Source organism: Plodia interpunctella, chromosome 16, assembly GCF_027563975.2.
Source record: "Plodia interpunctella isolate USDA-ARS_2022_Savannah chromosome 16, ilPloInte3.2, whole genome shotgun sequence".
In the NCBI taxonomy this organism is placed as follows: domain Eukaryota; kingdom Metazoa; phylum Arthropoda; class Insecta; order Lepidoptera; family Pyralidae; genus Plodia; species Plodia interpunctella.
Genome location: NC_071309.1, coordinates 1,060,884 through 1,132,972, shown reverse-complemented (window position 1 = coordinate 1,132,972; position 72,089 = coordinate 1,060,884). Strand labels below are relative to the sequence as shown.

The 72,089-nt window shown below is 34.0% G+C and overlaps 2 protein-coding genes across 2 annotated transcripts; one reads left to right on the top strand and one right to left on the bottom strand.

Moving 5' to 3' along the window:
* Positions 1-15,772: 15,772 nt before the first annotated feature.
* On the top strand, positions 15,773-61,730 carry LOC128676350 (zwei Ig domain protein zig-8-like). Its single transcript, XM_053756414.2, has 7 exons — positions 15,773-15,928; positions 36,805-36,897; positions 40,943-41,139; positions 48,158-48,368; positions 54,602-54,729; positions 59,237-59,405; positions 60,259-61,730. Exons 2-7 carry the CDS (start codon positions 36,825-36,827, stop codon positions 60,384-60,386), a joined length of 906 nt encoding a protein of 301 aa, XP_053612389.1. The 5' UTR covers positions 15,773-15,928; positions 36,805-36,824; the 3' UTR covers positions 60,387-61,730.
* On the bottom strand, positions 51,607-54,110 carry LOC135309867 (piggyBac transposable element-derived protein 4-like). Its single transcript, XM_064436462.1, has 2 exons — positions 53,743-54,110; positions 51,607-53,568 (listed from the first exon to the last, which is right to left on the bottom strand). The coding sequence occupies exon 2, from the start codon at positions 53,566-53,568 to the stop codon at positions 51,607-51,609; it is 1,962 nt and encodes a 653-aa protein (XP_064292532.1). The 5' UTR covers positions 53,743-54,110.
* Positions 61,731-72,089: the final 10,359 nt, after the last annotated feature.

Below are 72,089 nucleotides of genomic sequence, written 5' to 3'. Positions count from 1 at the left end.
TCCCAAGAAAAACTGTACAGAAATCTGTCTAGTAGTTGTTTAGCTTATCGCGTTCATACATGCAGACAGACGCTACATAAATTTGTTTTTATTAACCCCCGAAGCAAAAAGAGGGGTGTTATAAGTTTGAACGCTAAGTGTGTCTGTCTGTGTACGTGGCACTGTAGCTCATCAACGGGTGAACCGATTTGGATGCGGTTTTTGTTATTTGATAGCTAATTTCTTAGTTATGTTTGATCAAAATTTGTTCAGTCGTTCAAATATTGAAAGTCGGGGGTTTATTTAATTTGTAACAACAAATAAACTTTTAATGTTATATTGGGGATTAAAAACCTTGTTTATATAATATGTAAGAATGAGTATTGTGCTTTATAGACTATCAAGCGATGAAATATTCAAATATCATTGGAAAGCAATTACCCTACGAGGAAAACAGCAAGCTAGAACACGCTTCAAAATGTGTAAAATCTCAATAGCGTCACGTAGGAGCGAGTAACAGTCATTTGTCAAGCTTACCTAGACGCATTCGTCTTATAGAGAAGGGTATCAAGTCATCTCTGTTCCTTAAAGGGACAGTGATATATATGTTCCACGATGCCTGTAAAATTTTCAACTGAAAATTTTGAATACATTTTGTGTTTCAACCGTTCAAATTTTAGTCTCGAATTATTATTTTTTTATTATTAATTTGATTTTGATTAAGATTTAATCTTTTTTGTATTAGATTTATATTAATTTATTTTTTTTCTTCAATTTAACGGCTACAAAAAGAAATATATTTTCTGGATGCATATAAAAATATAGGAAAAATACGATTGTAAAAATAAAATTGTAAAACTTCGTCTAGAAACTTCGACAAAAGTGTTCAGTCATAATTTTAAACAAATTATAACTTAACTTTTTACCAGCAGGTTTCTTTTAAAACGTACATTTCTTGGCAATTGAAGCGCTTTCCGAGTCATTAAGTAGCTTTATAGGCGATCTTGAGTTAAAAGCTTGGATCTTAATTAAGCATCATCTTATGGTTTTGTTTGCTTTAAAATTAGGTACTTTGTTAGAAAAATAAATGTTTTTATTGTAATTTTTCTTAAGTGATTAATTAAATTATTTCCTTTGTGCGTGTGCATCGCGTCCCGGCTGTATTTACAGTTGTAAAAAACTGCCAAACCACATTGGCTACCCGTGGGTTACGGTATTTATTCCTGTCCATCCATAAGAAGTGCCTCAGCAATAGAGACATCAAAATGGCTATGGTAATTATCATAATTTATAATAATAATATTCTTTATTTCGAGCATCAAGACTCATGCAAAATTTTGTTAGTAAACATATAAATAAATTTTTAAATCTTGGGTTAGTAGATAACATGTTTATAACTGAATAATTATGTATGCAATTTAAATTAATTTATTTGACTGTCACTACATGAAGTCGACAGCAGTGGTTGATGTAGACGCAGTCCAGCCAGCTCGTTATCATAGCCAGGGTGTTGCTGGAGCTGGCTCGCACGCGCCGCACCAGGCTGGCGCTCCGCTTGCTCATGCTTGCATAGACGCAGTCAATCCGCGCCGCTACAAACATGGCTGATTTAGCTAATGTCGCGTATGGTTATCGCCCTTGAATAGAATCAGTGCCTATTCTCGTATAATATCGAATTAGGTGACTAAAGGAATAAAGCTTCCATTTTTCGAGAAAGGAGAACAAACAAACACACATTCAGATTTATTGGTTCACTTAAGTAAACTTAGGTGAACCACCGGTAAGAAAAAGTTACCTTTGTCCACGCAGGTGAAGTTAACAGGTCACTAAAAATCGACGCCCGACAATTATTACAAGCTTTTATTTAACTTGCAATGTAACTATGTACAGTCAACAGCACATTAACCTACCCAAATTCATTGCAAACTCGCCGCTATAACCGCGCCATAGAGGTTCAGGCGGGGTAACTTGATGTGCTGTTGACTGTACTATGCCCCTAATTTCATTTTGAAGATCATCTTCTGCCGATTGAGCTGAATTTTTGTACACAGTTTAGATGACAATGTATTATTATGATAGGCATGACCAGATGGTTCAACCAGGAACGACTCCTGACGTGGGAACTTGGCTACGGTTTACCGCACGTACATACTCACTGACAACAATAAGAGCTTGTATCAAAAATGACTTTTTTTAAAAAAACTTATGTTTAATGTACAAATTGATAAACAGGATTCAATCTAATAGAAAAAAAATATCTGCTATCGAATTAATGCCAATTGTTATACGATACTCGCATGTAACCATTAGGAATTCATTATGTAGATCAGAGATCAAACATGTCGCGACGAGGATATTCTGTTAAAGCACCAATTACGTACATATCAGCCATGGAGACATCAGATAACTGCTTATTATATAAATATCTATATGATATATATTAGAAAGCATGAAGAATTAACAAACATACTCACAAACTTTCGCCTTTAAATTATTAGTGGAAAAACTAAAAGATTTACAGACTTATATATATTAACCTTAAGTTTATGATAAATATAATATATTTTAATCCCAGGTTGGATGGCTGATTTAACGTCCCACTAATAATTTGAAGGCGAAAGTTCTTCTTCACCCTCAAACGGCTGGGCCAATTTTTAAGAAATTCGGTTTAGAAGTAGCTTATACCTTGGATTCATCAAATCAAATCATTTATTCAGAAACTGTGTTTCAGTGACTGACTGACAGACAACGCACAGCCGAAACCACTGGGCGTAGAAAGCTGAAATTTGGTGAGTAGGCTCCTAGGACAGTGTATGGGGAGCACTAAGAACGACTTTCCTGAAATTCCTACGGGAAACGGATTTTTACTCACATTTGTGGGCAAAAGATAGTATATTATATTATAGTCGCTTTTTAAGAAAGTCGTTGTGTGTTGTGTTTTATTCCACGTAATGACCGCGACCCTCAGCTATGAGGAAATACTACTATGGAGAAAATTATGCTATCTAGGTTAGGACGAACTAAATTCAAAGGTTTTACAAATTTAAACAAAATTCGTCTTTTCAATTATGCACTTGATTGTGAAGGGTTTTAAAATTTACGATCAAACTTTGCACTTTTATTCTATGTTATAAATACCATTTCATTACTCAGAATATAATGTTCTTGGTAGAACATAGAATAGGCATAGAGACAGACAAATGATATCGTCATATGAGAACGGTGGTGGACAAAGATAATGTCGCTGTTACAAATGGCTGTGCGGATGGGCCGTTGCGTGATTTCTGAATTGCCTTATATTATTAGACTTTTACTCATTTCCCCTTGTTCACGGTTGCGTTCGGGGCTGTGACGCTGCGAAGCCCGGCCCGTAAATAGGGATCAACAGTGTTCAAATGAGTTTTTTTCGGCATTTCTTCTCGGCAGCTTGTGAGAAATAACTATAAATAAAAAATTGATGACAAAATGTGCCTGTGAAGGTCTAATTTCTGAATAAATGATTTGAATTTGAATAAACAAGTCCTGTGTTTGAATTTGGCTGTGATTTTCTCAACCTCAGCCTTAGGAATCCTATTGTTGGCTATCAGCTGCCTGGGCTATGAGTCCCTTGATCGCCTCGTACGACATCCACGGGAAAATATATGTGGTTCTATTCTAACCACACGCCAAATTTTATTAGTATTATTACCAAACATCACTCTAGTTTGGTAAATATTTCACAATATTGTTATGTTTGATACAAAGCTTCTATTGAATCCTGAACATGATTACAATTAAGTTGAATTCTAATTACACTCACAGCGATGAACTGACAATGAAAATGTAAGATTCGGTTGCACCACTAAATTTTGACTTTAACTTTAACCTGCGCAGAAAAATGCAAGGTTCGTCACTTTAGGTAGATGGTATATAAATAAATAAATAAATAAATAAATAAATAAATAAATAAATATATCAGGACAAATCATACAGATTGAGCTAGCCCCAAAGTAAGTTCGAGACTTGTGTTATGGGATACTAACTCAACGATACTATATTTTATAACAAATACATATATAGATAAACATCCAAGACTCGGGCCAATCAGAAAAAGATCATTTTCCATCATGACCCGACCGGGGATCGAACCCAGGACCTCTCGGTTCAGTGGCAAGAACCTTACCACTGCGCCACCGAGGTCGTCGAGGTATTCTACAACATAAGCGATATTTTTTACTGCAACATACGCAGCCTTCAAAATTAAATATATGTAGTGATAATACACGGCATTGTTGTTGAGTAATTAATTTTATCATCTAAAACGTAACTTAATCTCATTTTGTTGTACCTAAACCTAAATACCGACGACCTCGGTGGCGCAGTGGTAAAGTTCTTGCCACTGGACCGAGAGGTCCCGGGCTCGATCCCCGGTCGGGTCATGATGGAAAATGGTCTTTTTCTGATTGGCCCGGGTCTTGGATGTTTATTTATATATGTATTTGTTATAAAATATAGTATCGTTGAGTTAGTATCCCATAACACAAGTCTCGAACTTACTTTGGGGCTAGCTCAATCTGTGTGATTTGTCCTATTATATATATATTATTATTATATATACTTTTTCAACATATCACTTACGTAGATATAATTTTGACTTATAATTTTAAATATTGCATGCGTGGAAGGGCAAACTGTAAAACTATATCTCCTATGTACCAACTAACGTATAACTAACACATACTTTTTAACGATACAGTTATCGAAATAAATATTTTTGAGTTTTTACCGTCCGCGGCGCGCAGCTAAAGTTAACGTCAAAGCTGACTAGTGCAACCTACCCTTACAAATGGCAGTGTGGACGGCGTTACGTGATTTCTGAATTGCGATGTGTTAATACCAGACACTGGAAAACGTCACGATATATGGTATATTAGTGCTGTAATTGTGGCTGGTCTGACAAATAGGGATGTCGACGATCGTGCGAAGTGAAGACAAAAAAGTAGGAAAGCGCGGACCCTGGGCTACCGGACGGAAGAAACCGGGAAAAAAGCTCAGATTCGAGAGAGACAGTGCTGAAATTGTAGCGGTTGTGTTCCAGTTGTTAAGACCGGTAAGTCTCTGGTTCGAATCCTCTTAATCTGACTGAAGTCTAGTACAATATATTTGAGGATGTTTCGCAGAGCGTTTTGAACGCTGGGTGCGCGCTGTCATTACATTTTTTCAAATTTTAACGAAGACAAATATATTATGTACTGTCATAATGTCAATTTTATGATAATGATTGATTTTATAAATGATTCCTTCCTCAAGAAAATTGACGGATCGTAATGACAGCGCGGCCGCAGCGGTCGAAACCCTCTGAGAAACACCTGAGATACCTATATTATTTTTTCACTTACTTGAAAGTGCATTTTGACTGCGTATATATTTAAATATGTAACAGTTGTTACTATTATATAATAGCGAGGTCGGGAAGCCGGGAATTTCCTGGCACTAAATAATGTGCAGTTTAACCAGTACGAACTTTAACCGAAACTAACATTCGTTGTTCAAATTCAACCAGCTTTGTTCCCTTCCTTGTAACTGCAACATTGCTTTTGAGCAAATCTTAACTTAAACACTCGGCTGGATATTTGGTCAGTAAATGTACCAAAGTGTTACTAGTGTTAGTTACTCTGAAGTAAATTTTGTTTATTTTTATACCTATATTTGTATATACTTTTAGTTTACCTATTTAGCTATATAACTAGTATTTAAAAAATACTAAAGTCTATTTAGTTACTAAATTATATTGACCGCAAAAATTTTAAAATTTGAAGTTCTGTTCACTGCTAAACTCAATTTTGAAGCAGATATATTTAACCGATTGAGCTAAAAGTTTGGATCACAATACATTATTATGATAAGTATTACCTTACAGTGCATCCAGGAATGGTACCATGACATGATTATTTTCTCAAGCATTAACAAACCATTGTTTTTGTTGTTTTCTAATTAAATTACAAGTATTAAGTTAAATAATATATTATATTAATTTGACAACATTATAATGTGTTTTTTTTTTCAGTTCCAAATATATATATATATATATATATATATACACCTACCAACTGGAATTGTAAGAAAATAAATTATCAAGACGGAATTTAATTGCAAATGCAAAATATAACTTGACATAAATAAGTTAAAATTAAAACTAAATAATAAACACTAAATTAATTTATATAAAAAGTTTATACTAAATCGCCGTCGTCGTGCGGTAAAGTTCCCAGAAGGCTGGCGGCGTTTCCTCTTTGTATGGCCAAACTCAAACGTTGGCCAAAATAGTCACCGGCCCTTGGGTCCCCGGAGACATCGACCAGGCGTGCGGAAATTTCTTTGTAAAGATTCGCATCCGCACCCCAAGGTCCCAGGGTCTCCACAGCAAAATGCTTAAATATATATGGCTGAGATGAGAGAGCAAGAGAGCCCAGAGCAATGCATATCTACGCCTATTGCAAGAAATATATAACATACATTATTTTGTAATAAAATAATTTTAATATTGCCTCTTCTTCGATTTCGCTTTTTAAGTGGAGTCATTTGTTAGTCCAACCTGGAGTATAGTCTCTCTACTCACATGTTTTCCATATCTTTTGAATGTATCTATATTTCGTTAGTGATAGATAGATAGATTAGAAGTTTATTTGCATCAATTGAGACACGAACAAATAATTAAAAGTTTGAACATGTTAGTTAGAGATACACATCTATAATTAACAATAATAAGAATATTTCCGTGACGTAAATGTGTGCCGCAGTGACACATATTGGCGACAACTCAGTGTTGGGAATTGCTCAAGGAGCAAACGCTGATTTTCAGTAATCACCATAAACGGACACGTTGAACCGCCGTCCAATGGACACGACTAATCTTACAATAAACAAGTAATATTACTATTTATCATGCAAAATGTAATGTAAAATAAAATAAAGCACCCACTATTGAGTGCGGAACAGTAGTGGTTGAGTTATAGATTAGGAAAATAAGCAAAATTTCGTCGAATATTACTAGTGTTAGTACTTCGTACACTTGAAATAACCATACAAGTTTTAATGTTAGCCGTCGAAAATCAGGGTTCGATGGAGGATAAAATGCACAAATCTAACTTCGAGACGACACCGTTAAAATCGCACGCTCGAATGTATTCCGTGACAACTGTACGGACGTATATTTATACGTTGTTACATATAGAATATAGAAGTGGCTGGAAACAATAGGAAAAAGGAAAATATGGTCAAAGGAAAATGGGAAAAAATGTATGAGTTGATGTTTCGTAAACTTTTGTGTTCGGAAAACGTAACTACATATATATTAATGGGACTTAGAACGAACCTTTTTGATACACGTACGTATCAAAAAGGTTCGTTCTAAGTCCCGTTAATATATATGTAGCTAAGACCACGGCGTATATACTGAGACAACGGCGATGTATGGTTGTTGAAATATCTCGTATAAATTATCTCATTCATCCACAAAACAAAAGATAATCTAATCTTGATGCGTTCATGTACTCATATAAGTTCATTTGTTATACAAATTAAAAAAAAAACCCCGACTTTCAATATTCATTTCGCTACAACTTTTGAACGGCTTAACAGATTTTGATCAAACATATGTAATAACCAACGCATAAAAATTATCTATCAAATAAAAGGAAACACATCCAAATCAGTCCACCCGTTGATGAGCTACGGTGCTGACAGACAGACACACTTAGCGGTCAAACTTATAAAACACCTCTTTTTGCGTCGGGGGTTAAAATGTTTTTATTTTTTTAAAGCGTAGGACGAAAACGAGCTAGGAGTGCGAGTATCCATCTGTTAACATAGGTACATACGTCTTGAAGAAACATATATTATGTATTCAGAAATTACACCTTATTCATTTTTCACGTCAAAGTTTATATTTTTTTACGATGATTTCTCAAAAATTTCCAAACTAAATGAACGAAATGCCAGCATTTCAAAACGACCATTGCTAAAAACGCTGCTGACATGAAACTCATTAAACAGTCTAAAAACGTACCTTCCATTTAGAACGAGATCCGTGATCAAAGCATTTCATATCGCGGCACACGTCGGAATCTCCCGAAGCAGCTCCCGAAGCTCCGGAGCTTCTACGTGACGAGCTTTCACTACTCAAATATTTGTACTATTCACGGGCCGGGGTATTGAAATGCGACCTCCTTTTATTAAGCCTCATTTTTGTGGAATTCGGACGCCTCGTTAATTTTCAAGATGAATTGATGTGAAATTTTTGTAAAGTAAAATTAATGGAAGTTTTGTATGAAATATCATTTAATACCCTATGTATCTCTGCTCTGTGCTGTCACTCTTGTATGTCCGATGGTTTAGTCCCACGATCGGACATTAGACTTATTCATATCAGTAATTCAACGAGAAACTTGGGGATCCAAAGGTCCAGAGTACTTCCATGTAGGTACTTTTTTTAAACCCCGACGCAAAAAGAGGGGTGTTATAAGTTTGACCGCTAAGTGTCTGTGAACCGATTTGGATGCGGTTTTTTTATTTTATTTGATAGCTAATTGTTATGCGGTGGTCCTAGATATGTTTGATCAAAATCGGTTCAGCCGTTCAAAAGTTGTAGCTAAATGGATATTGAAAGTCGACGGTTTTTTAATTGTCTAACAGATAAACTTGTCTAGCTATTAAAGTTCCTGTCTAACCTAATTTCTATCACGCATTCCTGTCTATGGTGCTCTTGATATTTCTTGTCGATCTCAATAAGTCATCCGACAGATAGACAGACAGATTATATTTTAAAAAATGGTAAGCCCTTCTGGCATGTTAGAACCCAACACTGTTTGAACGAGTTTCTTTCGGCATTTCTTCTCAGCAGTGGTCGTTACGAAATGCTAGAATATGACGTGAAATGTAAAGCTTGTGAAGGCCTAATTTCTGAATAAATTATTTGATTTAGAATATTATTTCAAATTATAATCAAACTTAAGATATCTCTTTCTATCTAAGGTTAAAAAAATATTAGTAACGTTGGCAAAGACAGTCACAAGCGTTTTCGGAGGGCTACTAAACGAGGGTCATATTTATGGAGGTCCATGGCATTCAATATGAGAAGGTTCCAAACGTTTTTTGAGACAGTAAATTGTAACAACTCTATCAAAATTTATGTACACGTCCGGCTCCATGGGAGATTTTTGTCATTTTCATGGTTTAAATAGAAACGACATTCTTTTATTGGAATCTCCGTACCTCTAAAAATAAATAGTATATTTATATGTTGACGAAAAATTTTGTTTGTCTAGTCCCATAAAATCCCACTCATAATTATTTTTCGTTAATATCTTCCATGTACAGACGACAGCCCAGTTACAGTTTGGAATGGATAGATTGGATGTTTATCGATATTATGTATTTATTATAAAATATAGTATCGTTGAGTTAGTACCCCATAACGACTCGAACTTACTGTGGGGCTAGCACAATCTGTGTGATTTGTCCTAATATATTTATTAAATATATATATGTAAAAATATAAAAGTACTTCGTAGTCTTAAAACTTAAATATGTTTATTTCGAAAATGTTGTCAATAAAGTTAACGTACAGAAATACCAACAATTGCGTTTTTCCAATTAAAAGTAACAACAACTACATAAATTTGTCGGAAAAATTCGCTAACAGAGAATTTTTTTTAATGCAAAAACGACAAAAATTTGCAAAAAAGGTTGCGCTAACTTTTATCGAGGCGATGTCAAAAATATCATTTGAAACGACGGCCAGTGGAATCTGACGCGAATGTCTTCGACACGAATTTTTGGAGATAGGTACAAAATGAAATCCTATTCAGAATATCATATAATGTGCCTTTTTCAATAATTATCGTGAAAATAGTCACCAAAACCTATAGTCATCACGCCGGGGTCACTAATAAAAATGTTAAAGCAAAATTTTGTAGAAAATAAAAATTCCAGCTTCATCGGAACAACAAACAAAAAGACAATTATTTATTTTTAAGAATCTACATAATAAAAAAGTAATAATTTTTACTAGCTCTAAATTATATCTGATTAGATTCTAATCTATTCATTAAATAAATAATTTAAAGTGGTGTGCAGAGTTATCGCATTGACTAATGCTGACTTTCAATAACACTTCCTTATGAAATTGCATTGCAAATGCTTTATAGAGGGCTATAACACAAGAATATTAGATCCGACAATAAAAACTAGAAACTTTCACATGTCAATTTAAAATGTCATTTTCATGTCAAATTTATACGTCATAGCAGCTGTTTCTTCCTCGGTCCAAATGCCCTTGTCAATTTTTAAAATACATTGAGGACACAAAAATCTGGATCATATTAGACAAAAGATAAAAAATCATGTGTTATATTTTTTATACAAATATCTGAGACTTTTTAAATATTTCTGCATTTGACATGGAGTAATTTTTTCATTGTTTTTTTCACCTGTTTCATTCCCCTGTCAATCTGAAAATAAATCGACATAATCGTACTCCAGAAAGTGCGGCCTGTTAGTAAATTCCAACAAATCGGCTAGAACGTATTTAATCTGTTTGATTTCTCACTATTATCTTCGCGTGTTCCAGGCTACATTTGGAGCTGGGACACTCTAAAGCCCAAATTTAGATACTTTAAAAAAAAATAATCCCTGGAGGAAATTAGGCGTTCGCGCAATGGCTCTTTTAGCGATTTCCCTGTTCCTTCCTCAATCATAGAGAGTAGGAGCCCTGAATACGCGTGCTTATATCATCTCTCGACGATATCAAACCAGATTTTTTTTTAGATTTGCTCCAACAACCTATAAAACAACTAAGTATTTCCAAATGTAACCTGTCACATAATTTACTGCGCGTAAAAGGTGTAATAAAATGTTCAGGAATGTTGCCAACATAAACAAAACAATTTACCGTCTTATTCGTTAAAACATCATGCGGTTTGTTAACTTGTTTTTGTTCAGGCATCTTTCGTCTCGTTTTTAGTGTAGAATGTTGAATAGGATTAAAAAAATAGTGATTGCACATTATCTTAGGGACGTATTATATCTATCTACTTATCAAAGATCAAAGTTTATGTAAAATATGTTTTATGATCTTAAACGTTTAATAGTAGAAAACAATTAGAAAGTTACGTAATTATCAGTTCCATAGTTTATTCTATCGTATCATAGTCTAGAGCAGGCCTACCATCAACTTTTACGATTCTAATGCAACTCAGTTAAATTTAGGCACCTAAAATGAATTCCGCATTCATACTAAAATGGAATATATAAATATTGACGAAAAATTTTGTTTGCCTAGTCCCATAAAGTCCCACTCATAATTATTTTTCGTTAATATCTTCCATGTACAGACGACAGCCCAGTTACAGTTTTATTATATGTATATAGTATAGAATATTCCTTTAGATTTTTCAAGAAATCGTGTCCGTGAAAATTTTGTGTAACACACGTTATGTTAATATTAATATATAGAAAGCATTAGGAAAAAATTACCACCTCGATGGCGCAGTGGTAAAGTGCTTGCCTTTGAACCGAGAGGTTCCGGGTTCGATACCCGGTCGGGTCATGATGGAAAATGATCTTTTTCTTATTGGCCTGTGTCTTGGATGTTTATCTATATATGTATTTGTTATAAAATATAGTATCGTTGAGTTAGTATCCCATAACACAAGTCTCGAACTTACTTTGGGGCTAGCTCAATCTGTGTGATCTGTCCTAATATATTTATTTATTTTTTAAAACTAACAAGATGGTTAATTTGCGATGCAGTTCAGTTTAGGTCGTAAAGTGGATCGCGTTAAGAGATGATGATAACCCCCCAGCGCTAAGAAATAAATAATTTCATGATGGCAACTCAACGGATTTTGGATTCAATTTTTACTACTATTTAGACATATATTCCCGACCTTGTGCAGGCTGGATCGTTAGTTATTATATGTACCTACCTATTAACATTATAATCTACAACTCAACAATATGCTCTGTACCCTGTATAGCCTTCAATCTCCGTGCAATACTTAATTTTTCCCGTATATTTCCGCTACGTGACAATGCGGGCGCTCCGTCACGTGTCGCGCGACGCGAAGATTATTGACACGGTAAATCAAGCAGATTGGACACGTTCTAGCCGATATGTTACAATAGATCGCGTTTGCTGGAGCGTCACTTTTGTAGATTATTTTCAGAGCAGCAAGAGAGAGAAGGAAGGTGTCGTGTGGTTGCGCCCTAGAATAGGAGCAATTTTTTTCTTCCCGTGGATGTCGTATACGGAGATTAGGGAGCACATAGGTTCAGCAGCAGAAAGGCGACAATAACATTCTCGAGGAGCATTCAACTGGTTGTAAAAATCTTCAAAACTTAATGGTAATTTTTTTACGTACAGTCAACAATACATTCACTTATACTGCATTAACCTCTATAGCGCGGTAATATCGGTGAGTTTGCAATGAATTTGGATAGGTTGATGTACTATTGACTGTACAGTCGCTATCCAGATTCCCGGAATATATACAGGAGTTCCGCTAGTAAAATAAATTGATTGATCTAATATATCCAGACATGGCCAGGCCCTATTTATTTTTGTTCGTGGTTCAGACCAAAATCACCAGATTTAGTAAAAAAAATCACAGAATTTTCAACTCGGCATTCCTTCTATCAAAGGCTCTATTGCACGCTCCATGCCAAGACTGGTACTGTCAACAAAATAAGCTCGAAGCCATTGTAAATTCGCTTCTATGTCGACTGCATACGGTCCATGCCTAACTTAGCATTTATGAGACTGTGCGATGTGTGATTATTGTGGCTCCCTAGGCGATGCTCGGGTGCGCCAATTATGGAGAAACGGCCCGAGTTTAGGAGTGAGTTGCACCAGTCAACTTGGCGATAACTTTAATCTGCGCAGAAAAATGCATAAGTACGCCGCGCTATTTTGTCTAAACGTCAGCGGCGCGCAGGTTAAAGTCAACGTTAAAGTTGACTGGTGCAAATCACCCTAAGTTTTTACAAGCTTCTATTTAGTTTCGCCTGTCTGTCTGTAATCAAATCTTGCGAATTTTCACCTACTATCCCTTGTCCTTCTTGGAATTTTCCTCATTGCTTCAGAATGACATTCATTATTATTATAAGCATTACCAGATGGTGCAGACAAGATCAAATCGCAGTGTGGGGCACCATGGTATACTGTAAGGTAAAATATTTTACTCGCCAATGCAAAATGACCTTTTTAACGACATCATAAACCTATGACAAAAATGTTTTTCTTTCTTTTTGTATTGTAAAATCTCTGATCATCCAGGAATGAGGATATAGGTTAGGTTGTGTATTCTTGTCTGTTATTTTGTTACTAGATAGATCAAATTCGTAAATCAATCAATACATAAGTAAATTAATGTCATTCATCAATGTCTGATTCATCAATATTATCTCTCTCTCTTTCTCAATATTATCAATTTATTATATGTAGACTACATAACGTGCATCTCATCTCTCTTCAATAGTGACTGAAGAAAGTAGACGCAAGCCAGGCGGTCAGTTTTATCACAACGAACACTTAAAAAATGTGAGAATTTTTTTTACGCAAACCCTGCGGCCTTTCAGCCCGGAATGCAACCAAGACGCGAAAATGAAATAGAAAATATGACATATCTTCCAGAAGATTTCAGATAATTTGAAATTAACATAGAGAATTAACATAGAAATTAACATCTGTTGTTAACTATATAGAAAATTAATAGTTAAAGAAAATCGCTGATAGAAATACTTGTCTCATTGAATAATATTTAATTTTTGTAAGATAATATATACTTAACTACGGTTTAATACTTTACAATTAGCTGCTTGACGACTATTGTTTTAATTCGCACTCCTGATTCATTGTCATAGTAATTTAAGTACCCATTTTTGACGCTCAAAGTTTGTAATTATATATGTATATTATGTTTCACAGCTTCATTCTTCGGATTTACATATTGTAGTAGCGCCACCTACTGTCAGCCTTGCACGGTAGTTTAAAGTTTTTTTTTATATATATGGCAACACTCTCGCATATTCGTAGTGGGGACACACATTCCGAGTTTCAGTCATGTAGTTTAAAGATGCTCAATTGCTCAATGGTCAATTTTGTTTACTTAGTTATTTCGTAGTATTTAAGGGTCGGGTTATTATTATTTTTTATCATTCAAAAAATGATACAGGGTGGGTGATGGTAAATCGCTTCGAATGAAGCTGTTCACATAATTATGATCGAACTTCACTTGGAAGTTCGTTTGATCTTAATTTTTTTGTAAATGTTTATATTACAAAACTGTATGTTGCCATAAGAAAAATAAAATATAACACTGGAAGCAAGAATTTATAATTAAACTTTGTAATACACAATTAAATTGAGGTAGGTATACACTTGAGCATCGTGTGAATTCTTAGAACGGCTTCCTGTTTTATCCGAATGAGCGTTTCTTGGAATAATCATCTCGATAATTTCAGAATAGGCCTTTATAAATTAAACATCAAAACTGATCGCGAGAAATTCTATTTTTTACTTCAATAATCGATATCGTATATTTTTTTTTATGTAATCTTCCGTCTGGGAGTTTACCACGAGTATCATCTTCAAAGGAAAAGATCCTTTATTTAAATGTTCCATATTTTTTTCTATTATGTGATATTGTTTATTAATTTTATCTATTATAGTTTTTAGTCGTTTCTGTTAATGTTATTATATGTTCTATTTTTTAAATTATTTTATTCTGTAATATTTGTTTCTTTTGTACATGTATGATATTAAACAGTGTGCATGGTGCTCAAAATTATTTTAAAGCGGACGAAATGCGATAGTAGGCTTCGTCACAGATACTTCCAGAATATTACCAGTAATACTTTTGTCAATATCACCAATAAACAAATATAGGTCATATTAGCTAACATTTTTAGAGTAGACTATATTATATGAAAAAATACGGAATGTGTGTACTTGATATTTATTTTCAAATTCATTATTAAAACTTATATTTTTAACGTGGTTAATAACTATACTTTTTACTATGATTTTGTAATTGAGATATACTCGCCCGTGACCCGTGACTCATTCGCGGTAGGTCCATTGAAAATCGGCGTTCAAGTTACTGATGTGACTGTAACATATGCTGAATGCGTCTATTTGCCGAAATGAACCCACGGTACAACGTGACAACTCTGCTTACACACTGGTATTCGCTTGTATGATAAGATTTTTTTCTACTTACATGTTTGTTATCATTATTTTGTATTGTGGTGTTTTTGGCAATAAATGTTCATTCATTCAGTCATTCATTCATTTATTCATTCATTCATTCATTCATTTATAAAAATCTTAAAATTGAGCTATGATACAGGTATAGTTTTTTAATACCTACCCATGTCCAATTTATTGATTGAAATTTGAGCCATAATACAACACAAAATGAGAGCTATCATTTTATTATCAACACAATTGTACGCTGCAACTTCGTTTATCATTTTCATTCATGAAACAAAGTAAAATCTCTTCTCTACTATAAATTTGGAGTACCATTTCTATCTGTTGACTACAAGAAGCGACTGTTAGGTGTAAACCTTGTTCATTGCTCGGTCAGTGAGGATACATCCGTTGTCACAGAAGAGAATGTGACAGTGTATAACAGATTGGATGAAAAGGTAGTTGGTTAAGTGGTGTATAGCGCGCTTGCGCGGTGCGGTGTGGTCTATGCTAGCCTCTTTCCCCGCAGTCTACCGCGCCCGTCCCTGCGATTAGCTCGCGCCAACGCGTCTCCCCCCCTCCCCCCTAACACGTCAAAATAACAAATTGATTTATACCCGAGCGAAGTTAGCCAAAACTTGTATGACTTCGATCAAGTATCAAAATCATCGAGTCGCGCACGCAGTCGATGCTGGCAACTTTAGTGATGTGAAATAGGTAGGTTACATATTTTTGAATTTAGAATTTTGTGCGATCTGTCATCGTTTTGGGTGACAGTGGATGAATGATAGCAAATATTTCTAGGCCTTTTGTGAGCGAGCGGTATTTTGACGAGTCACGATGATAACAGCGAATGCTTCTTTTCTGTGCGGCGTAAATAAATTTCTTACGATATTTATACCTAATATGACATCTTGGATGTTGTCTTTTTATTTATACTTTAAAATATAATCTGGCTGAAATAAAAATGTCTATTTCTACAAATAATTATGGTTCACTATTTAAAAATAGATTTGAAACAACAACGTCTATCGAATTTCTTAAAACTTCCCACCTTCTTACGTGTATTTTAAGCTATACTTTCAGCTGTCTATCTTGCCTGGTCTGTTTAGGACCGAATTGACTGAAATTCTCTCTCTAAAAACAAGTTTGGCTTCTTTCAATCCAAATCTAATGGAAAAAAATCAAAAGTATACACCTATTTCAAGACAACTTCAAAACAATTCTAACGACGTAAACAGTAACGCTGTAATCTTCACGTCTCTATTCATAAAAAAGTTAAAGCGCTAAATTTTAAGCTGAAAATATTTTGTCACTATTGCACGTAACAATTTTTGTCATTGACAGACCGAGACAAATTTTAAATAACCTCAAAATAAACAATCTTAATAAATTATTATTAAGGTTGTATTTTTACACAAAAAACATGGACGTTTTAAACTTTATTTTTGTAGATTAGAAATTATTTATTTTTGTATATTAAAAATAAACTTTAAAACGTCCATTAACTTTATTTTTAATCTACAAAAATAAATAATAAGATTAGAATAAGATTCAGCAAATAAGCTCTTAAACCTAATGGGTTTAAGAGCTTATTTACTAAATCTTATTTATTAAGAAACCACGGAAAAGGTGAACAACCTTTTTTCGCGGAAAAATTCTGGGCGAGGTCTTTGTTAGTCGATTCTCACCTCTCTAGGGACAAGTAAGGGAAAAGCAGCTTTGAATATGTTGTTAAAGCTTTACTTGTATATTCTAATATGACAATGAATATTGTATGTTACATCTCGTTTCAGCTACATTTATGTAAATAAATAATTTGAGATTTGTTAAAGTAAGTTTTGTTTGTAAATAAGGTTTAACAGTTCTGCAGTATTTATTTTATTTAATAGCACGTGAAATGGTAATCTTATAGGCAATATATTATAAGAAAAATATTCATCATCCTCATCTGCAGCCCTCCGCGACCCACTGCTGGGCATAGGCCTCCTTCCGTCTCCGCCAACCATCACTGTCCTGGCCCATCCCCATCCAGTTGTTGCCAACAATTTCCTTCACATCATCGACCCATCTAGCCGGAAAAAAAAGAAAGAAAAATATTTACTTTTTTTACATAATAAATTTATTTAATAAATTACCAGTATTGTATTGTTCATAGTCGTATTCCTCATGGCTGGGGGTCGTGGTCATTACTTGGAATTAAACACAATAACAACTTTCTTGGCATTATGAATGGAGTGGTTAACCATTGCCTTCTCCATTTAATACACAAGTTAATAATAATCAACCAGTGTGCTGGTTTCCTCACGATATTTTCCTTCACCGGAAGTAAGTGGTGGTCGATGAAAATATATTCAAAAAAATTCAAATTCAAATCATTTATTCAGAAATTAGACCTTCACAGGCACTTTTTCTCGTCAATCTTTATATTTATAGTTATTTCTCACAAACTACTGGACTATACATGAGTTAGATTGGTATACAAATTCATATGGCACGAGTAGGATTCCAATTTGGGACCTTTCGATCCACAGGCGGGCGTCTTAATCATTACACCGTCACCGCTTCCAGTATTGTATTATTAACCTACATATCCACGACCATACATGGCGTGCAATTCGTCGAATTTTCTACCATTAGCCGAATTAAATTACACTTGCTAAATATTAAACTCATTTGAGGGGGGGTCTAATTTGTCATTCTGTCTTCATTATGAACTTGGCTGGGTGTTGTGTAAATTAATTACAATTTAATTAAACCACGGTTTTGATCAGATGGAAGCGTTTGCTTTCTACTGTTTCGTTTCAAAATAAAACGTCAGTCGGCTAAAGACGCGTTTATACCAAACGATCGAATATCCGTGGTCAGACTGGCCAGGCATTATTGAACAGCCTGAATAGGAATAGAATGAGAATAATAATATGGTCGTTTTGTATAGACGCACCTTAAACTGTCGAAAGATGCAGTTCGTTTCAGGTTGTCTAAAGAAGCGATTCCCAAAATGTTCCCGCGATCCTAAGACTCTGTAAAACACATGCCGAGGTTTAATTATTGCATTTTGTACGTACAAATTTTAATTTATGACTTCATCATATTCATGGCTTTCTAAAAAACCCTTCAAAAATGTTTGAGAACTTGTAATCTAGGACATAATCTCCTTCCATATACACATTAACGAGCACTTATCATTAACTTGATTTACCGTGTTGTTAATTTTGTTTTAGTTAAAATGTTTCAATTTATTATTTGTTACTTAATTGTAACAGTGTATTACACTGTTGTAGGCTTAAAAATTTTGATCGTATTTCGCATTTTATCAGTCACTATGTTTGGACATTTAGAGAATGACACACGCTAATAGGTTAGAAGCCATGGCCTCTTCCCCTCCAATAAGTATCCCCGTGTCAATCACCTGACACCACTCAACGCTGCACGGCAATCCATCATAATTCAGCCGTCACTCAGTCAATATTGTACTAGACGCTTGAACCACGTAATAAAATGTAAGGGTCGCAGGTTTTTTTACCCTCCGCTCTTTGAGCTAGTGTTGCCAAAAAAATCGATAGTTATATCGATAGTTGACCTAGAAAGTCATATAAACTATCGATAGTGTTGATAGTATAATAACAAATAATAAACTATCGACATTGTCGATACTATTATAGGTATGATGACTATAATGTATTAGTAATAGAGGAAAACTAAAGAAGAAATAGATGGATTGAAGTATAGTGAGTATTATGTGAAATAGCAATGGGCGAAGTGCGAGTTAGCATTTCACTTCTCACCATCGAATCGATTCGAAATGAGCCACTGCGAACCAATCACATTGCGCCATTGTGACGCAACGACAGCCACACTGCAATGTCATTGGTTCGCTGCGTCTCACTTCGAGTCGATTCGATGGTGAGAAGTGATATGCTAACCCGCACTAACCCCTCTGGGCACACAAGTTACAGAGCTAAATGAAAAAAGTTAACCGACCGGAGATAAGCGGGTAAAAGGTTAAGAAGAAGGAGAGTATCGATACTCAGATGACAGAGATCTCATCTGAGCGTGTTCCCGGTTTCTTCCAGGGACCAGCCCAGGGACTGCTAAAGAAAAGAAAAGATTATGTTTATTCTTCTATACAGTCGATAGTGATCGAAACTATCAATAGTTACACTATTTCCAAACTATCGATAGTGACTCGATAGTGTCCTATCAGTAGGCAACACTACTTTGAGCTGTTATTTTCCACAGTTTTAGGTATGTTTTTATACCAAATAAACAAGGATGAATGTTAAGCTTTTTAGACGACTCGGTCTGTCAAAATTTTTGGTCGTATTTTCCGGTAAATTGTTTTTATAAGAGCTCAAAAGCCATAGGAACGTGGGAAAACCTCGTGACTTTCTGGGAATAAATGAGCATTAGATTTAACAAATATTTCCACTTCAAGTATACATGTAAAGTGGTGGAAGTATTATTTTATGTTGTTTAAATAGCGGCTGATAACTATCAATACTTGGTAATCCTAACATTGCTCGAAAACAGCGCTTTTGGATTTTGAAGGCTAAATCCTTGTCTGTAGAATATTTAAATGTGAGACATATATAAACGTAATTTTAGGTTATGTATATCAAGATATTACAAAACTCATTTGCTTATTTGGGTCAGTGATTGATTAGTCTAATTAGAGTTCCAAATATCCTAAGTCAACTGATTCCTGTCAGGTTTATTGCAGCTACGTTCATTACGCAATAATTATTTGGGAGGCTTTATTTGTTAATTAATCATGACCTTTTGGAGCATTATCTAAGATAAGCTCAAGCACTAAACTTGTAGAGGTCCTTGACCTCTCTTAATTTAATCAGATTGAGACCCAGGCTTACCTGGGACAGACCTAAGATGGCCTGTAAACGGTTAAATTAATTGCGCAATTTGTAAATGAACGACATGAATACTTGACCGAAGTGGGCAGTTTCATTTTCTAAAATCCTTTTTATTCAATCATATTTTGGCGACCTCCGTGGCCTAATGGTCATCACGCCGGACTTTCTTGGCCGGTCTGGACGCCGGGTTCGATCCCCGGTCAATTAAAGATGAAAAATGAACTTTTCTGATTAATTCTTGGGCGTTTTCTATATGAATACGTATGTATTGTTATAAAATATAGTGTCGTTGAGTTAGTAACCCATAACACAAGACTCACATTTGTTTTATTTATTTATATTGTACAAATTCGTACACGGATCGGCTTAGTCCAAAAATATTGTACATCTAAGTCAGTAAATAACAGATTTCTCTACAATAATATTTTTTAATTTTTTAACATATTAAAACTAAATATGCTAATACAATTATAATCTAGCCTAATAGCGGGCTAATGAGTAATTTTACATTGGCCTAGTTTTATAACGCTCGTAGTTTAAGAATGTGTCCACCAGCACTTTTTCTTACTGTCTCTATTAAGGGGAAGTCTTTTTTTTTTCATGAGTTTTTATTTACACTAATTTGTCACTAACACATAACACTATAGATTTTTGTTGGCACTATCACTGGAAATTATGTGTGAAATGGAGAAGACAATGGCAAACCAATCCATTACTAATGCCAAGAAAGTTGTTATGTGTGTAATTCCACGTAATGATCCTCAGTCATGAGGAATATGACTATGAAGATTTTATTAGGCATTAAGCTAAGCAGCAAGACTATATCGGCTCAGCAACGTGGAGAGGATTGGTGAGAATCGCCTGGAATAGACGTGTCGGTCGCCCGAACTACCTCTGGAGTGACGATGTACTGAGAGACCTGGATTTCGAAGAACCGACTGGCAAAAACGATGCAGAATAAGAAACAGTAAAAAGTTAAAGTATCAAAGGCCTAGATCCTCTTTGGAATCGCTGGAGCCAGCGAAAGTCATTCAAAAAAATTGTTATTCAAAAAAAAGTAAAAAATATATAAGCTAAAGTATGTTTTGTCTCCTTCTATCAATAGCAAATATTATAAAGTGTGATAGTAACATATTTTATCTTAAAGTATGCTTTAACTTTTTTATGAGTAACTGAGAATGTATTTCAATATGAATATCTATTCCACTGAAACTTAGTACGTGTAATCGTAAAGTTAAATCAATTTGTGAAAACGACCGCATGTTATTAGTAACAGTAACCTAACATAATATTCGGGAAACGACAACAGAAATTAGTTACCTATATGAATGGGACTATTCAATATCAAAATCAAATCATTTATTCAGAAATGAGGCCTTTACAGGCACTTTTTCACTTCATATTCTAAATTAAATGATGTTTACCAAAGCTACAAACTACTAGCATTTCGGAACGACCACTGCTGAGAAGAAATGCCGAAAGAAACTCATTAAAACAGTGTTGGTCCCTATTATGCCAGAAGGGCTTACCATTTTTTAAATACATATAAATTTATGTATATTTTTTTATCAGTAATATAACAATGTAAGTACACATATATTTTAATTCAACCGCAACATGGATATTTTCTTTATCAAATATTTTTGTAATAATGATGTCTCCATTGTTTTTATGAACATCGCTCATCCGATCTCGTTTCATTTCACATTCTATGTTTTGAAACTAGATCTCTTAAATATGTTATTTCACTTGCTTTTAAAAATATTATTATTTTGTATATCAACGAAAAGTGTTTTTCTCATCATCATAGGGTGCCATCTTCGAATTGAAGTTTGGTTGGAAGTCAGCATACTGAAACCCTCGCGGCTTTGGGCCGTTATTTTCAGTTGGGTATATCTAAGTCCGGTCCAATCCAATTTATGTCATCAAACTACTTCCGTCGAGGGCGGCCAGGAGGTCTTTTGCCAGGAAGTCTTTTGCCAGGAGATCTTTTGCCAGGAGGTCTTTTGCCAGGTCTTTTGCCAGGAAGTGTTTTTCTGCAACTGACAAAATGTAAAAATAATGAAGTAAAATATTACTAAAATTCACTCCGTTCAGATTTGTAATTGTAAAAAAAAACACAGATCCCTACATTTTCAAATTTCCGTATGTCAACATCGGTATTTAAAGTTTAATTCGATGTTGCCTTTTATAAAGTTATACAAACGGGATTTAATTCAATTAATTATGTGCAAGGATTTAAACTGTCCTATTGAAATTTGTTAAACAATGAATCACAATTAGAATCTATGAACGATTCAATATTGACAGCTTTTAATTACAATTAATTGTTGCTATTAAAACCTTCCTAAGGATATTTTAATATTGTTGAATTTATAGTACCAAAACGTCACCTCGCTTATGTCATACACATAACAGTTTATGTGAATAGATAGGTGTTTGATTATCAGTTTTCCAGGGAAATTAACACACGCGTAGAATAAAATGTCACAACATTTATTTTGTACCATTTTTTCTTTGACGTACGGTTTTGACATAAAATATTTTGGCATAATAGGTGTAAGGCATGTATGATTTTTTGGCATACGGGTAAATGTGGCATTTAATTAACTTTTACGTTAGGTTAATTATGCTTAGAAATCATTATGCCATAATACACTATGCTATATTACAATTTTTATGCTTATATATATATGCTTTCTATATATATACATACATACATATATATATTATTATTATTAATATTAACATAACGTGTGTTACACAAAATTTTGTGTATCATGTCCGTGAAAATTTTGTGTAACACACGTTATGTTAATATTAATATATAGAAAGCATTAGGAAAAAATTACCACCTCGATGGCGCAGTGGTAAAGTGCTTGCCTCTGAACCGAGAGGTTCCGGGTTCGATACCCGGTCGGGTCATGATGGAATGGATAGATTGGATGTTTATCGATATTATGTATTTGTTATAAAATATAGTATCGTTGAGTTAGTATCCCATAACACACGTCTCGTACTTACTGTGGGGCTAGCACAATCTGTGTGACTTATCCTATATATATATATATAGACCCAGACAAATACAATATACCTAACTCGGAATATTTCGTGCACTAGATTACGTTTTAAAGTAAAATAAATTTATTTTAAGCTAAGGAGGTGAATCAAATAACTTGTGTTTAGAAGTTTTGTTCTATGCATTAGGTTAAACATACGTTAGACTTTAAACTTCCAAAGTTCGTGAGATAAGCTCCAAGTGTATCTAAATTAGATTTAAATACGAAGTTGAATCGGAAAGTTGTTGTTTATCTATTTTAACGAATGAACGAACTCAAAATTAGAAATCTTTGGTATTAGGGTTTCGTAGCCATATGGCAAAAACGGAACACTTATAGTTTCGCCATGTCCGTTTGTCCGTGTGTCATTTTATCGTCTTTTTATTCGGAGACAATGCGTATTATATTATTAAAATTTGGTAGGAAGGTGTATTCATTGAACAGCTACAAAATTGTGCAGTATAATTTTGAAAAATAAAATTATTAAGGGTTGCACTCCATACTGGTAACTGAGGAATGAAAAAACTCCCAAAATGTTTAGACAACATAGCTTTTTCATGTCATTGAATAGGTATTTAAAAATAATGTGCCATTTATGTAAAATAGTTTTTTTTATTTTTATTTTTCCAATATTTTGGGAAATATTTGCTTCTAAATTAGTAAAAAGTCTGTTCATTGTGCAATGAAAGATTGTGAAAAAAATTGAAACAGTTTTTTTTATTGAACTCATCACAACTATTACTACATAGTATAAAAATAATCGCGATGTCTATCTGTTCCTATATACGCTTAAATCTTTAAAACTACACAACGAGATAGATTTTTTTAATACAGAGAGTGATTCAAAAAAATAGGTAAATTGCATTGTTTCGTTATTTTTTTCTTTTTGTTTGCACATTTACTGGGGTGGAGGGTTGATATCCTGAGATACAGGAATCTTCCTAGTTTAGGTATCAACCCACCATAATACTTCTTCCTTTTTATTAAGTTAATATATTAAGATAATTTAAGTAATTCTGAAGTTGTTTTGTAAACTTTTTAGTGGTTATTTTGAGACAATAAATATTTATTACTTTTATAAATGTTTTCTCCTTTTTTTAAATAAAAATAAAAAATGATATACGCCTCATACGCGGTCCGAAGCCAAGCGTAAGAGGGAAAAGTTTTATATGCTGAATGTAGACGTGACGAAGTTAGGAATTTACGTGTGATTCGGCATGTGTTTAGTATTACCGCCTTCTGGATCAAGGAGAGTGTATTATCTGGTATGTCTAAGGTGTTCAAGCTGTGTTTCAGTGATGTAGGTATGATGCCAGTTGAAGACAATACAATAGGTATAATGTGAACAGTTTGCGCTTTCTACTGAGTTTTGATTTCGATTGCTAAGTCTTGATATTTTCTTAACTTTTCAGAGATAGTTGTCTGTAGATTATGTGTATTAGTTACTGCAATATTTATGAGGTAAACTTTTTTATGAATTTTATCGTGCACAGTAATGTCGGGTCTGTTGAAGTCAATAGTTTTGTCAGTTATGATAGTTATTATTATTATTATATTATTCAGGATGAAAGTTAGGTGTATAATTTATTATTACCCGAGCGAAGCCGGGACAGAAAAACAAATCAAATATTCCGTTAAGAATGAGACCACCTATTTCAAATATTACTTTTCCAGTATAAATTGTGAAAGGTTTTAGAGAAAAATAGAAAAATGGCTCGAACAAAAGCCGAAACAAACGAACCACGAAAACGAAAACGGATAACATAACCATATTATTGGATGTGTTTACAAAAATAATAATAAACCCAATATCACACAATGACAATCGTAACACCGGTAAGACGTCTTCGGAATCAAACTTATGAGCTTTAACCCTATTGATTTAAGAGCCACATCAAGTATTTATTCGACGTGACCAAATTGAATAAGGACCGTGTTACAACGAGGTCGTTGATTGTTAACACAAAGTCACAAATGACTGACAATGGACTGGATCGCTTTTATCCGACTGTTGTTGAAATGTTGGTTGTGTTTTTTGATCGTGTGATCAAGTATGACCATAGATTTTGATACTATCGTGTGCATTTACTTGAAGACAAAAGTACCAAAATCACATTAGTACTATTTTATTACAAACATAGCAACATTTTGCAGATTTTATAATATTTTATTGGCACTCAAAGTTTACCTTTGTAAAGTTTATGTGAATATTAATTTTACACAAATTTCTGTTTATTTCCAGAAATTAAACAAAAAATGTCATAATGTTTGTTTACCGTTTAACAATTCAAATTATGAATAATCTCTATTTGCAAATTTAAACTATTATTATAAAGAGGTAGCGTTTGTGAGTTTGTGACTTTGTGAATTTGTATGTTTGAGGCGGGTAATCTCCGAAACTACCGAACTGATGTTAAAAATTATTTCACCATTAGAAAGGTACATTATCCAAGATTGCTATAGGCTATAGTTTTAGGGCAACATCTAGTAATAAACTAAAATAAAAATTTAAAAAATCCCAGACTCGACCACCGATTTTGCTGACGTTATCTCATCTGCTAGTAAAGAGTTCACGGTTGCCAAACGCACATTTTCCAAATATAACTAAGAACACTGTAGATTAAATTATCTTTCAAATTAAAATCTGGCAGCTACGACGCCACGGACAGACATACAGAAACACAGACGTGTTAATGTTATACTTATAACTCTCCTTCTGTCGTCGTTGGTAAAAAAAAAAAACACAATTTGACAAATTTAAAATTAAATTATTTAAAAAATGTTAAACCCAATATCGGAACAGCAGCTTCGTACATTGAATCGTACCAGATGTTCAGACAAAGGCATCTTAACAAAAAGTAATTATAAAGGGGATTAGGCCGCTCCGAAAATAAAGGGTTTAGAACGATACTCACCGTATAATTGAAATGTTCAAACGTAATTACCTTTTTTCTATATTATTTTCATCACTCTGGGTCAGAAGTTTTTTCATTGCATATTTCTAGGTCGCTATTTTTTGTTGGCTAGTGCGCCGGTAGTAGTTATAACATAATACCTCTGCAAAACAAGGGTTGTCATTCGCGTTTTCTTTTATTTTTTCCTCCTTCTCAACTAATTACGAACGTGCAGTTAAGGCTTTTGTCACAGTACCCTGTAATTAAACTGGCTCTCTCACCCTTCAAACTGTAACACAACAATCCAAACACTGCTGTTTGGTAGCAGAAATGGGTGACAAAGCAGATAACAGAAGTACAAAGGACATAAATCTACTTTCTTGGTAATATTTTAATTAATAAATCAGATACTACATGTAAAAGAGATTTTACCAAAAAAGTCGTTCTATGTCCGTAGGCTGCGGTGACCACTTCCCATCACATGGACCGAATGCCTGTTTGCTTGTTCAGTAGTATAAAAAAGTTTATCATTTCTCTTGATGATGATGATAAAAAGACTAATTTTAAACTTAACCTAATTAAAATTTAATTTTAAAAGACTAATATAATTTGCCATACGCCCGAAAACTCTTTAAAAAAATTAAATTCCTTAGATTGAAAAAAACATAGGTAATTATTTTTCCCGAAAGAAATCGTCCTTTTGTAGACGAGACACTCGATTAAAGCATCTATTAATCCATCGCAATCGGCTGTCAATTGGTTATCGATCATGGAGCTTCGATAACAGACGCGAATTTTAGTCGAGTCATTTGAAGTTCATTAGTGTGTCTGTTTTGATGTGTCTACGAAGATTGTGTTTTCTAACTTATTTTTAAGGGGGTTTTCTCATATATATATCATCCCATTGCTTCCTCAGTTATAGAGCTAAAATGAAAAAACTAAAAATAAAAGTCATTTATTTCAGACGAGTCTCTATTTATAAGCATTAAAATTTTAGCCATAATATAATATTATGCCATATTTTTTCTTGGATATTATAATTTTTTTTTTAATTTACGCTTTAACTATAAAAATTAATGAAATTTAAAGAAACTAATTTTACCCGTATGCCAAAAATAGATTGTGCCTTAGAACTATTATGCCAAAATATTTTATACCAAAACCGGTATGCCTAAGAACAATATGACAAAATAAATTATGTGAAAATAGAGACCCTTTTCAGAACATAGGGTGATGATATAGTAACAAAGCAGACTCAACTCCGATGCTCCATGGCTAAGGAAGAAACCGGGAAAACAATAGGGAGAAATAAAAAGATTTCATACTAAATAGTCCATTTTCTTCTAATTAAACTATAATAACACGCGTGAATCAATTCTCAAAAGGAATCAAAGTAAAATTTTAGTTATTCTTTTATCGCGTATTCTAACACTGGTAAAATTTATTTATTACTATCATTCAAATTCTCGTATATTTGTCATATTTAGTTCTATTCCCCGTTTTCCGCTACGTGTCTCGTTCTTCAACGTGTCCGATCACATTTCCCGTTACGCGTCCCACTCCCGCTACCCGTAACGCGTGCCGAACATTTGATGGACCCTCATTAAAAATAATAAAATTTCGCATACATTTCCACCCCTATATCATTCCCCTAGAGATCAATTTTCAAAATCTAGTTATATTTTACTAACTATATAGATTACCAACTACAAATTTAAATAAAAAATTTCATGTCAAATTTTATACAAACTTGCAACCCCTATTTCCCCCTATAGGGATGTAATTTACAAAATCTATTTAATGCATTATTTTTTTTTTTACCAATTACAAATTTAAATTTAAAATTTCATGTGTCTCACGTCAAAAATGAAGAAGTTTCATACAAACTGGAAACCCCTATTTCACCCCTTTAAGGATGAATATCGAAATATCCTTTCTTAGCGGATGTCTCCAAATCACACTCTACCTTTCTGCCAAATTTCATCTTCATGAGCTCAGTAGTTTTCGAGATTTCGTGATACGTGAGTCAGTGTTTTTCGCTTTTATATAAATAGATTGAAATTAACTTACAAATACAATTCATTTTTCTTCTCCGCTTCGCACGGTCCCGGAACCAGGTCTATTCAAAACAGATCATTTTCATCCTGATCTGACCGGAGATGGAACCATTAGGCTACAGAGGTCCCCAAGAAAAGGATAAAACCCTAGATATACATTGCATATTTACAATTTAATTATATTATAGATCATAAGATACCATAATCGGAAGACCAAACCACAGCCGGGCGACCGCCCCGCCACAATCGCTTCACAGGATTAAGTAACGAATTCTTCTTTCGTCCCTTCGTTTCCCAATCAAACCATCATCGGTCAAGCGTGAATGATCGAATTTTCCAATACAACACTCCCGGATAAAGCTGTTTGCCAAATAGTAAATATATTTTTTGAAATCAATAATGACAAATACAGCGGTATTTTAACAACACTTAATAAAACTTTAATGCAAATGTGCAATCATACAGGTACGGATTTAAGGACAGAACAATGATAACTTATAACATAACACAAGTAATTTTGACGTTAACTTTAACCAGAAAAATTAAAAGTACGCCATTTTATATAAACAATAGCAGCCCGTAGGTTTAAGTTGATGTCAAAATTGACCGGAGCAACCCATTCTCAGTTACCTACCATTTAGCTTTGTCGTGTAACCTAACCCGTCAGACGTGTGATTCCGCCCTAGAATAGGACCACTCCATATCCCCCGTGGATGTCGTACAAGGATGACAAGGATACAGTGCCTTGACAGTTTGATAGCACTCGAAGCATAGCCAAGGAGATTGACGTCAAGAAAGCGAACGATTTGGAAATTGTAAGAACAAAGACCGTGGACTCCTATGGGTCTTTATGCGTTGGTAATAACGGCGAATTTACAATGAATTTGTGTAGGTAGATGTGCTATTGATTGTACTTATATACAATTATCATAAATCAATTTAGGGCTTTCAATAATAAGGCTGTATTGAGGCAATATAAATTATTCAAATCACATCCCATTTCCTTTTGATGAATAAGAACGAAAGGTCAAAAAACGAACAAAAAAAAACATATTTTTTGTAAGCGTTAACTAATCATTCTTATCACTTCAATTAATATTCTATCTAATTAATCTCATTTTATTCACAGGGAAAAATGTTCTTACTAAAAACATTCACGTCTGTAATTCCCCAATGAAGAGTCGAGAACAAGAATACAGGAATAAGAAAACGTTAGAGAATCTTTTAGAAAGACAGTGATTGTATGCAAATCGGTAGATCGGAGATAAAAAAGACAAGCATTTCCCGATACATTCTGTATTCAGATCAACAATAGTCAGAATGTTGCGATAAATTACACCACAAGTACATTATAATTATTTTTTATGTTGTTTTGATTCAACGAAAAAAAAATATTTAACTAAGTTATCGATGAAACATGATAAGCAAGTGATATTACCCAAGAATAGGACCAGGCGAGTAAGGGAGACACAAGTTTGACAGCTGATAGGTAGGCGATTACAGTCTGAAAGAATCTGTAAAACAGATTCTTCTGAAAACCTTCAAAAAATGTAAGTTGAAACATTACGAAACCTGTTTCACGTAAATATTTGATGCCTAAATGAATTTCCCTAAATGTTTATAAAAAACAACAAAAAAAAAAGAAACTAGAGAAATCATCGCAGCATAAAAGAACACATGAATTTATAATAGTAATGATGGATTTTGAAAATATGATGAAGGCAGAATAAATGGATAATTATAATTCATGCTTGTATAATATTTATCGTTATGTTCCAATGATCCACGTTTCTCGATTTTGTGATACACTCAGGCATCTAAAAATAAGTCGACTCCTTGCAAACAACTTGTTATGTTAACAGACTAAAATGTCACGATAATAATGTCGATATCGACATAGCGGAAAGTTTTCCACGAAAAGGATTCCACGATTAATATTGTCCAAGTTCTCCAAATTAGTGAGCCGTCAAAGTAGGGACTCACTAAAACAAAAGTTCTCTGTCATTGTTCCGTGTGGGTATTATCAATTCCTCAACCATTAATTAATTTAAAAGTAGCGGTCTGCCCCGGCTTCGCTCAGGTAAAACTATATATATATATATATATATATATATATATATATATATATATATATATATATATATCGATAGGCCCATCGATAAATTCAAAAACTATCGAACCGATATTTGTAATTCTAGAGGAAGGTTTATGTGTCGATGGGCTTATCGATATTATCGATTAGTATAGCCTTTATCGATTGAAACTATATAGGTAGTTCGGTAAAGCTAGCCAAGATCTACAGATAGTGGAGGGGCGTGGTGACCACTACGCTACGGAGATCGTCAGAATCAGATCCCTATTTTTATGCGTACAATTTTATGTCACAATTTAACATGGCTTAATTTTACTTATCATACAAATAGTTACGCATAATATTAATTTGGCACAATGTTTTACGCACATTTTTTTACGCATACCCTACCTTAGGCATAACAATTTTTAAGCATAATATTCTAAAGCATATTGGCGGCTTATGGGTGGCCCAAGAGCCACCCCGCCGCACCCTAACCTACTGCTACACTAAAGCTTTATGCAAATCAAAATTATGGTAAAATACATTAGCCTAAACTATATTTATGCTTATTGAAAATGTATGCCAAAAACAATTATGTCAAAATATTATTATGTCAAAAATATATATGTCTAAATCTTATGCTAAATTGAATTAGGATAAAAAAATTATGCGAAAAAAGGGATCCCGTAAGAATCATCAAGAATAATGATCCAGGAGGAGGTATAGTTGGGAGACGTTAAAATGGCTGACGATTATAATATTGATGGGTACCTAATTCTCAGCCTATTCCATGATAGATAACACAAGAAAATATTAAAGAAACTATACATTACGATGGCGAAACTTGATTTTATTTTGTGTTGTTTATTTAACGCTGCGGTTACGAGTTCCCCGTTTCCCTTACAAGGCAATTTTCTTTACGGCCCAACGTAAAAGAATGTTTCGCGGTAAAAATATATACTGATATATATATTGTGTGTTTGTGTTACCCCATACATTTGTTACGGTGTCCGAACCAGATAAAATACTGCGATTTCTTACTGATAAATGTGTTATGTAAATTTATAGACGTGGTATGGTAGTAAATAGGTACGTATTTTTTAACAGAAGTTCGTGGAAATTTTGCGATTAATGTTGTTTATTGACGTCTTTATACCTAGTCGTGTATTCGCGGTTTCACTCTTGGCTGTGACATCCGAAAGCCGGAAGCTCTTGTAATATTGTCAATTGATATCAGCAGGGCTTTATAGTCTTCAGTCGTACGACATAAAGCTAAATCTGTTACCAGTTTTAGCAAACTCGATTAGAACGAAAGATGTGATTGCCAGCCTTTTTGTCAACATAAAATGTGACCTATGTTATTAAATATAGCTGACATTTTAACGACGATGTTCGTTCTCGGAAATATTCGTGCTAATCCAGTGTAAAAATATAAATTGGGAGATAGTCCAAGCAGGTTATTCTGATAATATAAAAGCAATATATTATGGAACAAACAAAAACATAATTTTTATTAGCCAAATAATATTATATGACCAAATAAGAAATGAAACTGACATTTCATAATAAAAGTAACATTGTATATAGTATATGTCAAAGAATGTTTTTCTTAAAAACTTTTATTTTTTCAACTAATGATACACGGGCACATCGGCATAAAGCCGGCTCCACACTAGCGTGGACAGTTCTCCGAACTTGGCGGATACGATATACATTGCTGGTTTTTCATTGCGGTAAATAAACGCACCTGTACAAACTATGCAATATTCATGCATTCGCATCATCTGACGTTCCGCGATAGTGTGCAGCCAAACGGTCTATAAAACATAATTAATGCAAAAACTATTCATGTATATAAACCGATTTTCCTCTTACTACTAAAATAATTTTGTTGTAATTTGGTATTATTCAGCAAAATACATTGGGCATATTTTGTAATATTCGACATAAAAGCTTACATAACGCGGCTTTCGATGAAATCGGGTACATGGATAGTATTAATATTCTTAGAATAATAAACTCTTCTTCTCGGAATATTCGCCACAACGTTTTGTTACTGTAAAAGTCCGTATATAGGTAAATCTTAGGTTTTTTCAGAAAATCTTAGGATTTACCGGTATGGGTTGGTAAATGTAAGGATTTATAAATAATTAACGATTTTTTTGGACTTTTTCCATTGGAATTTAGTATATGCTAGGTTTTGCTACTGATGGCTGGTAAATTTTGGCATTTATTTTTCAGTCAAAACCTTACATATTTTAAATTATTTTCATTTGGTAAGTATTTTTATTTATAAATGTTTTTAACTTTTAAAGGTAATATACTTTAAAGGTAAGGTAAAACCTTTAAAATACTTCTTAAATAGTAAAAAATAACAAAAGTAAAATTATTTTCTCAACATTTACCGCGCCTTTGATTTAAATCTTAAGATTTACCAAGTAAAGGTGGTAAAAGATCGAATCGCAAAATTGTTCGGACTTTTACCATTAAGAGTTGGTAAATCTTAGGTTTTACTGGAATATCCTAGGATTTACGGCAGTTCGTGCTTTTACAGTTTTTTTCGTTGAAAGAATGTGAAAACTAATATTTATTAAATTATTTATTAATATAAATGGGAGCACTAAAAATACGTGATAATTATCGAATTTGATTTACTTCGAATCGAATGCCAGCTCAACACAGTCGGCGAACAGTTTGCCAAATTTTGGCGGATTCGGTACATATTGCTGGTTTTTCATTGCGGTAAATAAATGCACTCAAGACTAACTACGCAATGATCACGCATTCACGTCGGCGTGTGTCTGAGTTCGGCGATAGGGTGAATAACGACATATGTAGGAATACGCTTAAAATGGAATGATAAAAAATGTGTAATCTTGGACGAATCAGTGATACATTTATGCCATGTGTCAAAAAACGAACAAAAAATATTTGAGATTGACAAAAGTAGCAATCGACGTCACATATCTAGAAGTCAAAAACGATTCTATTACATACTTTAATGAGAACTAAAAATACTAAATATCTCTATAAATAAAGTTGATCAATTAAAGTGACATTTGATTATCGTGTTTCATTATGTAATAACGCATTGTTACCACATATCTGTGATTTAAACATTTCATTTTATACCCAGCCAACCCTATGGAATGATGATAGATCATGGATTTAGTAAGTACTTCGTTGTACGTAGTATCTACTAATTCCATGTGATAGAATGAATTATGACATGAATGATGACAGATGTCAATCTAATCAAATCGGAATATCAAAATGGCGTTTATGTAAGGAAATATTGTCACAATTTCTGCCATCATCATCATATCGAATATGTTATTGCTAATAGTACTGGTGTCAGATTTTATTAAAGTCGCTTAAAGGCATCTGACTCATGACTTTTACGACTACTTACCGCCATCTAGTGGCAAGTAGTCGCATACACACTAGTGAGCTAAACTGTCCATCAGTGTGCAGGTTTCCTCACGATGTTCTCCTTCACCGGAAGTAAGTGCTGGTCGATGAAATCTACTAAGTTTATGTATATGAGTCAGATTGGTATACAAACTCTATGGCACGAGTAGGATACGAACCTGAGACCTTTCGATCCATAATAATTTCTCTTCTAAATATTAATTATGGTTAATTATGGTATAGGTTTTTTTTCATACATTATTATAAAAAATCATTGTAAGAAACAATAATGGTAAGCCCTTCTGGCATGATAGGGACCAACACTGTTCAAATGTTTCTTTCGGCATTTCTTCTCAGCATTGGTCGTTCCGAAATGCCAGTAGTTTGTAGCTTGTGAGAAATAACTATAAATATAAAAATTGCCTGTGAAGGTCTAATTTCTAAATAAATGATTTGAACAAATACAAATACGATTTAATAATGCTGTTTAAAAACTACAGCTGCTTAACTGTCAGAGACACCAAACTCACTCACGAGCAAAATTGGGCGTAAACCTAATTAAATTAGAGGTGAGTTGCACCATAAAATTTGACGTTGATTTTAACCAGCGCGCCGCTGACGTGTTTAGACAAAATGTCGTACTTCGCGTTTTTAACGTCAAAGTTGACGGTACAACCCACCCTTAGTTTTAATTTGATTAATTGAAATTCTTTCGCCAACCCGCGACGGTTTGGTCTGTTGTTTATGCAGATTTCGAAGTATAATTCGTTTTATTCATTTTGTTTCGGCGCGACCCCGCCATTTTATCATTATATATTTTTTATACAGCGGGCACAACTAGGACTTCTTTTTTCATAATTCACTTTGGGCACCAAAAAAAATGGCACTAATAATTTGATATGATCATATTATTGGACGAAAAAAATATATTTCATAATGGCATCATAAATGAAACGTAATAAAGTTGTGGAATTTTTCAGTAATTTGCCTCAGTAACGTCTGAAGTAAACTCCAGATTATTAATATTTCCAATTGTCACTTCATCTCTGAAAAATATACATTACACATCTAGATAGAAACTCAACAAAGAAGCAAAGCAATATAATAACAAATATGTACGGAGACATATAAAGGTATAGTTTGAAAATTTTAAATCTTCTAAATAAGTACTTATACGTTTGTTTGTTTTATGTCGATTGTGGTTAGATCTTGTGGTGTGTTAGATCGTGTAATTTTTTTTTTGGTGACACTACTTTTACAAAAATTAATGGGACGAATCGCACACAAGATTATAAAACTTTTTGTGTGCGTTTCGGCCCAGTGCGATTGGGACGTAAACTTCATAGGACGAAACGACGAACAACTCACCACTCTTTACGACTGAAAACACATTTTACTCACAATGCAATTCACTAGCACTTCTGCATATTTTTATAAGTAACTTTTGCTTTTAAAGCCCTTTTTGCCCTTTTCTGTTTGGTCCCAAGGATCGACTGGTATAGAACGCTTTATGGCATTAAGTTCACCTATCGTTAACTTTTAAAGTTGTATAGTGATAATTAAATATATAAATAAATAAACAAAATCTCCAAGGGATCCATTAAGTGTAATTCCGAATGACACCCATTCGAACTGCACCTAAGTTGGTGCGCTAAGCGGCACTTAAATCCCTGTCGACTATTTCTAAGAAAATCGTACATTACTGAGGCTCTATTCTTAAGCAATCTCAAGTTTGGATCTCTGCCAAATATACCTGCTTGAAATCGACAAATCTAAAGAACAATTACGTGGATAGAACCACTCGATCGAGCACTAGGACAATCTCCATTTATCTAGCAGTATAGGTTATACCGAGAGCAGAAGATTCACGAAAAATCCTTATCGTGTACAACTGTTGAAAATATTAAGTTGTATACTGAAACATCATTTATTTTACCAGAGGTGGACCTTAATTTATTGCAATTCAAATAATTTATTGCTTTTTACAATGTACAGTAAGGTAATTCAGCAACTTAGTCACCTCAGTCATTATAATCTTGGTACAATGTAAACCCTGTCGGGGAATTTAATATACAATTTAGATTATCAGATTATGAAAAGTATTATATATTGATTCATCTGTCAAATGGAATGCTAATAAAAATACTTTATTAAAATGTGTTTGAGACATTTGAATATTTTACTTCAACTATCCCAAACCCATTATAATACGAAAAAAATTCTTCCCATGGGCATTTAAGCGGACAAAGCAGCGGGTAAACAGCTAGCTTACCATATTGTGTAAAAGTTATAAATAAAATATTATTTTTATTACATAAAATTATTCAAAAGATTAAAAAGAAAAAAAATCATAATTATCTACTTCATGTTATAAATGAGAATTTGGACGAGAACTTAACGTCTTTTAATTTCTTAACGTGAATTACTCAAATTTGTTGTATATAGCTATTCACAAAAATCTAATAAAATTGGTATAATCAAGTAAACCAAAATTTGTAAAATTGTCCACACAATTTCGACTCCAGCACTTGACTTAGGAACTTAATTAAATACTAAGTTCTAGTCTACTAAGTTAGAGTAATTTAAGTTAGTAAAGTTAATCTTTGGTATTTTAAATTAATTTTCTCTAATAAATTAGGAATTTTGTTTCTTATACTTAATTTAGATGAATTTCAAATTTGTCATTATGTTATAAGCTTTTATCTACTTGTATCGAATAGAATTTTTTCTATTCATAGGATATCATATCGTTGCTTAGTTTTAAAGATTAAGTACACATACGTACAGACAGACATGAGAAGCGACTTTGTTTTATAGAGGTTACTACGAGTATGTGGTGATACTAGGAGCATCCTGTCGCATCGCTAACATTCAAGATATCAATTCAAAATAGTATATTTGGTAGTACACACATTGAAGAGGCGAGATTTTCACGCGACGAAAAGCGGAGAGCGGTAACAAAGCCGAACATGTAATGATTAATGTCATGTGACATTTTTCAACACCTCAGAACAACTCAGAGTACGCCATTTTGTCTCATGGGTGCGCAAGTTAAAATTAATGTCAAAGTCGAGTCAATTGGTGTAACCCGTTGTCGATCAACAAGAGTATTTAGAAAAATGTTTGACTTTTGCGAACATTCCGATGAAATTTGTTGATTGGAATTTGATGAAATTTAATTTATGGGAAAGGAATATAGTAATATATCATCGTAACGTCTTTTTCAGGTTCATATTCAGCGTCAGTAATGGGACAGGTCATGTGTGATGCCAGAGTCGCGCTGTTCATATCTCTTCTACATGGCTTCCTCTTCCTTATTGGTAAGTGAGATTTAATTTTATTTTAAAATGTTTGGGCTTTATCTGTTAGCACATTCCATTCACTTATTTTAAACATTACACAAAATTATAAATAAAAATATACAAATGTACTTAACACCATATGACATTCTCCATATACAGGTGACTTTTTATACATTGATAATATTTTGTCTGCATTTTACTCAGTCCATGATTCTGAACAATTTTGAAATCGCGAAAAAATAATCAGCTATTCTATACAAAATTAACTTCCTAAGTCTTTACGCCAAAATCTCTCTCTTTGCATAATCTTGCATAACAAAATTTATGAAATTATCTTTATTTATGTGTCTTAATACCTTCTTTTTACTTTAGAGGTTAAAATAAACTACATTTTGTTCAGACATTCGAAAGAAATAAAAACAGCGGCGATATAAGCGGCTCGAAGCCAAGAGAGCCATTTACAAAAGTTTTGATGAAGGAAAATTCGATTACCACCCACTTCACTACGCTGTTGACAGTTGGGCTTTAGGTATTAACCGCCCAAAAGTAATAGTACATTTATAGAATAACTATGCGAGTTGTTCCAATACCTATTTAATTTAGTTGCTTATTTTTGTTTTTTAATTTATCAATATTCCTGCTATTATGGATTGGACATTGGCGGTTCTTCGAGCCGGATAATGTAATTAATACAAAATAGAAAGAGATAGACATAGAATAAAATTACCAATCGTACTGATTCCAGAGATAGACCAGTCCATATCCTCCCGTGGATGTCGTATAAGTTGATTTAGGGAAAAGTCTTGACAGCCCATAGCCAACAACATTAACAAAGCGGATTGACGTTAGGCACCTAAATTCACATTTAAATATTCAAAATTGTTATTGATACTATTTTGATTTTTATTTTTATTTTACTGTACATTACCTATTGCTAGCACTAGGCTGTTTCACCAGTATCCTTGATGTTAATACGTTAATGTTAACCTACTCAGAAAAACGCTTCTACGTTTTCACGGCATTTCAGCGGCTCGTAGGTTAAAGTTGACTGGTGCAACTCACCCCAGGCTAAGCACATTGCACACTAATCAAATGGATGAAAGCCTAAAATATCATTGTTCTCATTGTAGATCTTCAAAACAAAAAAGTTATTTAAACATTATTAAACTGATCCAATTTAGTACAAGCGAAATGGAAAAACGCGGAATACTTAAGATCCATTCGGCTGTCCGTCTGTCTGTCACAGCCAATTTGCGTCGGATCTACTGAACCGTTTCCGAGATTAGGAGCAATCGAACAACTGACAGCAAAATCCGATAAATAAGGGTTCGAGGAAAATGAGAGATGAAACATGCTTGTCTTGAGCGGAAATATATCGTATTCTTGTATATGCCCATGAACGTAAACATGCAGTATAATATGCATTACATAAATACATAAGTAAGTGTTTTAAGATCCTTTTTTTCGCATAATAAATAATATTAGGACAAATCACACAGACTGAGCTAGCCCCAAAGTAAGTTCGAGACTTGTGTTATGGGATACTAACTCAACGATACTATATTTTATAACAAATACATCAGATAAACATCCAAGACGCATAAATTTTGTATCCTAATTTAATTTAGCATAACGGGTTAGACATATATATTTTTGACATAATAATATTTTGACATACTTGTTATTTGGCATACATTTTCAATAAGCATAATTATAGTTTAGGCTAATGTTATTTAATCATAATTTTGATTTGCATAAAGTTCGAAGGCATAAAGATCAAAGTCATAATGAATTAATCATAATATTTATTTCTGATTAGGTTAGGTTACTTATTATGCATGAGCATATTTAGGCTTTAGAATATTATGGCTCCGGTGAAGGAAAACATCGTGAGGAAACCTGCACACTGATTGATTATTAACCACTCCAGCCAAGAAAGTTGTTATGTGTGTTTAATTCCACGCAATGACCACGACCCTCAGCCATGAGGAATACGACTATGAACAAGATATTATGTTTAAAAATTGTTATGCTTATGGTAGGTATGCGTAAAAAAATTGTGCCTAAAACGTTATGCCAAATTAATATTGTGCGTACTAACTAATATTATGATAAGTAAAAATATGCCATGTTCAATTAGGACATAAAATTGTGTGCTTAAAAATAGAACCTTTTGAGATAACTCAATATATTATTATATTCTAATAGTGGCCCGTCCCCACTTCGCTCGGGTACCTTCTTCAGGTATTACACTGTGTATTAGTAAAAACCCGCCTGTGGATCGAAAGGTCTCAGGTTTGTATCCTATTCGCGCCATATGAGTTGGTTTGGTAGACCAATCTGACTCATAATTTACGAACTTTTTGAACTTTCTGGCACAGTCAATATCACATCGAGTTACCCCGCATGAACCTCTATGGCGCGGTAATAGCGGCGAGTTTGCAATGTCTTTGTATAGGTTGATGTGCTGTTGACTGTACTTATTCTTGGGTTATGACTCACGCATGAAAAAGCAGGAAGTGTAAACGACAATATAAACGTAACTAAGAAAACATTGCAAGACGATGAGGGTAATAAATTGTGACAAGCAACTTAAATGCCTCATGAAGAGACGATTATCAACTATTATGCCAGTCCACTGGGGCGCTGACTCTTGTATCATTGCCAAGTCGTTGCGACTGCCCGCTCCGGATAGGGTTACCAAATGAGAAATATGAAAGCCCTTTGAAAAATCTTGACATTTTGTGGCATTATGGGAATTTTCTTTCAGACGCAATTTACAATTAAAGGAGTCATTTTTTAAGTCTCTATTTTATCCCACTGCTGGGCAAAGGCTTCTCTTTCTATAAATAATCTATACTATTATTATAAAGAGGTAAGACTTTGTGAGTTTGTATGTTTTAAGCGGGTAATCTCCGAAACTACTGAACCGATTTCAAAAAGTCTTTCACCATTATAAAAGTACATTATCCAAGATGGCTATAGGCTATATTTTATCCCAAAATTCCCACGGGAGCGAAGCCCCGGGCAACATATAGTATAATTTATAATAGGCTTATACTCCATCATCTTATCATCACGTAGTTGGTTTTATGGATAAATATTATGTTTGCTTTTTATTTGCGCGATCACCATAGTTAATAGGTGTTACTTTTTTTAAAAACTTTATAATGTTAAAAAAATTCTACACGATTTACTTCAAAATTGAATCGTCCTGAAACCTCTGGACAAATTCTGAGGCATGGTAACCCTAGTTTCGAAGAGTTTTCCATTTAATACTTAATTATTTTATTTTTACTACTTCGTGATATGAAAAGCAAAGAACAGTTTTTTCCTTGTTTGTTATGATATTGTACTTTATTATGTTTAAGCTACGGGACAAGGGTTGGAGAAGTATTCGTTTTTCTTTCTTCTTTTCCCTTTGCGTATCTCTCTAAGAATTTCTCTGAATTTAAATTATCTCTCCCTCTCTCATGTTGCGTGCACCAATTCTATTCATCAGCATAAAAATAAACCTTATCTTTTCAAAGATTCATTGTGATTTTACTACCGTCTGCCTGCCTGACTTTAACATTTATTGGGAATGCTATTGTTACCTTTTAGATGCCAAGGCTATGTGTTGCCTTGTACGATATTCCATAAGAGGATTGTAATCTTGAAACTCACTTTTTGAGTACTCATATTATTTGCAATTATCAGACTAGGTATTCCGATCATAAACGACATAATTTCGGTAGATCTCGCAACAAATCTCGAGCATTTTTACTCTCATTCTCTCTCTCTCTCTGCACCCCGTAGTGAAAATAAAGTTACCCCAATCCTACCAGATATTTGATAGTGCCTAACAGTCCATGTAAACCTTGAAAATTAACAGCACAGTTTTAGGCCGCATCATACTATTTCCATTAGGTATTTCTATTGATAGAAATGTTGGGACTGATTCTCCCACTATTTTCAAATATAGTGGCGGCGATGGCATTGTATAATAGTTGGATATGAAAATCGATGTAATAATTTACATCGATTTTCATTCTCATTTTTCACAAACAATCTATTCCCGCAGCTGGCTCGGGGACTGACGCACCTTTGGAGGACACGACCCTGGACATCTCGTCAGACCGCTTCAGATCCGAGTTCCTCCAGGAGTTGCAGTCGGGAGACGCGCCTTATTTCGATGTCAGTACTCCTGGCAATATCACCGGACTGGTCGGGCATCCAGTCAGACTGTTGTGCCGCGTTAAGAACCTGCAGAACAGAACGGTGAGTCCTTAACACAGAGAAGCCTTAATAGTGATTTTCTTGAAATGTTTGCGGAAACGAATAGTGGATGTAATAATTATCCAGCAATGATTTTTTAAGTGGATTGACTCCGACTTAAAATTCCAGGCAAAAATCGCTAGTTTTATTTACATTTCATATTTACAATTAGTGCACTAGTGAGCGAATCAATATTTCCGGCGTTCTGATTCGTCGGTCGTTCGGGATATCGTCGTCAGCTCGTGTTTTGCTCGTGTTTTGCTCGTGTTTTGCTCGTTGTCCATAACAGTATTATTTATTGCAATGGTATGATCCCAGGTCTGAGTCAAACTTGTATTAACAAGTTTGATTCAGACCTGGGATTGTTCAAATTGTTCTAGAACAATTTGACTTATCATTATCATGTCAGCCTCATCTAATGTTATAAATATGGTCATCCCCCAAGCGTGTCTTCACCAATCAAAGTATTGATTGATCCAGCCAATCAAAATCAAGTAATATCGCTAGTCTGTAATCAAGGGTGAAATTTGTGGCTTCATCCTGATTTCATTCAGTTGTGTTTTTGAATGGAATTTTTTTAAGACGTATTTTTTCACTTGCTCGTTTTTATTACGCTCAGATAAATTAATCGGATGGAATTAGTAGGTACTCGAAATACTTACTGAAACCATGATTAAATGTCTGTCACATGGAATTAGTAGGTACTCCGTACAACGAAGTACTTACTAAATCCATTGTCTGTCGTGAGCGACAACATTCCATAAAATATCTTTTCTGGCCGAACGTCACATGTTTTCACAAAAATTATGTCATTTGTAATAAAAAACTGTGTCACAGAATGTCAACGCCCACGTCTGAAATAAAATTCACTCCTTAGGGTTTTCTCCTTTTTCCTCTCAGTTATAAATAAATTACATAACATACATACATGCGTAAGTAAACACTGAAAAAGGTATAATGATACGTACCTACGTAATTACAGAGTGGAAGTCAAAGTACATTATTGAAGACATTATATAATAACTGGCTGTTACCCGCAGCTTCGCCCGCGGTACCTTAAGTTTAACCTCGGGACATTAACTATATCTAATCTAAATTTCATTAAAATTAGCTCAGCTGTTTAGCCGTGAAAGCGTGACAGTCAGATTTCCTTATTTATAATGTTAGTATGGATATGATACTGTGTATAGAAATTGAAATTTAAGGTGAGATGCACCAGTCATCTTTGACGTTAACATTAACCCCCGTCGTTTCGAGCAAATGGCGTACTTTGCGTTTCTTCGCGCAGGTTATATTTAACGTCAATGTTAAATGGTGCAACCCACTGATAGAAATAAAGGATCGAAACTTTTCTTGCAAATCGCAAGAGTTTGAATACTAATAACGCTCTAAAACCAGTATTACCCGGGCATTAAATTTGTGATTGACTGGATCCGATCCAGGATCGTATATCCGAAAGATCTAAACCAGAGATTCTCAACCTTTGTGACAAAGCACTAACGAAAAAAATAAAAGAATTTACTTTACGTTCGGTAATTAATAGCCTATGTTACTCCTGTTCTATGTTCTATAACAACAACATTAACAACAACGCTTGTCTGTATGTTTATATATTTCTTCTATATATTTTTATTTTAATATTTTATTTTTTTGTCTAATTATTTAATACTGTTAATGTTTACTGCACCTTCTTAGTTTACTTGTGTCTCTTTCCATCCAAAGGTTGTCTGGAAGAAATTGCATTAGCGATAAGTCCGCCTTTGCACTCATTATGTTTGAATATCCTGTTGTAACTTATAACTCCTCTGTGAATGGTGCAATAAAGAGTGGCACCGTCGTAATGGTTTCTAGTTTTGCTAAATTACATAGAAATAATAGATTTCGAGTTTATTCCTTGCAAACAAAAACACATACAATAATGGTAAAGCCGATCTGGCATGATAGGGACCAACACTATTCAAATGAGTTTCTTTCGGCATTTCTTCTTAGCAGTGGTCGTTCCGAAATGCCAGTAGTTTGTAGTTTGTGAGAAATAACTATAAATATAAAGATTGACGAGAAAAAGTGCCTGTGAAGGTCTAATTTCTGAATAAATTATTTTAATTTGAATTTTGAATTTGAATTTGAACATATATTTCCTCTTTATAATTTCCGAGAGGTCCCGGGTTCGATACCCGGTCGGGTCATGATGGAAAACGATCTTTTTCTGATTGGCCCGGGTCTTGGATGTTTATCTATATATGTATTTGTTATAAAATATAGTACCGTTGAGTTAGCATCCCATAACACAAGTTTCGAACTTACTTTGGGGCTAGCTCAATCTGTGTGATTTGCCCTAATATATATATATATATATATTTATTTATTTATTTTATTTATTATTTATAATGCTAGTAAAGAAAGATACACATTTTATTACTCATTTAAATTTATCTTAGTTTCGAAGAAGTAAAGTTATTCACTTTTCTATTCATGGCATCAATTTAGATCAGTCAATGGCTCACCTACCGTCGTGCCCTAATTGTGCCACTTCTTAAAGGCTAATGACAGAGCAATAAAAGCCACATACTGATCTCAAATTATATAAATAGCCAATTATATAAATAGCCAAATTATATAAATAACGACCCGAAAAGAAAATTACCAATATAATAAAAAATTACCCTCAAAATAAGACGCCCCGCTGGTTGAGAACTTCTGAACTATGGATATGGGACAATCCGAATCGGATACGGTATAGATTTATTCAAATCTGGCGTTTATGGTCGAGAAAGGATGCCTTTATTCGTTTTAGGTGATCTCTAAATAGATTTTGTATTTCGATTTTTAAATTAAATTCGATCGTAATCGCAAAAAGTTGGACTTTAACTGACTTGACTTTAGGCTACGCTCCGGACTAATAAACAACTTTGATTCAAATTTTGCCGCTATTTACGTAATTAATACAAAATATATATGGGGAATCTCCGTGACGTGAAACGTCGTGAGGAAACTTGCACACTGGTTGATTATATTAACTCGTGTGTGAAATGAAGAATGCAACGGCAAGCCACTTCATTAATAGTGCCAAGAAAGTTGTGTGTGTTTCATTCCATATCATGACCCACAGACAAGAGAAATACGACTATGAAGAAGAGAAGGAATTTATATTCTCACCAACAATATATACGTATCTAAGTGAATAATTGTGAAATTTTCAGACATAAACTTTCCAGACCACTCGAGTTTCTGTTACGCGAATAATAAGGGTTAAACTCGTATGTAATAAAAAGCGAGTATTATCTAGACAACATAAAATTCGTTGTTTCTTTTCCATATTTATGATAAGCTTCCTCGAAATCGTTACACCTTCCGATTGGCCACTTAGGCTTCTATTGATAACGGTGCCGAAATCGATAGCAATTTATTGTAAAGAATAAAGCTGTTCACACATTAGACTACAACATTTTATAATGATGACACAATAGAAAAACACAAATTAGTTATTTTCAGGAGTAATATAAATTTTAATTTTCAGTTATGTACTTTCTGTATTGTTTTAATGTACAATTCTACAGATATTTTCTAAAAAATCAACTTCAATGATTTTATGTACATACGAAATTTTAGATTTGAATAAAGATAAGGATAACATATGTGAGCGTGTTTAATGGTATAAACATAATCATCAAAGATAATTTGAAACTGATGAGGTTTTCGTACTAGTAGCAGCAGCAGAAGATACTCTATATTTTTTATACCGAAAGTACGCGATTCCCGCAGGGTTTTGTCCAAAATTATGATGTCATGTCATGTATGTCAATGCCGCTTTAAAAAGGAGATAGCACTAGGTACTGTGAATAAAAACGTATGTATTTTTTTAAATAATTACGCGGGTGCACCTAATCCTAATTAATATTATAAATGCGAAAGTAAGTTTGTTTGTTACCTCTTCGCGCTCCGCGCTCTATCTACTCAATGAATATACTTGAAATTTTGAAAACGTGTAGTTTGAAGTATAAAGAAGGACATAGGGTACGTTTCATCCCGGAAAAATAACTGTTCCCGAGGAAAACTTACGCGTGTGAGGCTGCGGGCAACGGCTATTAAACAATATTTCCTAAATGTTTTCATAACAAGCACGTTATGGTATATTAATTGAATCCAGTAAAAGTGAGATGCCTAGTTGCGTAGCCACCGAATGTTGCCTAGTGAGTACAGGGCCTTACAAGTAACGGTCATCGATCCATTATAAGGAGCTCATTTTTGGTGCGCGGAAATTGAACACGTTTTTAGTGGCCCGACTTCGGTAGGTCTGATGTTAAAGTATTTTTCGTCATGATTACAGAGCGAAATTTCCTCGGGGATCCTAATAAATAGACGATAGGGAAACAATTCGTTTTTATTTACTTTTAAAGGTTTTCCTGTAAAACATAAAATGTTTATTGGAAAATAAGCTAAACGTGATTTTGGTGTGCGATAGACAGGAGCAGGTGATCCGTCGACGTAGAGCGTTGCCGCTCCGTTTGATACGTCTTACGTGTTACCGGTTGCAATCGAGGTAGTGACGCTGCGAAGCGAAATAATAAATTTTATTTTAATGATCTGGGTCTAGCCAGAATGAGGACGGCTAAAGTTAGGTTTAACCGATCATAAGCAGGCTAAAGTTGTAGCCATCAAGGACCAGCTACAACTAGATTTAGTTTATCCTAAGATAAGTAGTAAACCTTGGTGTGACCAAATTCAAATTCAAATTCAAATCATTTATTCAGAAATTAGACCTTCACAGGCACTTTTTCTCGTTAATTTTTATATTTATAGTTATTTCTCACAAGCTACAAACTACTGGCATTTCGGAACGACCACTGCTGAGAAGAAATGCCGAAAGAAACTCATTTGAACAGTGTTGGTCCCTACCATGCCAGATCGGCTTACCATTATTGTTTCTTACAATGTTTTTTTTTCTCATAATATATAAAAGTACATAATGTACATAGTCAAAAGACCAACAAAGACCGGCTGCATCTAGGTAACAAACAAATTCGACTCCAAAAAAAATCTGTAAGAATATCAAATGCTTTTTTCAGTACGACGATAGCAGAAATGTAAATAAATTACCTTACATTAACAGAGTTAAATATGTATATCTGTTTAAACGTTATCCGATTAAGGGATTGTTCTTTAGATTGTTCCATCTCGCGGTTCAGTGAATCCTTTTAAGCATTTACGAAGATTAGTTACATGCTTGTGATCTCGTAAACGTAAACAGTCGTATTAAGAAAACACACTTGATGTTTCCGTTCTCCCATTAATTATATTGACATACTAGTAGATAAAATTTACTCTTTTATTTAGATCCGCCTTCTTACAGCCATATTCCTCATGGCTGTGGGTCATGGTCATTATGTGGAATGAAACACACAACGACTATTTGCAATATTAATTGAGTAGTTTGCCATTGTTTCACCTTGTGTGTGAAATAGATAAGGTATTATCTATTTCACACACAAGGTGAAATCAATTAAATTAGAGTGTAGATTTTCTCACGATGTTTTCATTCACCAGGAGCACAGTCTTTGAAAACTACAAAACATGAGTCAGATTGGTATATAAAACTCAGTTGGCACCAGTAGGATTCGAACTTGAGACATTTTGATCACAGGCTTCAAACATTATCAAGTTCCAAGCTATTTTGATAGGTATTGTTAAATTAGTGGGCTCTCGACACCGCGCTGTCTACTTAAAAATATAATCTTTTGTATATTCTGCTATTGTTTTACCACCAGCAGCCTGCCTGACGTCAACTCTCTTTGGTAATGTTGTTGTACCTTCTCAGCTGGGACATCCAGCTACGGTAACTGTTAACGCAACCGGTGACACGCTCAGATAGCCTAAACATTACTTAATTCATACAAATCTTACGCGAACTGATTTTGGTGAAATTTGGTATTCAACCAAAGCAATTTTTTTTTTAATTTCCACTATCAGAAACAGAAATGGGGGGGGGAGAAAATTTGTATAATAAACGCACCCAATACATTATGCCGTTAATGGTAGCTACGATAAATAGCTTATACACAAGGAAACAAAGTTGTTTGTTTTAATTTGTTGGACTAAAACAAATACCCGTTACAATTAACAATTAACAAGAGACAGAACAGAATATGAAGGTTCATTACTGTTCTTGTTTATTCATGAAACGTTGCAAATCTTATGGAATTCGATTCGGAGAAAAGCAAAGTTGTATTGTCTATAAATTCGCATTATGTTATGGTCATATTATTAAATCCACTGTAATATTCGTTACAGTTGTATTCCACATGGCTGAGGATCGTGGTTATTAAGAGGAATGGAACACACAACGACTATCTTGGCAATTTTAATGGAGTGGTTTGCCAATGCTTTCTCCATAGTGTAATCTATATTCATTCTCCATAGTGTATCTTTCTCCATTTCTTCCGTTACTGACCGACAGACAAACTAACTGACTGACTGACTGACAAACTGATTGACTGACAGACAACGTACAGCCGAAAATACTGGGCGTAGGAAGCTGATATTGGGCATGTAGGTTGCCTGTGCCTTGTTGCCTGGTTGTGTAGGTGAGTACTAAGAGAGGATTTTTGTAAATTCTACCCCGAAGGGGGTGTAAGGGGTCCGTTGAAGTTAGTGACTTGAACATTTGAATTTTAGTTGTTTACAACAATTTAATGAATGAGTGAAATTATCCCTCAACCCCTTTAAAGATTGTATGGAACTTAATACAAATTTCAAAATAAAAAGCTGAAATTGGTAAACATACTCTTCATCATTTTTCTTAAAGAATGACCGAGATTTTACTATGGAATTCACGCGGGTGAAGCCGCGGGAGAAGCCGCGGGCTAAAGCTATTATATGTGTATAGCAAAAATATAACTTATAAATATGTGACATGAAGATCTTTTGCGAAATAGCGTAGTCCAGCATCACCACATCTACTTACTGACAGTGGGTCGATGTGGTCGCAATATGTACACTTCAGACCAGCTTAACCTGTTGCCAGGTGTCCTGGGTCCGGCACCGCGACATCCACCTGCTGACGGTGGGTCGCTACACGTACACGTCGGACCAGCGCTTCGAGGCGCAGCACCGGCCGCGCTCCGAGGAGTGGGCGCTCCGGATCCGCAGTCCACAGCGGAGGGACTCTGGACAATACGAGTGCCAGATCTCCACGACCCCTCCTATTGGCCACGCTGTCTACCTGGACATCGTAGGTAAGCACTCAATATCCGTATCTTTTTAACGGGTTTTTTGTTTTATTCGGAGCTTTAACGCCGAGAAGTCCTTGGTAAAAAATAAACAAGATTTTATTTTTGCCTATCAGTTGCGTCGCCTCATGTAAATGAAATCCACTGCAGAATATATGTATCTATTCTAAGACAGAACCACACGTCCCACGCCATTATAAATCGCACGATAGTTTAAGGGGTATATGTTGGTATAAAGCTTTTGATAACAGATAGGCAACGACGGGTAGACGTCAGGCAGTCGGCCGTTCATGATGGAGGATGGAATATACGCAGAAATAGAAGTTTATTCTCAGCTACAAAACTGTATTCTAGGTTGCATTAACGGCTGTCGCGCCCAAAGCCCGGGGTTCGCGTAAAAATAAACCTTTAAATTAAAGAAATTTAATTAGTTCGGCAGCTTTTGCAGTGAGAAGGATCAGACAGTGTACAAACATCGAAACAGCTAGGCTCGTGTATTACAGCTACTTTCATAGCATAATGTCCTACGGATTATTGTTATGGGGTAATGCAGCTGACATAGGAAAAATTTTTGTTTTACAGAAACGAGCAATTCGTTTTATTTATGGGCTTAAGCCACGGGATTCCTTGCGAGAATTATTCAAATCGATAAATATTATGACTGTTGCATCTCAGTACATCTTCGACGTACTTATTTTTGTTAAATCTAACTTACACCTGTATAAAACATTGAGCGATGTTAACAGTGTAGTCACTCGTAATAGGCATAAACTTTGTATGAACAGATTCCGACTTAAAAAGGTTAGGCGGTCTTTCGTGGGTCAAAGTGTTAAATTGTTCAATAAACTCCCTGTAGAGGCTATTAACTTGCCAATGCCAAAATTTAAATCATATATTAAAAATGCTTTAATGGCTAATGCTTATTACACGATTAGCGACTATTTAAATGATAAAAAACCTTGGACCCTTCCTAAAACTTCCACCTCTCACACTTGATTTTAATTTTTTTTTATTTTTTATTATTATTTATATATTTTCTTGACATGTTTATTACATATATTTTGACATTTATTGTAAAACATATACGTGATTTGTGATCTCCAAGTGTCTGAAAGTAACATAGGTATCTATTATGTTAGATTATGGAGATCGAATATGTCATGCACATTCAAATGGTCAAACCGGTAGCGGCATCGTGGATCGGGTCGGGAGGTTCCCTCTATTGTGGTTGAGCTTCGCGATGTCACTCTGTCACAATGTCACTCACGCGTCAACTCGTGAACGGGTGCTGCCGGGGGAACTGGTCAGCTCGATCTTTTATTAAAAGTTTTTTTTGTTTGGTTAATTATACATATATATATAAGTATATATATATTTTCCTTTCATCAGCACTTGATCACAATCATAATATGTTTCAGTATACCTTTTGACCATGTACTTTATTATGTACTTAATGTTATATTACTGATAAAAAATTATAACAAAAAAATTATACATAAATTTATATATAAAAAATGGTAAGCCCTTCTGGCATAATAGGGACCAACACTGTTTGAATGAGTTTCCTTCGGCATTTCTTCTCAGCAGTGGTCGTTCCGAAATGCTAGTAGTTTGTAGCTTAGTATCATTTAATTTAGATTATGACGTGAAAAAGTGCCTGTGAAGGCCTAATTTCTGAATAAATGATTTGATTTGATTTTGATTTTGATTTTGAGAAAATTTGACTCTAGTTTTATGACCGGCCGTCTGATGTTAACCCTACTTGGGAATGCGGTCGATGCCTATTAACTGCCATTGTATCCCATAATCGCCTCGTACGATATCCACGTGAAGATATGGACCTATTCTAGGGCGGAACCACACGCCAAACTTCCATTCAGACATCGACTTTTATTAGTAGATTTGCCTCAAGTGATTTACCTCAACTAATCAAGCTAATTGGTTACAACCTAAAGATTTTCCGAACTTTCACCCCAAAATCAGATTCATTACGAACAACCCCGTAATGTTATTCGTATCGTATTCGTGTTACAGTTCTTTTGTAAATACGAAATGTAAGAACGGAATGTGACTATTAACACGTTCGCTGACAGTAAGCACTTTCTTTGATACGACAATACGGCAGTAAAATGTTCCATACAAAATAATACCCCGTGGACTGACGTACTTACAGAAAATAACATTTAAATTATGTCTTAGTACGACACTACGTTCGGAGACGTGAACGACCAACGACGTAGTGCTATGTGCATGCAATTTTTTCTACCTTAATACGACACTACGTCCCTAGACGTCAACGTCTACAGACGTAGTGCCTTGACGGACATATAACTATACAACTTAATACGACACTACGTCCCTAGACGTCAACGTCTACAGACGTAGTGCCTTGTCGGACATATAACTATACAACTTAATACGACACTACATCCCTAGACGTCAACGTCTACAGACGTAGTGCCTTGACGGACATACAACTTTATATCTTAATACGACACTACGCCCCAAGACGTCAACGTCTACCGACGTAGTGTCGTATTCCATATATATTTGTCTGCTTAAATAGAACACTACGCCCAACGACGTCAACGTCCACCGACATTGTTTTCTGTCGGATACATGTTTATATCCATGAATAAGATACAACGTCTATTAACGTAATATTTTGTTGGACATTATTCGTCGTTAGTATAGTTCTAACGGTTCTTAGACGTTTAAAGAAAAAGGAAATAAGTAAAAAACCAATTTCTAAAATAATTCTTTATTTTAAATTTCAATATATTACTGAAAAAAAAACGTTTACGAAAGTAGTAAGTTATTATATTAATGAAATAAACTCGAAAATGAAATAATGACATGTTATCCATCTTTTACAGTTTTCTTGATATAAAAAAATAAAAAAATTCAAACCCGAATAACAGTTTCATCATTCATTTACTTACTTAATTACTTACTAAAAATGTTATGAAATAATTAAACTTTTGGCAAAATATGTAAACTTAACATAATGAGATCTTCTATCACTGATTGCTAACAATCATAATTAAAATAATTTAACTTTGAAAAAGAAAAACATGTATTTTTTTACGTTTTATATTAGTACTTCTTATTTACTTAATTATTTATTCAATAAAATCAGTCGTAAAAAATTATATTAATTAGCTCGACAAGATATGAACTGGAACTTTTATCCATTATTTATTTTTGATTTTTTTTTGTGGTGAAATAAAAATATTAATAAGAGCTAAGAACACTCCTGTGCTTGCTGTTCCAGGAGTTGGTGGTAGTCTTGGAAACATTCAGGACATAATGCGGGAAGTCCAGGGCAACCAATGCACCTGTAGCTAGTTTCGACTCTTTTCTTATTCTTGGAACACATTTTGCACATCAGAAACGAGTATTTTTTCTTAGAATTTTCGGGTGCAGGCTGGCGTCTTGGCCAATGTCCCCAAAATTTAGGCTCTTGACTGGGATCAACAATATTTTTTTGGAGGTTGTTGTGTAGTCTATTATTATTTTTGCTTATAGTCAACAGTAAATCTTTGCCCTTACAATTTTCTTTCAAGTCTATCAATTTTTTAATCAGCTGCTCCCGATACATAGATAACTCATATTTAGAATTATTCAATACATATTTTTTGTATAAATAAAACGAGTTCCATACCGCAGTGTCCAAGAGATGAAAAAGCACTTTCTTATACCATCTTATGGTTTTTCTCGGCGATGAATAATAGTTAATCATTTGATCAGACCTATCTACTCCGGACATGAACTTATTATATGTTGCTACCTCTATAGGCTTCTTAACAATTTTTCCATATCTGTTGGTAGTCTCTATCATACGGGGATGGTCTCTTGTGGTCAACATAGTAACCGGTCGTTTATCAACCCATTTACTAATATATACTTTATTTTTCCTAACCCAAACATGTTCGCCTTTTTTCAATTTTCTGTCAACTACTTCCTTCGGATTATCTTTCCTGTTTACTCGTAGTGTACCGTTAGTGTGTGTCTTTAAATCTAACAGTCGCTGGGAAAGATTAACTGAGTTGTAATAGTTATCCATGAAAAGATGGTGGCCTTTCAATAAATACGGTCCCATCAATTGCATTACTAACCGTTCAAGTTTTGTGCATTCTGAACCAGTCGACATATTGCTGTCGTCTTTTCCGCTATACATTATTACGTCCAAAACATAACCATCAGCGGTTGCTAGTACATAGAACTTTATTCCATATCTTGCCTTCTTAGATTTAATGTATTGCCGGAAATAAAGCCGACCTCGATATAATAATAACGATTCATCTAAACTAAGCTCTTTTTCAGGTTTGTAGACGTTTCTAAAATTCATAGTTAATATGTCAATAATTTTTTTTATCTTATCAGCACCTTTTGCGCCAAGCTCTGAACAACATAAGCATCGAAGTATCTGCTCATAACGTCGCGAAGACATTGTGTGTGGAAATATCGGATGAAAATACAGAGGGTCATCGTGAGTAAATAGTTTTTGTTGTTTAGGAATGCGAACATGACCATGTAGTAATGAAAGTCCAAGAAATTTTCTCATTTCTTCAAGGGTAACATGACGAAAAGACTGAGATCGACAATGACGAGTGGAAGGTCTGTTCAAATTGCACAAGGCTGTGCCATAATTATTAGTACACTGGACGAGATATTCCATCAACTCTTTTGGAAAAACATGGTCGAAGACCTGTTCAACACTAGTTAGAGAACTAACTTCAAATTGTATACCTTGTGAAGCGGAATTGAACTCAAAATCGGGAATTCCGTCAGTAGTATTTGACCACAACTGCTCTTCAGGTTCTGGAGATTTTCGTTGTACTGTAGAATCTATATTATCAGACTGAGAAAACAGAGATACGACAAGAGATGGTGAATTTTCTACTGAATCTGGTACACCATGTTCGTTAGGGTTATCGTCAGGTTCAGAATCTGAACTTAAATTCGTGATATGCGACTTACTCGAATCCGATGAAGCAACCGGGCCTCGGGACGTATGTTGCCTTCTAATTGAAAATATATCTTCTGAGGAACTAGAGGAAGCAAGCTGCTGCTGTGGCTCATAGTTCTCATCGGAGCCATAATCACCATCATTGTCTTCATATGGGTCCGGTTCAGCTTCCGAATTTGAAGATCCTTCGTCGAAGATATTTAGCGGACGTCGGTTGCGCTTGTTTCCTGACATCTAAAAATTATAAGTCATAGGTATTATAGTAAAATATACATATTACAGTGTAAGTAGAACATATACTGACTCTTATGTATTAGTATTATTACTATAGTATACGTTACACAAGGTACGGTATTCATTTAAAATAATAATCATATAAAAATAACGAGATTGAAATATTTTACTTACGATTTACGCTCGATAAACGCGTGGTGCGCACAATGCGGCACTGACCGGACTGAATGTTCTAGAATACAAGCGTGCGTTGACGCCGCTCGACGTAGTACACATACGCGGGTCATTCATTTGTGTTTGTGTAAAGAGCGAGACAGCAATATAAAACTACCTTTAAACCCTGGTAATACGACAGTTAGAAATATGAGATTGCTTACAATGTGACAGTAGATATTGCTCTTCATAAGACTAGTATGGTAAATTGTCGTCGATTGACGTAGTGCGAATTTTCTAAACAAAAAGTAGACCGTCGTTCGACGTACTGTCACAATGCATAATTTAAATTTCCCGCCTTTCGACGTACTGTCAGCGAACGTGTTAAGACTGTAATATATATATTTTTGTCAATACTGATCAAAAGATCTCATACATAAGGGAATACTTGCGAGACACATCCATACTGTCTCTTCATAATCGTATTTCTTAATGGCTGAGGGTCGTGGTCGTTACGTAGAATGGAAGACATACAACAGCTTTCTTGGCACAATTAATGGAGTGGTTTACCATGCCTTCTCCATTTCACACACAAGTTAATAATCAACCAGTGTGCAGATTTCCCCACGATTTTTTCCTTCACCGAAATTCTGCAGATATAAATATAATGGCCCATAGATCAACATAAAAAAAAAATCTGATGAGAGAATATGAAAGTAACAATTAGGAGATATAACAATTTCCTTTTCAAATAGTTTTCTACCCAAGAGCGGCTTGGTACGTTTAAGGCAACGCTGTCTGGTCTATCATTGGTTCAAGCCGTACAGGACGTGAGGCCATTGGGACAGAACAGCGAGACTAAACTTGTTTTCTCATGCAGAACCAGAGACAATCATATCAAGCGGCGCAGAGCTGTTCATCCAATCCGGGTCCACTATCAACCTAACCTGTAACGTTCTCCACACCCCTGAACCGCCCACATCAATAACGTGGAAGCACGGGGACCAGGTATGTTAACCCGTTCATAATATGGTTATGTTATGTCACACGTGCTTTTGAACTTAATTTTGTAAATGATTGAATATAAAAATCTGAACATTTTCAAAAATAGATAGCCATATAGGTAGACGACCTAGATGGTGCAGTGGTAAAGTGCTTTCCTCTGAATCGAGAGGTCCCGGGTTCGATCCCCGGTCGGGTAATGATGGAAAATGATCTTTTTCTGATTGGCCCGGGTCTTAGATGTATATGTTATAAAATATTGTATCGTTGAGTTAGTATCCCATAACACAAGTCGAGAACTTACTTTGGGGCTAGCTCAATCTGTTTGATTTGTCCTAATATATTTAAAAAAAATTAAAAAGAAAAGTCACCATCTTGTGTATACAATTGAATTTATTCGTCGAAAGATGAAAAATTTAAATTATTTGCGAATTTACAGCAATTCAAAGGGAGTAGTAATTTTGATGTTAACTATAACCTGCGCAGATAAACGCAAAGTGCAAAAAATATTGTTTACACGTCAGCGGCGCGCATGTGAAAGTTCATATTGACTGGTGCAGTGAGTTATTCAAGCGTAGTGGTTCTTTTTAACAAGTTGCATATAAAATAAATTAGTTAGAGTTAAAAATTTTACTTCATCTTCATAGTCGTATTCCTCATGGTGATTACGTGAAATAAAAACACATAACAATTTTCACGCAAACAAAATGTTGCGTGTATTTGAATTACATTAATGTAGAAGTTTTAGTTGTAACATCTCTATACATATTTCAAATTCTCATTAGTAAAATATAATATATATTTTTCGTAGTCGTATTTCCTCATGGCTGAGGGTAGTGTCGTAGTGATTAATTTAATCGAGATTGTTCTTAGCTATGTTTGGAAACCGTCAACTCTGTTATTAGCTGATGAGAGGAGAACACCTTCAGAGTCGGGGGGATCTTAAATTTTTGATTTTAATGTTTTATGGATAGGTCTTCAAAAATGCATACCAGAGGTTTCTAATATTTGTTTTCCAAAATCAAAATCAAAATCAAATCATTTATTCAGAAATTAGGCCTTCACAGGCACTTTTTCACGTCATATTCTAAATTAAATGATGTTTACCAAAGCTACAAACTACTAGCATTTCAGAACGACCACTGCTGAGAAGAAATGCCGAAAGAAACTCATTCAAACAGTGTTGGTCCCTATTATGCCAGAAGGGCTTACCATTTTTTAAATATAAATTTAAACAGAATATTGTAATTGACACTTCCAATGTGATAAAATATGTGTGTGTCGGCGCCCTGTAACTTCTAAAAAAGGAAAATGTTAAAACTCAAAAAAATATATGATGTACATAACTAAGTATGTAAACTTGTTATGTATTCGTTTATTATTAATATTACTATATTAATTTGAACGAGATCTAGTAAGTATTTTATTTATACGTCATAAATCGTGAACCGCAATACGTAACACTTCATGGGCGAGTCCGACGCTCGCACTTGGCCGCTTTTTTTTATCCTATTAGTAGTAGGCATTCAAACATTCTATTTCTTTGAGAACACGTAGAGATCACCATCAACTAATAATATTATTTGAAGGTTCTACGAGGTCACATCGATGCCACAGAACTATATAACCAGCTGTGTCGCTTTTATGTACCAAATAGAAGTTTATTACAACGCACGTGTCAACCACGAAAACTGTTTGTAACACCACTCACACGCGCACAGTATCCCATACACAGTCTCCGCTGTGCTGTATGCTAGCGGATCTCAACGCGTTCCTGAATGTGGAACCTGAATGTGATGTGTTTGCTGATGGATGTAAAATGCTTGTCAGGAGTTGTTTGCGGTTTTGCGAGAATGACGAATGTGAGACGTCTTGCTTGTATTAAAAATACAATACTGTTTCTTTTTTATGTTTCTTTTTAGTGTGATATTGTTATAATATTCTTTCCTTTCCTCCTTTTATGATTACTGTAATAGGATACACATGTACCATTGTATTTAAATAACAATATATAATATTTTTTTTAAAGAATAACGATTAACACAATTTATAAATGTAAAGATAGTGTAAATTTTAGTACCCTCCTTACCAATCAATCGCCTGGATACACTCGATCACTTCACAAATTATTCAAATCTTCATTACCATCCATGACAATAGATCGAGTCTTGTCTAGCCGCAGAATAGAAAATTAACAGTATACAGTGAGACGAAACCAACTGAATATTAAACACATTGCCGCGTTTGCGGTAACCGAGTGGATCTGATTCAGCTATTCTGTGACATCCAATCGTGATTTGTTTGTTTAATTAGTTATATGTACATAACTATCCGGGCTAATTATAGCCCGCAGTTATATACTAAACAAACACTGTTATATTTAATGTTAATTTTGTACTTTTGTGGAGAAAAATAAATACATATTATTATTACATATTTACATGTTATTTCAATTACAATAAATAAAAATAAATGGATAAATACTACTTCTAAACAATCATATACATGTTATAAAATATAGGTATATGTTTATTTAGGGTTGTCCCGTGTTCATCCATATTCTTCATTTATCGAAATTAAGACGGTATTTCGAGAAAGATATTGTTATTTTAGAAAATATTTTTGAAATAATACAATCCAATGAGTATACGTCTCCATTATTTGGAGACATATTTTTTAATCTTCTGAAGTATATATAACCTAAAGTATAAATTTTGGTTACATAACTCACGGTTCAAGAAATATAAGCGTTGGAAAATAAAAACTCAGCTCAGCTTTATTCAATTGAATGAAGACAATTTGTCAGTAAATCGCAATAAGCCGCATAGCTCCAAACACACCATGATGACCTGCAACCGAACTAAACCAGTTTAATCCAGTTATTCCCGGATTTGTAGTTTGTCCTTTCAGTTTCTATATATCTATGCTATGAACATAGTATTCACCCAAGATTCTATTAATTAAATATGTAATCTAATTTGTTGACATAGTCCTATAAATTAATAGGAATGCGGGTAGGTTAAATTAGGCTTTTGGCCCAGCAACCGGACTCAAACGGCTAATAAAAAAAAAATAAAAAAAACATATAAATAATAATGAATAATAAATTATTTCACTTACGTGATTCCTTATTAAATAAGAGTATAATAAAATAAATTTATCTATTTTGAGATTTAAAATTATTTTATTGATAAATATTTGGTGTATATACCATCGGGTTCTAGTGTAAGTTTGCTTGCGAATATCATCATACTAATATTATAAAAGCCAAATGTTAGGATGTATATATATGTATGTATAAATAAAAAAATAAATAAATAAATAAATATAAATATACTAGGACAAATCACACAGATTGAGCTAGCCCCAAAGTAAGTTCGAGACTTGTGTTATGGGATACTAACTCAACGATACTATATTTTATAACATATATACATATATACATAAACATCCAAGACCCGGGCCAATCAGTAAAAGTGCATTTTCCATCATGACCCGACCGGGACTCGAACCCAACTCTCGGTTCAGTGGCAAGAACTTTACCACTGCGCCACCGAGGTCGTCAAAATGTGTATATTTGTTACTCTTTTACGCAAAATCTACTGGACGAATTGTTATTGAATTTGGTACACAAGTAGAATATAACATGGAATAACACATGGGTTCCTTTTATCCCGAAATTCTCGCGTGAGCCAAGCCCCGGGGCGCAAATAGTTATGACATATTTCAGTGGTTGTGGTAGAATATGTTACGGAACATTTTGGTTTGATTATTTTTAGAAGAATCACAGAATTATGATAAGTACTCAGTACTCTATTCAAATCGCGGTCCCTATCGCACAAGGTCATTTTGGAATTGTTCGATTAGAACCGCTTTTTGAAGAGCAAAATAAAATAAGTAATTAAATGGATAAAATAAGAATTTTAATGGATTTGTTACACATGTTTTAAGCTTAATTTTAAAAATAATAATCGAGATCAAAAAATACTGTACGTCGGCATAAGACGAGAAAAGATTCGGCCAAACGTGGTCTCGATAGCTCGGTGGTTAAGAGCACTGTTCGGGGGGCGTGGATTAATGGATTCAATTCACGCGCGATTCCAGAATGTTTTCGTCTCATTATTATTTTCAAAATTAAGTCGTTTTCTATTCGAATTTTGCTCTTTTTGGTAAGATTGGTAAGATGCGGCATCATTGCTCGATTATGTCGCTAAAATATCGGAAGCACCTTAAACGACATTGTATTTTTTGAAGACATATATTTTCTGTTTTAAGAACTTTATTTCTCAAAAGAAGAATAAAATTACATTCACTTATTATTGACAACATAGGTAACTAATATTTATGCGAACGTGCGGTAGACAATATAAAAGACAAAAAGATTTTTGATTCATTTGTTGTGTACAAACTTCAAACTGACGACACGTTACCGAAAGACTACAGATATATTTTTTTAATTTCCAGTGATCATTATTATCTGATGAAAACTTTAAAATATTTTTTTCTCCAACAGGCGATAAACTTCGACTCCGCCCGCGGTGGTATCTCCTTGGTGACGGAGAAAGGTATGAAGAGTACCAGTAGACTGCTGGTGCAAAGAGCCAGGGGCGCTGACGCGGGCCCGTACACTTGTGAACCAAACAATGCGCCTAAAGCTGTTACCAGAGTACACGTTTTATCAGGTGAGATTGGTTTTAAAAACGTACCTTTTTTAGTCGCAAAAATTATAGTTGCCGAAGATATGTTTAATTCAAATTCAAATTCAATTCAAATCAAAATAACTTTATAGAAATGTATGAAGAATACGTTATAATATATATAGTTAAGTAGATGCGAACAATTTTTTGTTTTTCGAGATTATTGCTGGCGAAAGAGCAATTTAAGCTGTTGCGTGATCGTGTACTCGTGACCCTCGTAATGCACCTAAAGCTGTTACTAAATTACATTTTTTTTCTGGTGAGATAAGTTTAAAAAAAATGTTTTTGATTTGTTGGTCTATGGGTTTAAGTATGTAATAAGTTATTACTTTACATCACTTAAAACCATAGACATGTACATGATGACTCAACCCTACATTTATGAGATAAGAATAGAGATGCGATAATAAAAGGAAGTATTTTTTGAAAACCGCTAAAATAACATATAACAAGTTGTATGAAAAAAGAAACTTCTCCGGCCGGCAAAAGTGAAAACTTGAACATTAACTTTGTGCGTTTTTGACGACTTACGAGTTTTCGATTGAGTTTAACATTTTTTTACCCCATCACAAATAGTGCACAACACCGGTAAAGAAGTAAAACTTGATACATCGAACACCAGGCAAAATATATAAAAATGCTTCTAAAATACCATAACACGATGGTGCATTATGTTCTCAATAGTTGTTAAAGTAAACAACGCAATTTCTTGAAATAGACGCGTTGAAAAGAGATGCTATGAAGGGAAAAAGAAAAGTTAAAGTTTTTCTGATCATTATTTGACAAATCAGTAAAGATAACAGTGATATTTTATCTTTAAATTAATGTTTTGTTACAGGGGAACACCCAGCCGCCATGCAGCAAGGCTCAGCCAGATCGAAGTCTGACCAAACAGCTTCACTATTGCTTTGTGTACTATTTTTTTATATATCTAGAATATCAAATAATCTACAATTCGGCACTTGAACAAAATAATCACTCTCAAATATTTATAAAATACTGCGTCTATAGAAGAACTCATTTAAGTGATATTTCTTTCGAAATCAAGCGATTTACGTGTCCGAAATCATCTATTTTGCAATACCTATGTGAATACATACAAAACTGACAACGAGCTGGCGTAAACTGGTGACATAGAACATTTCCATACAATTACCAACCTATCTCATACAAAGTGGCAATCCAATCGGTTATTTTGAGTGGGACGAAAGATATAATATATATTTATAGTTTTCATTTCATTTTTTCAAGAGATTATAAACTACCGTGGAAATGTGACATACAACATTTGTTCCATGTCCTTCTTTTTTGACAATTGGATCCTTGACTGTGTGAAAAATGAAATCAGTTTTATTAATTTCGATATTTACAATTTTTTTGGTCTCATTAAAGTTATATTGGGGATGTTCTTTGTCTCCAAAATCCGTGACGTCACAATACATTACTATCAGCACAAGCTAATATAAATTTTTGATTTTGTCATTAGAAATCAAAATTTTTTATCTGTGGGTGAAGTGCGCGTTTGCGTTTTCACATCTCACCATCGAATAATTTCGAAGCGTGACGCAGCAAACCAATGATATTGCAGTGTGGTTGTCGTTGCGTCACAATGGCGTAATGTGATTGGTTCGCTGTGTCCCTGATTTGAATGGGAGTGTAGCCGTAAGTTTACGGGTCATGCCGATAGATACTTTAATGTAAATGGTTTAAACAGTTTCCAACTTCACATAATGACAATTATTAAGATCCTGCCGCTTTTTACAAATCCACGGCGTCGTTCAGACGAAACGAAACATTACGAATGTTATTTTTCCAATTTAGTATTATTTAAAAGATTTTTTCCAATAATAATGATATTTATTTAGCAGAAACAACACACTAATTTGTTAGTAATATTTGTGAATATTACACAGAAACGCGAAAGTATCAGTTACTTCTACACTAAGCCTCGTGGGAGCCATCACGTTATAATATATAGTTAAGTAGATGCGAACATTTTTTTTGTTTATATTACAAAGAAATACAAATACTTCGGTCATTGGTAATAAATATCCTCATAAAATGTGTACGTTGTTATGATAATGAGATTATTGATATTTAAATAAATATCACACATCAAATTTCCTCGCCGTGTTTTCCTGTTCTGTAAAAATGTATAGACCTCCCTCTTTTGTAGGTCTTAATAAAGAGAATAGGGTATATCGTATAAGGAGATAAAATCTATGGCAGGGGATAGATGTAAATGGAGGCAGCTCCACTGATAAGAACAACGATTAAATGCTTAATTATGTGGTCTTATTTTTTCCTATATCGTTAAATTTCAGTATAAACAATACTCTATGTGTTATTCCAGGTTATACTCTACCCGTGTACCAAATTCCATAAACAGATTTTGCTTGAAAGACCATCAAACATTCACCCATAGATCCTCACAAACTTTCACATTTTTAATATTAGTCATATAGGATTTTACACAATTTATCAAATAAGTTGACAGTCTTCTTGAAGAGAAAACAAAGTGCACGTTACATCTCTTCACGATTAAATTCCAAATTAGTAACATTATTTTCAATATTTTCTCATAAGTAATTGCAAAATGTGTTTTCACGCTTTAAAGAAAATATTTTGCAAAACAGTACCGAAATATCTAGGTATAATTCAAAAGCACGATCTGAGAGTTAATTAATTTCGACACAAAAGGAATCGCTACCACAATTGAGGGAAATGCTGGCTACACTGAATTTGGAATAACGATGCAGTAGAAGTGTCATTGAGGCGTTATTTTGTTTGTACCTATATATAAACCGCGACTGAAATTTCAGTGCTCACTTAAAGATTCCTAATTTAAATTTTAAATTGTGTTTATATACTTGCTATACACTTTTTCGCGTGCACCTGGTCTTTCTCGACTAAGAGACTCCAATCCCCCGGGGATTTGTTAGTAAAACCTTATTATTTGTTTGTTGTGTTATTTGTTAGTAGTTTGTTAGTAATGTGCTTATTTTCGTGCAATAAAGTTTTTACAAACAAACCTTAAAATTTCGAAGATTCGACTGTGATTTTACCAGCCTAACAGGCGTTAATCCCTCGGAAATAGATACTAAGTATTATTGCCTGTTAGCTGCCAAGGCTACTTAACCCTTAGATACATTCTACTGCATATATCTCTATTATATCACATCAAATTCCGGCGGAGAATGTGCCAATTACCATTTAAGCAAACACTTTAAATGTATCTAGTACAATAGTTTTTAGTATAATACATAACAATAGTTTTTGAGTGTTGAATGAATGAATGAATGATTTATTTGAACAACTCAACGCACACAAGCCTATTAACACATAAGTAACAACAATAAAGAAAAAAAAAACTTGTTGAATAAAGAAAACACTAACAGATACAAAAATTAACTTTGTAATCATTATGTACAAAAAATTATATTCGTGCGTGGGCATGGCGCTTCTACTATATTTCAAATTCGGCGTCCGACAGATTCTTAAGCGGAAATACTGTCGTTGAATGAATAATTTCATTCATTCGTTCCCGTTCCGTTCGTTAATGCAAGTTTTATTTCGAAAAACGGAATAATTATACAATTTAAATAAAATCATAAATATTCATTCGTTATGACCGAAAGTAGGATTATATTGATGGCACCATTTAAAAGGTAACTTTTTCAGATGGCTCTGCTCATTGTAGATGCGAAAGTTGGTGAGGATGTACTCGTATGTATGTAACACACACACATATGATGTACACATGCAAATTCAAAAATAAAACTCGCAAATTTTCATGCAATATCTACTGGACTGTGTTTTTATGAAATTTGGTACACGGCTAGAATACGAGTATAACCTGGAATAACATAGACTTTTTATCCCGTAATTCCCACGGGAGCGAAACCACGAGGCGCAAATAAGTATAATGAGACACATCACACAGATGAGGCCTATATTGTGTTTTCAAATTAAATAATCCAAAATCAAGCTTACTCCCTCCTATCTAATATTATAAATTCGAAAGTAAGTTTGTCTGTTATCTTTTCACGTATACTTAATCAATCTTAAATAAAATAGTTTGAAACGGAGAAGGGCACTTTTCATCCCGGACAAATAACTGGTCCCGTGGAAAATATACCCGGCAGAAGCCGCGGGCAATAATAAAAAAAAATATTCTTTAATTATATTTATTTCAATGATATTTATTAATTATTTTATTATTATTCAAAGTTTGGAAATATATTAGTGAAGAATACTTGATTTTTGAGAGGCCAAATTTGAATGCTTTGAATTTTGGGCACCGATTTTAATGGCACCTGAAGTACACAACGAAAACTTTATTCTTTGTATGGCAGTGGCAATAACAACGCTTTTATTTATGAGTAAAGGAGATTATATAGATTGATAAAATCATTTACTTATATCGAAAAAGACAAACATTTGTAGTACAAAACATTGAAGGCAAAGAGACGTTTTTGAGGACATAGAAATTACTCAATTTTTTAGTCAATTACATTGTAAATATTTAATAAAAAAAACCTTTATTCTCTTCTCAATTTCATGACTTTAAACAACGTGTTGATTTTACAAAATATCAATAAAAATTTTTACCTACTTTAAAATGATTTGATTTTAAGTAATATAATAAAATTGATTTTAAATTAGTGTGCATACATTGTTGACCAAAAATGACTTTAAACAACGTGTTGATTTTACAAAATATCTAAAAAATTTTACCTACTTTAAAATGATTTGATTTTAAGTAATATAATAAAATTGATTTTAAATTAGTGTGCATACATTGTTGACCAAAAATATATATATATATAATTTATTAGAATTTAATCTGAATATGTTTATATGACATAAACACTTACCCCTTTATTAATAAAAACGTTATTCTCTTAGCCTCGGAATAGTTATTCTTTGTATTGTCTCGTTCTTTCAATGTCAAATGCTGAAAAGAGAGAGAGGGACAAAACAAAGACATACTACTCCAAGCCTAATCAGAGAATTAAATATTAATTAATAAGGCATGTTAAGATTAAATTATAATAATATTGTTATAATATTTTCAGTTTATTTGAAAACTAAGAACTATGCCAATAATGTTAAGTGTAGACATTTTTGTAATGTAAATATAGTATAATAACAAAAACTTGTAACAAATTTTGTAAATAATCAATTAAATTCAACGAAATTAAATTTGTTTTGTACAATTTCAATCTTTTATTTCTTTCCTGGTCGTAAATATGTCGAAAAGTGTTCTTTACGTTAAAATTTAGTCATATAACACACAAGTGTTACAGTAGCGTGTGTATACGACTTGGGTGCATTAATCAAAGCCAGTTGCAACAACAGTTGCATACGATGCAAGTGACTTGTGTTTCTGCTTGATGATGCTTTATAACGTAATATGCTTCGCATAGATCGAGAAGTGTAAGGTCGTAGCCATTTGATTAAATCAGCCATTTAATTGGGGGGCTTCTTTAGATATTTGAGTCTATTGCGAACAGACAGACAGACAGACGCGGCAAAGAACTTTGTTTTATAATATGCAAGTTATTTTAAAGTTACATAGTTTTTAGTTTAAATTAATATAATTGTGTCTTTATTGTTAATCATATTTTGTGATTTAATATATAATGTATTAGATATTGATTTGTGGATTAAACTTTATTGCACAATTATACAAAAAAATATATACATTTGTAATGTTAATACATTGCGTGTTCTGAATGCTCATGATCGCGAAGGATCAAAACAAATCAAAAATGTATTTACGTCTCTTAAAATTCTAGTCTAGTAAATAGTATAACTAAATTTTTAAATATTAACAGATACATGCACAGTTCCACAAGATGGCGTCCAAGCTCCAGCAGCAGGAAAAACAGTCAGTGATGTGTTCAGAAAATCTCTAAGCTCTGTTACATTTCCATTCATGTGTCGATACGATCTTAAATGACAGTCATTACCGTAACGATACCCGATACCCCTACCGCTAATTTTGTATGACAACTCCACATATTCACGTAGACATTATAATATTTGGAAATATACGGTTGCAATCTTATTCGACGACCTCGGTGGCGCAGTTGTAAAGTGCTTGCCTATGAACCGGGAGGTCCCGGGTTCGATCCCCGATCGGGTCATGATGGAAAAATTATTATTTCTGACTGGCCAGAGTCTTGTATGTTTATCTGTATAAGTATGCATTTGTTATAAAATATAGTATCGTTGAGTTAGTATCCCATAACACAAGTCTCGAACTTACTTTGGGGCTATGTAGCTCAATCTGTAATTTGTCCTAATAATGTATTTACTCATATGCAATTTTAGAGTGATTGTGTGGTGCCTAACAAAATCGTGAACAGGCAAAGATGTGAGAAAGAGAGAGAGTAACAAATTGTGATAAGAATTTAATAAATGAAGGCGTAAATTTTAGCATCCTATACATTTTCTATTTATCTCAAAATGGTACAATTCTGACGTGTATTTTCTGCAATTCACAAAATAAATACTCGTAAAATCGTGTACACATTGTTTATGGTTTTGCGATAACGTTTTATATCCGAGCTTCGCTTAGATTTCTATATGAACGGGGGGGACAAGTTTATTTTTTAAGATGTATCTAAGAATATTTTATTGATTGTCTCTAGCATATTTAAGAATCTTATAAACTTTACAATTTCTAAGTATAACAAATAATGTTTAATTTTCTACAAAATCAACATATATATAAAAGAACAAGCGTTTTTTACTAATCAACGTCCAGCCTAAGCCATAGAAGCTATAAACGCGAAATTTGATCAGTAGCTTTAGGTTATTACGTAGTGCTCAGATAAGAAACGAATTTTCAAAAAGGTAATTAGAAGTAAAGTTAGTATGAAAAATAACACAAATCTTTACTAATCTACTTGAAACTTGGCACATATGATATGCAATAAAAATAATGAAACCCGTGTTTCAGGATTTATTAAAATTTGACCTTTAGGTTAGTTAAATGAGTGTGAAAAGAAATAACGAATAATCCCATTCAAAATTTCGTCATCTAAAGATGTGAGTAGAAAGCTCGGCGATAAACACCATTGAATTCACGTTGTTACCGTTGATGGTTCGAATCCTGAACTTCAACTATTTTGAAATAAATCTGATTAACTATAGGGTGATTTCTGTGAAAGTTTTATTATGGTTTTAACCGAGCGAAACCGGGACGGGCTGCTGGTAATTTATAAACTCGTAACTAATTTATATACTCGTCGACCGAGTGAGGAACACTGTGCTGCGCTCGATAACAAACAATGTTGATGTAGCAACAAAGGAAGCCACACTGAAGTGGGACTGGGCGGGTCACGTCTACCGCATGCATCCGAAGAGATGGACATACAGATTGACCTCATGGATTCCAACTGAGGGATACAGGAAAAGGCAGGCCTAGGACGAGATGGTCGAATGACATCAAAAAATTCGACAAATATTGCCAAAGGAACACCAAGGCTTTAAATTGTTGGAACACCAACATTAAAAAGTTTTTTTTTATTTTTATATTTCATTTTTTGGTTACGGCAACATTGTCTGTATCGAATTATATAAATAATCTCTAGTGTTCGTTCTCCCTCTAATAAACGGTCAAGTTTCTCCGTAGCTCCTGGATTTTTATTTTTACCAGCCTAAATCAACAGTCCGCTACATATTCATATTTTACATTTTTATTCAATATAACAATGTAAAAACTTACTTTACTCATTTTATGAATACACAAAAAGTAATCGTAACAAATATGCATGGAAAACTATCAAATAATAAAAAAAAACATTACAAATTCCAAAGCAAGCGGCAACTAGATCCTGAAAATAATTATTCATCAATTGGTTCCTTTTCTTTTAAATTTATTAATTTGCCCGGGAGTGTGACATAAAAATGATTTTAAAAAATATTTTATGTATTTTAATGTATATCCACTTTATCCTATTTAGGTACCTAAATACGTTTTCACTCGATAGTTTTTGACAGTCTATTAATATTTTATCTTCTTTTTCTAATCGAGTGTGTGGGCCTTGATTGTAATAAATTGTAGTTGATATAATCAAATCGCTTACACCGGTGTCAGACTTTCTTCTAGTCACTTAAAGATATCTGACAAGACTTTTACCTACTACTACCTATCATATAGTCGCATTAGCGAACTAAACAGTCAACCAGTATATAGGTTTCCTCACGATAGATAGATAGATAGATAAATCATTTATTCGTACTACTGTTTCACACCAACATACAATAACAATCTTAAGAAAATTTTAAAGATTACAAATCTAACATGCAGTAAGTGTGCACAGGCGCACAAACAGGCTACAGCTCAGCTCAATGTTGCCCGGGGAGAGCAACCGCTGATTTTCAGCTGTCACCTCAGCGAGGACGCAAGCAAACATAATTCAATGATCAAATAGTGTAAATAGAAATTAATAATTAAAATTTAAAGGTGCTAATATTTGTACATAATACAAATGCAACAATTTAAATGATACAAAATATAAATCATGCAACAAACATACAAAACATTTTCTTCTTATTGTCATGATACTTTACATGAGTCACATCGGATACTATTACTAAACCCCTAATCCAAACACTTTTTTGTTTGTTTTGCGTGAAATATTAACATTTATTTTATTCATTCCATTGCTAAAAATATATATATATTCAACAGTAACCGGGCAAAATGATAAATTACGTAATTTTCCCGTTGGCGTGCAAAAGCCTCCAAATGGAGTGCCCGGTCCCGCAAAAAATATATATTACAACACAGTTTCCATTATATTGTGGCCTGGAATATTCCATTTTTTATATTGTACGCTACTAAGAAATTGAACTTTTTAATTAGCGTTGGATTTAAATGATTCCTAATTCGTATAGGTGGTTATTCTAATTTATTTTAATGCGATATTTTTAATGATAGTTGTGTCAAATATATTTCGTTCGTTACTCTTTCACTCGATTTTAACTGGACTGATTTCGATTAAATTTGGTACAAGAGTAGAACATAGCATAGCATATCGTGGATCGGGTCGGGAGGTTCCCTCTATTGTGGTTGAGTTTCACGATGGCTGACTCACGCGTCAACTCGTGAACGGGTGCTGCCGGGGGAACTGGCCTGCTCGATCTTTTATTAAAAGTTTTTTTTGTTTGGTTAATTATACATATATATATAAGTATATATATTTTCCTTTCATCAGCACTTGATCACAATCATAATATGTTTCAGTATACCTTTTGACCATGTACTTTATTGTGTACTTACATGTTATATTACTGATGAAAAATTATACATAAATTTATATTTAAAAATGGTAAGCCCTTCTGGCATAATAGGGACCAACACTGTTTGAATGAGTTTCTTTCGGCATTTCTTCTCAGCAGTGGTCGTTCCGAAATGCTACTAGTTTGTAGCTTTGGTAAACATCATTTAATTTAGAATATTACGTGAAAAAATGCCTGTGAAGGCCTAATTTCTGAATAAATGATTTGATTTTGATTTTATAGATTACCAAGACAATCCAAATATTATACTACTTCTACTACAAATGGAAAATTTTAACATTTGTATATTACGAGAATGTTTACTCAATCAAATTCTACTGAATAGATTTCGCAAGACACGCGAGTAAATTATTTTCTGGAATAGAATTAATGTTATTTCTTATTCCGAAATGAGGACTTTCGCCGCCGTGGACAAGACGAACATCCGGACACTAATCCGGTTACTAAATAATAAATGTTAATACTATCCATCCATACTTCCATAATAATAATAACAAATGTGAAAATGTATTTGTGTTTCTGTCACTTCGAAACATATCAATTAAGGTGATTTTTGCTCAGTCAGTTCGAGAGCTGGAGAGTGACATTTGCCATTTTTTGCCGCACAAAGCCGCTGGCTACAACAAGTTCACTGATAAATAGGTACCCAAATCTTTTTATCAACTGCACCAAACGTAAATACGTTTCTCGTCTGGAGCCGTCTGTGAATTGCTAAACTACTCCATTTCAAAGTAGATCTCCGGCTTACGGTAAACCGGTTTGATTGATATCATCAGCACCGAAATCTCGATCGGAAAACCTTTTTCGAATCGTAAGTTTGCTAAGTAACTTATCGTACAGTTGTACAGAACTACACATCGAGGTTATACGTCTATTTGTGATGGTGATTGAGACGAACATTAATTAATTAAGGTTTGATTAGAGACATTTTTCCGAATCCCTAGTAATTAGGGCAAATTAATGTGTAATTGATTCGTGGTGTGTGATTCCGCTATATAATAAGACACATACTCTCCCGTGGGTGTCGTACAATGCGACTAAGGGATATAAATCTGATCTGATAAATTTGAGCTAATAAATAACAGTAGCATTTTCAATTTAAAAGTGCATATTTACGCAGCCCTCGGCGGACAGACTACAATAGAGTTATTTAAAACAAACAAATACTTTAAATTCTATAATTCAAACGATAGTCATTCAATTCGACGTGTAGTCAATTTTTACGATTGCTTCATTCGTTCATTCATTGAAATTCATTCATTCAGCTTTTACAATAACAAAGTAAGACCCCTAAGTTCCAACCGAATTGTCCATAGCTTTACATCAACTAGCAATCAAACTATATTGGACTTAGATACGAAAGACATAAAGATCAATTTAGGTCGTAGTTTACAAATGAAAACAGTTACATTTTCTGAGTAGGTAAGGCCGCTTGAAACTTTTTGTTTAACTCTTGGGTGTTAAGTAAAGTATTTCGGTTTTATGCGATACTTCGACAAAATTAATTTTTTGAATAGAAATTCAACTTTTTAAGAACTGTCAATTTCATAACAAGATCTTATCTCTTATCTTCGGAGCTGTGGGGTCACTAGGCCCGAAATCAACATAAAAATAACTTTGAATTACAACAAGCCGCGCGCCGCCTGCTTAACGTAAATGCTCCTTGCAAATGCTATTGATTCCTATCATAAGCCAAAGTGTGTATCTCATAAGTCTCATTGTAGATACGACGTCAACGGGAGCATATGGTCTTATTTTAGGGCGGAACCACACGCCAGTCACTTAGTTATCTATGCAGTATAATACCGTATGTGTGTTATTCAAAGGTTATTAATCTTCCTTCAAAATATAAATAAAACATAAATAAATTCATAGTAGAAAAAGTTAAAAAGAATATTAATAATAAAAAAATTAAATTAAAAAAAAAAACTCTACATAAAAATTTATTTTATATAAATTTTCTCTAGCTATAACCATTAAAATACAAATTCAAATTCTTAATAAAATTAATACAATTCAAGCAAAAATTTTGCTAACTAAATATAAAACGACGAAATTAAATTCGCTAAACTATTTGCCTATAATCTATTATCATTTTAATGATTAATTAGCATAGCCAGGGTCCCTCCCACTTCAGTCGTATTCCTCATGGCTGAGGGTCGTGGTCATTAAGTGAAACGAAGCACACACACAATGACTTTTTTGGCAATATTAATGGAATGGTTAGCCATTACCTTTTCCATTTATAAACTAGATTATAAATCATCGAGTAGAGTGCAGGTTAGCTCGTGATGTTTCCCTTTACCGGAAGCAGGTGGTCTATGAAAATTAGTATACATGAGTCAGATTAGTATAGAAACTCACGTGGCTTGAGTAGGATTCGAACTTGGGCCCTTTTAGTCCACAGGCAATGCAAAACAGGCAATCTTTGCTGTTGGTTTGGGGTAATGACAATGATTTTTGATGCTTCAAGGTAGGAAAGTCTTATTGATTCCAACTTTGTAACCCATTGATATCTCGCATATAAATAGGAATATTCGTCGACATCCACGAGAATGGAAACTCATATATCTCAAAACGAAATAGGTCAACGCTTGACGGCTGTATTCAGGTTGTATGAGCTGTGGTCTGGGCCAAAAGACAATTTTCAAAATGTCCATTTTTAGTGCAATAAAATTTTCCAACGGCAAAGATCGTCGAGAAGTGAGTAAAACTGGAAACGGGTCTAAATACATACTATTAAATTCTTACATATTACACCGTTGGTGAAGACCGCATGAAAATCCATGCATCAGTTTTTGAGTTTATCGCGAAAAGACAGACAGACAGACGTGGCGCAGTGGACTTTGTTTTATAATAATGTAAGAATAGGGATAAAGAAGTCCCCCTCGCACGTCTGTCTGTCTTCATGCGATAAATACAAAATCCGGACGGGTATTTTTACGGTTTTCACCAATAGATAGTGTTTACTCCTGAGGTTTAGGGATATAATTTACTAACCGCAAACAGCGGCGTTACCCGTGTAATTATATTGAATATACTTAGGTTTATATGTACAGTAGCGTTATTTTATAATGCGCTTTTGACTATCTGACTTTTTGACCAAATCCTACTAAAAATAAAGTATAGTCTATTAGCTACCTCAGTCAACATTAATATTATAAAAAAACCATTGTTTGTAAAATGGATAAAGTCAAAAACTACTGGCCGATTTTGATGAAATTTGGCACAGAGATAGACGAAACCTTCTGGAGTGACACAGGCAATTTTTTTATTATGATTTTGCCCGAGCGAAGCCGGGGCAGACCTTTAGAATTTTATAAAAATACTGTGGGAAAAGTTTCTTGGCCA

What these genes read in the sequence shown, in the direction of transcription:
- LOC135309867 (XM_064436462.1), bottom strand. Translation starts at nt 53,568, where the DNA reads ATGTCAGGAAACAAGCGCAACCGACGTCCGCTAAATATCTTCGACGAA.
- LOC128676350 (XM_053756414.2), top strand. Translation starts at nt 36,825, where the DNA reads ATGGGACAGGTCATGTGTGATGCCAGAGTCGCGCTGTTCATATCTCTT. An exon ending in TGGCTTCCTCTTCCTTATTG is followed by an intron (nt 36,898 to 40,942) that starts GTAAGTGAGATT and finishes CTATTCCCGCAG; the next exon opens with CTGGCTCGGGGACTGACGCA. An exon ending in CAGAGTACACGTTTTATCAG is followed by an intron (nt 59,406 to 60,258) that starts GTGAGATTGGTT and finishes GTTTTGTTACAG; the next exon opens with GGGAACACCCAGCCGCCATG.